Source organism: Malus sylvestris, chromosome 10 (assembly GCF_916048215.2).
Source record: "Malus sylvestris chromosome 10, drMalSylv7.2, whole genome shotgun sequence".
NCBI classification, from domain to species: domain Eukaryota; kingdom Viridiplantae; phylum Streptophyta; class Magnoliopsida; order Rosales; family Rosaceae; genus Malus; species Malus sylvestris.
In genome coordinates, this window is record NC_062269.1 from 13,973,556 (window position 1) to 14,041,990 (window position 68,435).

The following is a 68,435-nucleotide window of genomic DNA, read 5'->3' on the forward strand; positions in this document are numbered from 1 at the left end:
ATGGTAGAAAATAGGAAAGGAATGGCTCCCTTGCACGGCAAGGAAGAGAAATGGTGAAAGATGGTATGGCTTGGACTTTTAGGGCAGGTTTAGGACTTGTAGTGTATGTAATGAAATGTCCCAAAGTATTTAGGAACCCTTCGTGTGACTAAATCATTCTTAATGGTTTCCTTGTCTTCCTTGGTACTCAATTTATTTTCTTCCTCTCCTTGGCACATTCCTAGCTTCTTTAGATCTTTAATTTCGTCCAACCACTTTGCTCCATGCATGTGATATCCATTCCATGCCCAAAATTGCTCCAAAAGGCACCAAAATGAACTTCTTTGCCTCTTTAACCGTTTGTACCTACAACCACAATAAAATGGCTTGAAATACTAAATCAACTAAGAAATAACAACATAAATGCACAAGAACAAGCTAACTAAGTCGCATAAATATGCTCCTATCAAATTCCCCCACACTTAGCTTTTGCTAGTCCTCGAGCAAAACAAAAGAAACAAAACGAAACAAAACAAACAAAACAAAACCTAACCCTCCAACAATTGCCTCAAGGATTTCCAAAGTACATGACATGTTAAAAATCATCATTCCCACAGATTTTTGGTCATCTTCACACTTGAGCACATACTTAATCACAGTCACCACTTACTAGTTCACAATTAACCAATTAAAACGATGTTTTGAATGTAGTAACATGCCTTAGAGAATTTGCTCAATTCCTTACAAGATACCCTCTATTTTCACACACATTTTCTGACTACACACCCTACACTAGTTATATGTGAGAAGATTGATGTAAACACAAAAGACTAGGACTCACAATGTTATAACAAAGAAAGCAATTTTCTAGAGTTATTAAGCATGTTTAGATATGATCTCATGAATGGAATGCTATTACTTAGATGCGAGAACCAGTGACACCATATGCTCATACTAATTTTGAACTCCACAAATTGAAACACACAACACTCAAGATTGAAGTCAAGGGTTGTAACAGGGATTGGGGGTAATGGTTAACAAAGAAAGGATAGGGATAACAAACGTTCTTAAAGCGATAGCAAGCAAAGCAATGAAATAGACACTTGGAATTCACTTTAGAATGCAGAATCAACTTTTAAATACAAAGGGAAGATTCATGCAACACTTAGGGCCGAATTCAATGTTTTGGACCCTTTCTTTAACAAACAACACTTTAGAGTTCTTTTTCATACTCTTTTCACAATTCCCCCACACTTGCTTTCTGTAATACATTGATAAAAAAGGAGTTCATTTTAAGTCATGCTTTACTACGCTTCAAGAACAAGGGTATGGATGGTCCTAAAACTAGGCTAGGTAAGGATAATGTGGGTTAACAAAGAACATAGGCTTAACAAGGCTCAATGGGGTTAAACTTAAACACATAATGAAATAGGAGCATGGCAATTTGGCTTTGGTGGTCACTACACAACTTCATGTTGAATATGTGTTATGCAAATCAATAGCATGCTTTGAATGAAATAGGCATGAGTTCTAGCATTTAGAAATAAATGATGAAACGCCTTCTAAGTAGCAACCAAGCAAAGAATAATGAGATCATGCAACAACTTTAGAAAACAATTATGCGCAGATTATTAACTCTCCAAGTAAACGTTTAGGCTCAAGTCTCACAAGGTTGTAGTGTTCATTTGAGTTCCTTCCTTCAAGCATGTTACAAAAACTGATTTTTCCTTTATGATTGCATGTGAATTCATAAATTATAACCACAACCAAGCATACACCAAAGAGTAAATCAAATTTTCGTCCATGTTTATAACTCTCTTTAACAGTCATGTAATTAAAAACCAAATCCTCATCATTGTGTTGGAAGTTACCCTAAGACATAAACAAACACACAAAAACAACTCTTTTTGGGTTTTTCAAAACAATTTTTCAAATTTTTATGAGATTTTCGGATTTTTATGTCAAAACACTCTAAAACAGCTTAAAAACACTTAAAAACAGCAAGGAACAACACTAGAAGTAATGGGTGATAAACTCCCACGAATTTCATGCAAAACAACTTGGTTACCCGCCCCCCCCCACACTTAAATCAAACATTGTCCCACGAATTTCAAGCATAAACTCACACAAAAACAAGCAAACAACAAACAACGAATAAACATGACAAGTATGGCAAAGTAAAAACCAGACAGAGTAGAGTTTAAGAACACAAATCTGGTTATGGAGATAGATGATCTTGTTGACTTTCCATAGCTTTGATCTCGAACTAGTTTGGAATTCTTAGCGAGGAATATGAGAGTTCCTTGGTTTCAAATCAGACTCCTTCTGCTGGGTTGATTTGATTGTGCAGTTTTCTTCTTTGCTTGTTTCTTCTGCACGGCAGGCAAGCACGAGATAGAGGTGATGGTTTGTTTCTTTGTTCAATCTTTCCAAGTGCCGACCATTTGCTTTCTTTCTCCTTGTCCCTAGCTGAGGATGAATTAGCACATTGTCTCCACATGCTTCGAGGTATCATTTTCACTTCCCTTATCTGTTCTCCAGGCAGATGTGGTAGCTTTTTAGGAAGCATAAGATGTTGAAAGATGAGTACTCGAGAGCATTGCTAGGTAAGCAATCAGGAATGGGTTCCAAACAATCGGTTCCAGATCGGAAGATTGATACCAAGTGCTGGCTGATTGCTCTCTTTCTCTTTGTCCCGCAGGTGAAAACAACGACAAGGAGAAGGACAAGGAAAAAGCATGATATGAGATACTCTTGCTTTCAACCTTTATGATATGAAATACTTTTACTTTTGATGAGTTATTTGCAGAAGTACCCCAAGGAATAAGGAACACTGAGTGACTCGAGAGGCTTCGTTGGGAAGGCATTCTCGGAGATGAAGAAATGTTATGTATGTCTGCCTTGCTATGAAGGGTGAAGGTTGACATTTATATGAATTAATAACCGGTACTATTCTTTCACTCTTATCGGCAACCGTTGGATGATTAAACAGTAAACTTCACGTGCTTTCTAATTCACCAGAAATCTTCGACAGATTGCCCATAATTTCCGCAAGGCATGAATGTGCATGTGACAGGTGCTGACACGTTTGGAAAAGTAGGTGCCTCTTTTATATCTGAAATCGGCGCTTCGACAAATTGCCCGTGATTTTCATAAAGTTGAGTGTGCATGTGACAGATGCTGACACGCCTGGAAAAGCAAATGCCTCTCTGATTTATGAGCTTACCTCTTCAATTTCTGAGCTCCGTCGAGTGCAGAGGTTGCATGTGACAAGTGCGGACAAGTCCGGAAAAGAAGATTGGCCCGTGGTTTCTGAGCAAGCCCAGCTTTTGAGAAAGTTGGCGCCTCTTTGATTTTTTAATTAGCCTCTTCGATTTTTGAGCTCGCCTCTTCGATCTCTGAAATCCCGTCGAGTACTGATTTTTATAAAGGCACGCAGGACGTTTCAAAGCACACTTGAATTTCTGCCTATAGAAACTCCATTCTTGCACTTCTAAGATCTTGATTTGTCTGACCTCTTCTTTCTTCAACACCTTTGAAAATGTCTGGCCCCTCCGACCGTCGTTTTGACTTGAACCTTGGTGAAGAGGCAGCCATGTCTTCTCAAGACAACATATGGCGCCCATCCTTCATATCCCCTACTGGTCCTCTTACCGTTGTGGATTCGGTGATGAAGAATGATATGACAGCTGCGGTGGTGGCCAGGAACCTTGTCACTCCCAAAGATAACAGACTACTTTCCAAACGGTCTGATGAGTTGGCTATTAAGGATTCTCTGGCTCTCAGTGTTCAGTGTGCAGGTTATGTGTCTAATATGGCCCAACGCCTATTTGCTCGAACCCGTCAAGTTGAATCATTGGCGGCTGAAATGATGAGTTTTAAACAGGAGATTAGAGGGCTCAAGCATGAGAATAAACAATTGCACAGGCTCGCACATAACTATGCTACAAACATAAAGAGGAAGATTGACCAGATGCAGGAATTTGATGGTCAGATTTTACTTGATCATTAGGGTTTGTGGGTTTGTTCCAAAACAGTTGCCTTCGTCTTTTGAGGCTGTACCGCATAACGAAGCTCCAAATGATCAACCTTCGATGCCTCCTCCTTCTGGGGCTTCACTAACTACTGAGGCTCCGAATGATCACCCTCCGGTGCCTTTTCTTTCTGGGACTCCGCCGACTACTGAGACTTCTCCTAAGCAGCCTTTGTGAAGGCTTCCTCTTGTATTTTTCTGCCTCCTGTTCATTTTCCACGAATTTTAATGTAAAAATACCTTGCATATCTGTCAATGTTTCAAAAATTAACCCACACCAAAAACAATTAAACAAGCAACAAATAAAAATGGCAATCATGGCAAAATAAAACTGCAGAAAATGGAAGGTTTTTAGGAACGCAAAACCAATCATGGAACAATTCAAAAATCTTCCTTATTTGAATACATGGGTTGCCTCCCAAGAAGAGCTTGCTTTAACGTCTTGCAGCCGGACGAAACTCCCTTCTAAGCTTGGATAGGGCCTATGGCACTGAGTGGGATTTCTTCCACAATCTGCCCCACATCACTCTCATAGTATAGCTTCAAACGATGCCCGTTCATTTTGAATTCGTCGCCGTTCCTTAAGCTTTTAACTTAGACTGCACCATGGGGAAAAACATTAGTGACAACAAATGGCCTAATCCACTTAGAACGTAACTTACCAGGGAACAATCGTAGACGGGAATTGAATAATAGCACTTTATGTCCAATTGAGAATGTTTTTCCCCGAATCATTTTGTCATGAAACGCCTTTGTTTTCTCCTTGTAAATTTGTGCATTTTAATAGGCTTCGTTCCGTATCTCCTCAAGTTCATTCAATTGGAGCTTCCTATTCATTCCAGCAGCATCTAAGTCCAAATTGAATGTTTTCACAGCCCAATGCGCCTTGTGCTCCAGTTCCACAGGTAGGTGACACGGCTTGCCGTAGATTAGTCGAATGGAGACATCCCTAGAGGTGTTTTGTAGGCAATGCGATATGCCCACAGTGCAACATCTAAACGCAAGCTCCAATCCTTTCAGGTTGGCCCAACAGTCTTCTCTAAGATTTGTTTGATTTCTCTATTCAAGACTTCGGCTTGGCCACTTGTTTGAGGGTGGTATGGCGTGGAAACCTGATGCTTCACGTTGTACTTTTTAAACAGCACCTCAATGGTGTGATTGCAAAAGTGGGAGCCTCCATCGCTTATGAACACCCTCGGCATGCCAAATCTGGAAAAGATGTTAGCCTTGATATAATATGCCACCACTCTAGAATCGTTAGTACGGGTGGCTTTGGCTTCCACCCATTTCGACACATACTCAATGGCTAGCAAAATATAAGTAAAACCATATGAGGGCGGAAAGGGTCCCATGAAATCCATACCCTATACATCAAAGATCTCCACATTAAAATGGGGGTTTACGGCATTTGGTCCTTGGCACCTATTGTACCTGTTCTTTGGCATCTATCACAAGTTATGCAAAATGTTCTAGCATCCTTAAACAATGTAGGCTAATAGAAACTACTCTCTAAAACCTTAAAGGCTGTCCTTTGGGTGCCAAAATGATCCTCACATGCATAACTATGGCAAAATGCAAGAATTGAATTAAACTCAGAATTGTGCACACATCTATGAATAATCTGGTCAGGACAATACTTCTGCAAATATGGATCATCCCACACATAAAATCGTGCATCATTTCTAAGTTTATCACACTTGTATTTATCTAAAGTGCTGGGAACTTGTTTTGTGACCAAATAATTGACCAAATCAGCATACCAGAGCTCACTTACCTCTAGGGACAGCAATTGCTCGTCAGGGAAAGTCTCTAGAATGGGTAAGGAGTCCTCCTCGTGCACCAAACGACTGAGGTGGTCAGTCACCGCGTTTTCACTCCCCTTTTTGTCTCTTATTTCAATGTTGAACTTTTGAAGTAGGAGCATCCAACGAATCAGCCTTGGTTTGGCCTCCTTCTTAGTGAAAAGATACTTCAAAGCTGCATGGTCAGAATATACAATCACTTTAGTGCCAAGTAAGTACGAACGAAATTTATCTAAAGCAAAGACAACTGCAAGAAGTTCTTTCTCAGTGGTAGAGTAATTCAGTTGAGCATCATTTAGGGTCCGAGAGGCGTAATGGATGAAGTGGGGCTGTTTGTTCCTCTTTTGGCCTAAAACAGCACCAATGGCATAGTCGGATGCATCACACATTAGCTTAAAGTTAAGGCTCCAATCTGGTCGCGCGATGTTGGGGGCCGAAGTCAACATGTCCTTAAGGGTGTTGAAAACGGTCTCACACTCCTTGTTGAACTCGAATGCTACTTCCTTTTGGAGTAAACAGCAAAGAGGTTGGGCGATTTTTGAGAAATCTTTGATGAATCTCCTATAAAATCATGCATGGCCAAGAAAAGAACGAACCCCCTCACCGAAGTGGGAGAGGGTAAGTGATGTACAAGATTTATTTTAGATTTATCAACCTCAATCCCTTTTTCTGATATGATATGCCCCAAAACTATACCTTGTTTTACCATAAAATGGCATTTTTCCCAATTCAAGACAAGATTAGTTTCAATGCATCGTTGTAAGATCAAAGTAAGATTATTCAAGCATGCATCAAATGAGTCACCAAAAACACTAAAGTCATCCATAAACACTTTAATGATCTTTTCCACAAATTATGAGAAAATACTTACCATACACCTTTGGAATGTGGTTGGTGCGTTGCATAGCCCAAATGGCATGCGTTGATAAGCAAAGGTACCAAAGGGACATGTGAAGGTAGTCTTTTCTTGGTCATCAGGAGCTATCACAATCTGATTATAACTCGAATAGCCATCAAGAAAACAATAAAACGAATTACCGGCTAACCTTTCCAGCATTTGATCAATAAAGGGCAGCGGGAAGTGATCTTTTCTTGTCGTAGCGTTGAGCTTCCGATTGTCAATACAAACTCTCCATCCGGTTTGGATTCGGGTGGGCACAAGCTCATTATCTTCATTTTTTACCATAGTGACTCCGGACTTCTTAGGAACAACTTGGACCGACGAGACCCAATGGCTATCAGAAATTGGGTAAATCACTCCACAATCTAGTAGCTTGATGATTTCCTTCTTCACAACGTCCATCATGGGTGGATTGAGTCAGCATTGTGCTTCTCTAGATGGTTTGGCTTTTTCTTCCAAGAGTATTCGATGCATGCAAGTGGTAGGGCTAATTCCCTTGATATCGGCCAATGTCCACCCAATGGCAGTTTTGTATTCCCGAAGCACCCTCACCAACTTGTCCTCCTCTTGTACAGTGAGTGAAGAAGGGATGATGACGGGCAGCGTCTCTTGTTCTTCCAAAAATGCATATTTCAAATTGCTAGGCAATGGTTTAAGCTCTAGGGAAAGTGGTGTTGGAAATGTGCCCTAAAACCAATCATATGATGATACTTTACGGACATTTCACAAAGTTAAACTAATGTAGTTTAAATATAAAGGGCAAAGATTATTGTTTGAGCCGTCTCATATAAAGGTTATATGCTTAAACGATAAGTCCAAGGAATATGTGATTGGGAGAATGCAATCTAAAGAAGTTAGATTCATGAGACCATTCTTTCGTAGACACATCCTAAACGTTCCTGATCATAGGATTGCCAATTGGGCATTGACAGTCCGTTAAGATCAGTACGTGCTGTGTCTTCTCTCAGGGAGAGTGACTAGTCTCGAGTCATTGGTGTGTGTGACATCAAGACAAGTACGTAGGTGCTCAATAGAGAATGAGTTCACTGAACACGATCAACGAAGAGTTCTCATATTCATGTCACATGAGAACTCATGGTTGGGATAATGCAAAGTAGTCCTTTGACCTGAGGCATCACAGTTGTCTTGTGGTTAAGTCATTGATCTTTGATTATGTCAAAGTCACCCCATCCGCGGGTGTCCACGGCATCGTTGGGGTTAAGCCACTTAGCCATGGAGGCAATTGAATGCGCAACAAGGGATCTCTAACCTTCAAACCGTTTGGGGGAGAATACTCTATGATATGATTGAAAATCTCTGATCAGAGTATGAATGAGATTTAGGAAGGCGTTCCAAATCACATTCAAGGTAATCATATAAGTAAACGAATCACATTGGATAGTAGACATGAATAAACTATCAAACCAAACAATGTGGTCAAGAGTATTGTATTAGAGAAAGACCGTATTGCATTTGTAATCCTAAACTGAATAGGTTCTCCACCTCTTCTGATTAGCTTGGGTAACCATGATATGCTGCTAGGTGTCACTCATGGTTTGTGGAAGCCCTAAACGTGTATAATCACTAAAGGGAGAATTGAAAGTAAGTTTCAATTCACAATCGGTTTGAAAGAGTTCTAATCGCCCACTGCCTCGCTAAAAGGAACCTAATGGATCGTACACCGTGTAAGGTAAAGATTGAAGAAACAACGGAGATGAGTAAGAATAATTAAATGGTTTAATTATTTATGTCAAGGATTAATTAATATGTTAATTAATCAAATGAATAAGTTCGTTAAAAGACCACGGATTAGTTTTGGGCCTCAAGGCCCAATGGGCTTCGAACGTTAAGCCCATTGACTTAAGTTGTATGACAACTTAATGACTAATAATTCACAAAGGCCCTAAAAGCCCAATGAAACCCAATGGCCGGCCATTTAGAGATGGAGTGGGTTTTGAACTTATTTACAAGTTTGCCACTCCAATGAATTAAGGTATAAATGTGACTTTATAGCCAAAATTCATTTAGGGTTTCTTTTGGAGAAAAGATGAGAACACAAAGCTCTCTTTTCTCTCTAAAGAGGCCGGCCACCCTAGAGGAAATTAACTAGCAATCTTGCTTCCTCTAGGTCACTCATTTCTTCATCAATCCATCCTTGGTGTGGAAACTTAAAGGTTCTCAATTTTGGGAACTTGGAGAATCTATTCTTCCATCCAAATCCATGGATCTAAGAAGCAAGGAATGAAGGCCCTCTCCTTGGGTGATTAGCCTTTGCTTATGCAAAGAGGAATCTACAAAGGTATAAATTTCTCAACTCACTTTGATTTGAGTTGAGTCTTGGTTCACCAATCTACTAGGCTTTGAATTTCATGGTTGATGTTTTGTTTTTTGAGTGCATGCAAGCATGATTCCGCCTTTAATTGTTAATTGCATGCTATATGATGTTGCTCAAATGAACATGTTTTCACAAAATCTTCCTTCAAGTGGTTGGATTACAGAAGGAAGCAACTTGTTAGTGAAAATGGGAATTGAAATTAGGTTAGGAGACTTACCAATATGCCTTGGATTTGACTTTAGGGCAGCAACCATCTCCACCAATTCTTCTTGAATAGGCACGACAAGGTGTTCCTTGTTGTTGCCGTGTGCATGCCTAAGTGCTAACCCTTCGTTTTTTAGTCCAATGCTTTGCATGAGAGTCTTTTCAAGTGCATCCTCACTCAAATCATCAAGGAATTCATGCGCCAAAGAGTCAATCACTTCAATAGAGAAACAAGAGTGACCATCATGAGGATGTCTCATAGCATCAGAAATATTGAAATCAATAACTTCCCCATCAAATTCCATGGTCAATGTTCCCTTGAATACATCTATCTTTGTACGGGCAGTCTTCATGAATGGTCGGCCAATTAAGATTGGTAATTGAGGGGAATGGTTCGAGTCTTCCATTTCAAGCACGTAGAAGTCCGCCGGAAAGACTAGGCGATTCACATGCACTAAAACATCCTCTAAAACACCTTTTGGATACGCATTAGATCTATCGGCCAGTTGAATGATCACTCTATCATTTTTTAATTCTCCCAAGTTCATAGATGCATATATTGAATAAGGCATGACATTTATTGATGCACCTAGATCTAACATGGCAGATTCAAAGCGAGTACTTCCTATAACACAAGGAATTGTAAAACTGCCGGGATCTTTACACTTAGGAGGTAATTTTCGTTGCAACACAGCTGAGACATTCTCACTTACCCTTACCACCTCTTTGTTCGAAGCCCTCTTCCTTGTAGTGCACAGCTCATTCAGGAACTTAGTATACTTGGGGACTTGTTTAATTGCATCTAGAAGTGGAATGTTGACTTGCACCTTTCTAAATGTGTCAAGGATGTCTTTGTCACTCTCATCCTTCTTTGATTGCATAAACCTACGAGGAAAGGGTGCATTGGGTGGAATGGAATTAAAAGTCATGGAATTTAAACCCAACTTACCTTTGGTGGTCGAATTAGGGTGTGTAGGTGGCTGCGGCAAATATTGCTCAATCCTTGCCGAGGGCAGGCCTTGTTCCTTCTCCTCAGATTGCATCTTTTCGTCCTCCTTTTGATTGGATTTAGATGGGTTGGGATCAGATCCAACTTCTTTTCCACTTCGCAAGGTGATGGCTTTGGCAGATTCAAAGCCTCCATTTGGATTCACATCCGTCGAACTAGGTAACTTACCTTGTTCTCTACTAAATTGCCCCATGAATTCAGGCATTTGTCTCATTTGTCTCTTCAATTCAGTCACCTCTCGAGCTTGATTTTGCACTTCCTTGGCATAATTGTGCATATCTTTGGCTTGACTTTCCTGACCCTTCACAATCGTAGTTAGTAACTGAATAACTTGAGCATTATCAAAAGACGAACTTGAGTTATTTTGGGCAGGTTGTGTTTGGGGTGTGTGGGTGCATACGGCCTTTAGTATAATCCCGGAGGTTGCTGTCTAAATGCACTTTGTTGTTGGGTTTGTTAGGGCTCCCTCCATTTGAAATTTGGATGATCTTTCCAGCTTGGATTGTATGTATTCGAGAACGGATCATTCATTGGTTGGTTTTGACTCCCAAAACCCACGGCGTTGGCAAATTCCCACCATCCGTTCTCGATCAATTGAGGGCACTTATCCGTGAAATGTCCATTCATTGAGCATACGCCACAAGCAGCTACACTTTGTTCTTTTGGTTTTTCAACCACCTGTGAAAGAAGAGTAGTAAGATTAGCCATTTGATTTTGAAGTTCGGAAATAACACTTACCTCATTAACTTGTTGCTACCGTGGGTTGTCTCTTTGACCAACACCTTCATATTGTTGAGCATTCAATGCTCGGTTAGCAATTAAGGTCTTGGCAGCCATGGGTGTTTTATCTACCAAAGCTCCTCCCGCTGAGGCGTCTAGCATTTGGTGTTCAATTGGTAGAAGCCCTTCGTAGAAATATTGAAGAATAAGCTCTTCCTTCATTTAGTGTTGTGGACATGAAGCAACAAGGGTTTTAAAACGCTCATAGTAAGTGGGAAATGATTCACCTTGGTTTTGCTGAATGCCACTAATCCTTTTGCGTAGTAGAATGACTCGAGAAGTTGGGAAAAACTTCTCCAAAAATGCCCGTTTCATACTCTCCCATGATGTGACAGTTCCGGGGGCTAGCTCATACAACCAATCTTTAGCCTTTTCCAAGAGAGAAAAGGGAAAAGCCTTCATTTTCAGAATGCTCCCATCAACATTCACAGGGGTCATGCTTGAACAAACAACCTCGAACTCCTTCAAATGTTTATTATGATTTTCCATGGACAACCCATGGAACTTAAGAATATGGTGCAATAAACTGGACTTTAATTCGAACTCGTCGGCCTTGTTTTGGGCCGCCCTTGGATATTGAATGTATAAAGGCAGAGCATTGTCCAATCCCGAAGCGGAAAGCTCCTTGATTGTTCGATGGTCTACTGCCATAACTTGGACTTCTTCAAAAGTCCTTGCCGTGACCTCCTCTTGCTCTTCTACTTTGTCTTCTTCAAGATCTGGTGCAGGTTGAGGTGGTTGGGTTTCTTGTTCATTCCTTGCTCGTCTCAAAGTTCGTTCAAAATCGTCGTCAAAGTCAAGGATGTGCTTATGAACAGGTTGAGAACTTCAAGTCATAAACCACCTAAAACAAGAAAACAAGTAAAGTCAGCAACTAGGAACAAAAACACATGAATATAAACAAAAAGAAATAACAAGGGATTAGCAAAATTGTTAATTCCCGGCAACGGCGCCAAAAACTTGATGCGAAAATTAACTTAACACACAAATTTAACCCTCTTTTGACAATTGTAGTATAAGTATAAGTTAGGAGGGCTTGCTAATAACCTCTAAACTGACTCAAAAATATAAAACTAAACTTAAAAACACTTAACAAGACTCACTTTGAAACACGAAACTAAAATGGGGGTTTTGATTTGGATGAAGTTGAAACAAACAAACAAGTATGAAAAATTAGACAGATTATAAAACGAATTTGAGAAATAAGATGATGGATGGGATAGCTAGAGGCTTTTTCTCCACACATGACATGTATGCAAATAACTCGATTTCCAGTTACTACTTCATTGAATTATAAATGACAATGCCCCAAATTAATTATGACATCACTAGTTAACCCTCAGATTTTCCTTGTTTTATTGGATTGGATGACATCATCCGACAACCCAAAACATTCTTCAAAAGTTCCCTACATGACATCATAATAGAGAAACAATCAAAGATCATTACATTTAATGAAAATCATAAGTATTGACAAAGCACTTGCAACTATGACATCATGTCACTCATGCTAGAATTAAACTTAACGCGATCGTTTATAAGCGACCTCCACTACTTATGAATATAGGTTTGTAACGATTATGTGAAACTTTCTTATATTCTAGCATCGGATTTATGCATGCCAATTAAGTGTCGACCCGTAATCAACAAATATAAATAAGTTATCAATCAAATAGTTAAGCCAATTGCATTCACGATTCAAGAGTTAACTGCAATTTATCAAATCATATTACACACATAATCATGGCTTTGAAATCACCCCTAGCTAAGAGGGGTTTAGCCACTCATGTTCACAACAAAACGAAAGATAATGAATTTAAACATAGTAAACAAAAGAAAGAAAACACCTAAACGCTCCAACGATCCAAGTTGGACAGCAAGCACGTCCAAGCACTTTCCTTCCCTTCCTTTGCTACGGCACAAGATGTTGGTGAGTGTTTGAAGGTTTGTTTGTATGGAGGAATGGATGTGAAGATGAATGGATGTGTTTGGATGAAGGTTGTATTGAAATGGGAATGAATGATCAAGCAAAAACTAACTCCATGGTTGCCACACACACACTTCCTTTTATAAAGGAAGTGCATGGCAAGGAGGGGAAATTGGTGGTGTGTGAAATGATTCAAGGTTGAAAATGAAGTAATGATGTAAAGCATAGGGGGTAAAATGGAGTGGTGTTGCAGCAATGAGTGTATGGAGTGGTGTTGAAATGATTCAAAGGTGAAAGTGAAGTGATGATGCAAAGCATTGGGGGTAAAATGGAGTGGTGTTACAACTATGAATGCAAGTAGGGAACATGAATGATTGTGCACATGGTAGAGAAAGGAAAGGGAGGTGGAATGGTGCATAAATGAGTCAAACGTGCTGCAAGAGTCATGATGTACGACATGGGTGGAAATTGGAGTGATTTATGGCAGAAAATAGGAAAGGAATGGCTCCCTTACATGGTAAGGAAGAGAAATGGTGAAGAATGGTATGGCTTGGACTTTTAGGGCAGGTTTAGGACTTGTAGAATATGTAATGAAATGTCCCAAAGTATTTAGGAACCCTTCGTGTGACTAAATCTTTGGTAATTTAGGATTAGGAAAGGTAATGACAAGATAAGGCAAGTTTGACTAGTCTTTCCTCATTCTTAATGGTTTCCTTGTCTTCCTTGGTCCTTAATTTATTTTCTTCCTCTCCTTGGCACATTCCTAGCTTCTTTAGATCTTTAATTTCGTCCAACCACTTTGCTCCATGCATGTGATATCCATTCCATGCCCAAAATTGCTCCAAAAGGCACCAAAATGCACTTATTTGCCTCTTTACCCCTTTGTACCTACAATCACACTAAAATGGCTTGAAATACTAAATCAACTAAGGAATAACAACATAAATGCATAAGAATAAGCTAACTAAGTCGCATAAGTATGCTCCTATCACCTCCCGACTCGACTGGCTCGGCATCTACTCGCCTGCTGTAACGAGTCCGAGGTTGACCCCAACCACCTCGACCAGGACCATAACCCCATCCCCGACACCGCCCACCTGCTCGCCACCTCAGATGACGAAGTTAGCTTCGAATCGGGTCGTGTTCCAGATCAGATCCACCTCGCTTACACGGACGGAGATGACGAGATGGGGGTCATGTTCGTGACGCTAGACGGCGCCGGAGAAGAAGAGGGTTTGCTATGGTGATGTTGTCGTCGTTGGATGGGTTTGCTGGGATTGGGTTAGCAGTTGGGTTACTGGGATTGTGGTGGAGGAAGAGGACGGCTACGGGAGAGACAATGGTAGAAGAAAGGAAGGTTACGAGAGAGAAAGGGAAGTAGACAATGTAATTAATGAAAACTAAGAGGGGTATTGTTGTCCTAAAAAATATGATTTTGTGTCCCACGGGATGGAAAAACCCGTTCCGGGGGGGAGGGGAACCAAAATCTAACCCATTTTCGTTTTGTGGGACGCGCGTTCCACATAATTTTAGCGCACCAAACGTGGGACTGAACGCGTCCGTCCCACTCTGTTCCATCCCATCCCACGTACCAAATGCACCCTCAATTATGACTTCTAAAATGGTTATACAAAGTTACAAAAAACATATATCATTTTCAAATACTAAATCAAAATGTAAATGTCCTTGACACCAAGCAAACAAAAACTGAAACATAATTCAAATGTACATATACATTCATAATACAAATATATATCCACGCATACAAATATATCCATTATGCAGTAAGAATGTTAGTACGAATACAATAATTTAAGCCCAAAAATAACTTACCAAGGGAATTGGATCCGCTTCGGACCTTAGTGTCCGGAGCCTAAGGATCAATGCATTTGGGTCGGTAATTGGTGCGTAAAAGAAATCAGAGTTGTAGGTTTGCGTGTGGTGGGCCAAGAAAATGAGTTAATGGAGACTGTTGGATTCAATTTATGCGGTCCAGATTAGTTGATCCTTATGCTCAAGACACTAAGGTCCAGAGAGGATCCAATTCCCTTACCAAGAGATTAAAAAAAAGCCCAGGAAAAAGGGGGAAAAAGTAGCAAGTGACCCTTTACCACAGTGGTGGAAATGTGTTGAGCCCTTACATGACAGCATGGGTTCAAATCCCGATGATGGCTAATCTAACATCTTATCTGACAAAATCTATAGTTTGACAAAAAAAAAACAACTTAAGATCACTCTATCCAAGAAAAATATGAATCGAAACTTGGATGTCAAATTTGGAAATCTATGAGAGAAAATGACCTCCTTTTCAAAATACGTGCCTTATCTCCAGGTTTCGGAGGCCTTGTGCGAAATTCATAAAAGTGGCCCTTCTTATAAGACATCTTAAAAAAAATTGAACAACATATTGATGCTAAAAAGCAATATCGAAATAAACTTTAAAACTAACTAACCATCTATTTCTAAATATTATTAAATGCAAAGAAAGCTACAAAATAACCATAGTATTAATAACTAACAATAAGTTCAATCTAAAGAAACCAACTAAACAAAACTTTAAAAAGTCTAGAACTGAAGCTTCACTTAACGATGAAACCTGATAGTCCGTAATACGTGTGCGTCTAGCGATTTTTTGTGACTACTCTTCTCTTGATTTTGCCCTGAAAAGTACAAAAAAAAATCATTATAGATGAAAAATATCCAAATCTTCAAATTTCGAGTCAATATACTTAAATTAGTAAATATCATGCTTTGATCGAAGTCTCCATCACTCCAGTACTGGTAGTCTGTTGTGAAAAGAAGAAAAGTGGAATGTAGCGATGGGATTTTGGCGTGAGAGGAATACTCTGTCTTTGAATTGTTTGCCTTGGTCAGTGGGCTTCTCGGATTAACTTTACCCTTTGTTAATTTTTTTTTTTATATATTTTCGTACAGGTTGTAGGTAGTCTGATGGTTTTTAGGTACTAGTAGTCTAACTTTGATGGGTAGTAGTTTGATGGCTTTTGGCCCATCAGATTTTTTTATGTACATATTTTGATTTGATTTTGAACCATCCGATTTTTATATGTAGATATTTTGATTTGATTAATATTTTTATATATTATTTTTATATAATATTATTTTATATATTATTATATTCAAAAAAAAATTTGAGGCCCCCCAAAATTTTGATCGAACTGGTCGCACTCCCCCAACGCCGTCTCTGCTTATCTCAATAGGAGAATCATGCAAGTGAAAGGCCTAATTGAGAAAAGTTCCCACGCAGTCGTACTAGGCGAAACCAATTTGATTTTCACCACTCATTTAGTGGCACATGTATACAACTATTAAATTTAGTTAATTATTTATATTTACAGTTCCATTCGGTTTTAAGCAGTTCTACCGACATAAGAACCGGAACCGAAACCGGTATGAACAGTTTGATCCGATTCTTAAACTTACGTTGATTTTTTTTGTCAAAATGGTTTTTAACAGTTTATTTTATCTCTGTTTGAATCGGTTTCATAGTTTTTATGCCCTCCCCTAGTCGTGACTAGGAAAAAACTTTTCACATACGCAAAAGCGCATGCAAAAAGGCTAGTAGCTTATAATATAAGTGGATTTCCACGAATATGTCAAATAGAAACAAAACAAAGTCGGCAAGCATAATTAAGTAAATTTTCAACCGTCGTTTGGAGGTTCAGGTGTTAATCATGCGTCCTTATTAAAAAATAAATAAAAAAGTGTCAAATTAGATGACCCTACTCGTTTTAGCGGACCAATTAGACAATATTTAATGTTTTAAATCAAATCTGTGAAAAAAGCTCCTTTGGATAATCCACTAATTTAGTGATGTTCCAGCTCACAGTAGCTAATTAAAAACGTGTAAGACTCCATCCCTATTAATTTAATCAGGTAAATAAAAGCGCACGTGTTTTATAACTCACAGGTGACAAATTGTTTACTGCTTTAAGTACACGTGGGCGTCTTCGGTAGGGCCTTCAGAATTTATTATCACACATGCTGTATTTTATGAATGTGTAAAAATATAACTCAATACGCTATGTGTCATAATATAAGTGATTGGATACTTGAAAAAAATTTCAACTACTTGTATTATAATATTTGGTGTATTGGTTCAAGTTCTCGACACACAAAAAATTTCTTGTATTTTATTGTCATTTTTTGTTCTTTCTTTTACTTCTTATCGCAACGACGAAGAGTTGGATTGCTACGTGTGGGTCACGCTTATTTATCTTAGTAAATATCCAAAAAGTCCTATTTGAAAGTATGAGAGGTTCAACAACTAGACAATTTCTATAATCGGGAAAAAGAGCGAAGAAAGTACAGCGAGAAAGTCCAACCGATAAAAGTTTACACTACTACAATATTAGCTTTAGGTGTCGAATGATGGTGACAGTTTAATAAGCCATTATGTCGGATAAAAAATGTCCGACACATCATTCAGTTAGTGTCGGATAACAATGAAATCCTATTGGTTATATTCGACATAAATTCATGGCAGATATTTAGTGTCGGATAACAATGCAATCCTGTCGGTTATAACCTCCAGTATTTTTGAATTCTTTTTTTTTATAAATATTTTTGATATATTCCGGCAGTTTTTAAGTTAATGGTGTCGGTTATAACCGACATAAATTAACTATTTTATTATTTTAAAATGTTATATTGATTAAAAATAAATAAATAAACACATGGTTTAAATATGTTTTTCTTTCACTCATGGCCCTGTCGAATATAACCGACAAGAACAAAGAAAAATTTTGGGCGGTCACCAGAATAATCTCTGAATGTTTTTTTTTCACTCATGGTCCCATTACCTAATCTTTGAATTTTTTTTTTTTTTTTTTTGTTTTTGCGATTTTTAACACATGCTATCTCGGAGTATATACAAACATATTTGACGGTTGGATCGTTGAAACTAGTTTCATATAATGTATATCTTATAAAATTGATAGATTTAACAAACACTTAAGAGTTAATGTTATACTTCCATTAAGCATAAAATGAGATTTATCCACTAGTGTAAATATTTTAAATTAAAGATCGAATTCATTCATTGCTTTCTTATAGGGTCGAGGAGTGTACTTGTAAAAAATCATCAAAATCAGAGCTAAAATAACCGTTAAATTGTGATTTTTCGTTTATAACCATCGAAAACTTTTGTTCCGTTACCTAATCTCTGAATGTTTGTTTTTTTGTGATTTTTTACGTATGTGATCTCGGAGTGTGTACAAACAAGTTTGATGGTTAGATCATTGAAAAACGTTTCGTAGAATGCATATCACATCAAATGGTAGATTAAACAAACACTCATAGTTAATGTTATACTTTCATTAAGTATAAAATAATATTTTGTGGTATCCACTAGTGTAAATATTTTAAATTGAAGATCAAATTCGTTCAAAGAATTCTTATAGGGTTGAGGAGTGTAGCTGTAAAAAATCATCAAAATCGAAGCTAAAATAACCGTTAAATTGTGATTTTTCGTTTATAACCGTCGAAAACTTTTGTTCTGTTACCTAATCTCTAAATGTTTGTTTTTTGTGATTTTTTACAGCGATCTCAAAGTGTGTACAAACAAGTTTGACAGTTAGATCATTGAAAAAAGTTTCATATAATGCATATCCTATCAAATTGATAGATTTAACAAACACTTAAAGAGTTAATGTTATACTTCCATTAAGAATAAAATAAGAGTTTGTGGTATCCACTAGTGTAAATATTTTAAATTGAAGATCAAATTTATTCATTGCATTCTTATAGGGTCGAGGAGTGTAGCTGTAAAAAAAATCATTAAAATCGGAGTTAAAATAACCGTTAAATTGTGATTTTTCGTTTATAACCGTCGAAAATTTTTGTTCCGTTACCTAATCTTTGATTTTTTTTTTTTTTGCAATTTTTTACATATGCAATCTCAGAGTGTGTACAAACAAGTTTGACGGTTGGATCATTGAAAAAAGTTTTGTAGAATCCATATCGCGTCAAAACGGTAGATTAAACAAACACTTAGAGTTAATATTATACTTCCATTAACTATAAAATAAATTTTTGTGGTATCCACTAGTGTAAATATTTTAAATTGAAGATCAAATTCATTCATTGCATCTTATAGGGTCGAGGAATGTAGCTGTAAAAAAAATCATCAAAACCAGAGCTAAAATAACCGTAAAATTGTGATTTTTCGTTTATAACCGTCGAAAACTTTTGTTCCGTTACCTAATCTTTGAATTTTTTTTTTTTTGCAATTTTTTACATATGCGATCTTGTAGTATCTACAAACAAGTTTGACAGTTAGATCATTGAAACTAGTTTCGTAGAATGCATATCTCCGTTAAATTTGCCTAAATTTTGAAGTGGGAAAAGTAATTTGTGCTAAATTTTTATTTATGTTTTTCAGGTATTGATTAGACAATATTTATTTCGTGTGATTACATTTTCATTGTACAATTATCTTTTTGTTTCTTTATTGCATATTTTACATGGGTATCTATTAAACCAAACAATTATTTATTTAATTTTTAAAAATGTATTCTATTTAAATACATATTATTTATTTATTTATTAAACCAAACAATTATTATTTTATTTTTTAAAATTGTAACAAAATTTTGGGGGGAATTTAAAATTTTTGGAGGGAATTTAAAATTTTGGGAGGATTTTTGCCGCCATTTTGTTTCTATCGGTTATAACCGACAGTAATGAAAATTTTATGTCGGTTTATATTTTAAAAAATGTTTTTGTCTGTTTTAACGGACAATAATGAAAATTTTCCAAAATAAAACCCCTCTATCTCTTCCTTGCGTCGGTGCCTTCTCCCTTCCCCCTTTTCTCCTCTCTTCATTTTCTTCTCCTTATCTTCTCTCCTCATTTCCTTCTCCTTTTCTCCTCCCTTCCATCTCTTCCTTGCACTGTTTTTTATGCTAACAAATTTTCGTGAGCCTCAATTATTTTTAAGGTTTCCATTTCGCCAAATCCTTCAAATCCTCGCCTCCTCCTTACCAATTTCATCTCAATTTTCGAATTTTCAGGTACGATTAGGGTTCTGTTGTTTGCCTTCGGTTCTCAATTCTATGGAATTTTAATTCAATTTTTTGTTTTTGTTTAATTTTGATCTTTTTGTGGTTTCTGTTGGCATTTTCAGGTGTTGATATAGAGATTTAAAGGGGGAATTTTGAAGGAGATTGTAGATTCAGTATTAGATTATACAAAAAAAAAAAATCAATTGTAAGTTTGTTTCCTTAATCTCGGTTATTATTTCGGTGTTTGATTTGATTATATAAAACAAAATTTTGACTTTTAATCTGAGCATTGATGCGTAGAAAAATGCTACTTCGTACTACTAGATCAGAAGAACAGTAAAATTGAAGGCAATAGAAGGTAAAATTGGGAATTGTAGAGAGTTTGATGGAGATAGGAGCTCTGAACAAATGAAGGAGATGTGAGTGAACTCACAATGCAGAAGAGAGTGAAGAAAAGTGAGAGGCTATGTTGGTGACCACTGCTTCTCTGTTTTCTCTCTTCTTTCTCTTCTTTCTGTGTGTGCGTGGGTGGATATTTACAGAATGTGGAAGAATGAATTGGAAGGGGAAGGGTGGGTGAGAATACGGAAGAGGAAGGAAAATGTCATTGGAGAAAAAGGAACAAGAGGAAGATAGTAAATTGATAACCGCGTTGTGCGGGAAGGAAGGAAGCAACTGTCTCTCTCATCTCGCTCTCTGGCTCAACTTGAAAGGGAAAGAAATGATTCAGAAAGTGGTTTATATTTTTTTATTATTAATATATTTTCTGTCGATTTTATCCGACAAGAATGATTTTATTTATTCATTATTAATAAATTTTCTGTCAGTTATATCCGACACAAGTTCTGTCGATTTTAGTATTTTCTGTCGGTTTTAGCCGATAGAGAATGCTCTTATTTATTAATTATTAATCTATTCTCTGTCGGTTATATCTGACACAATTTATGTCGGTTTTAGAGTATTTTCTGTCGGAAAATTCATTTCCTGAGGCTAGCAATTCTGTTGCTTATTATATCCGCCAATGCATTCATTTTCTGTCGGATTTTGCTTAAAATCTGACAGTAATATACGTTTCTTGTCGGTTATCATAACGACACTAATAAATGGTTTCGTAGTAGTGTTAATAGAACTTTCGATACACAAAATTATTTGTAGATAAAATGTGATTTTCCATTAAAATTGATCACATCATTGGTAATTAAAAGAACAAATGAACTTGTTTTAGTCACATACAAGCTACAATTGTTTCTAATAAAACAATCAAAGAAAACAATTTTTATTATTGTACTCAAATGCTATATATGAACATTTCCTGAATCCGAAGAATTATCAGTAGCATCCAGCATCATCATCCACTGTTGGAAGTCCTCTTCCAGTAACTCATTTTCCTTCATAATCCCCGTCGTTTCAACTTCCCCTGAAAATTCGACATTTTTATTCCTTTGCTCTGTAACTACTTGTTGCTGTTGTGGTTGTGATGAATTACTTTCTTGGGTCACCAATGTTGTGTCCGGAAACGGAAAATTGAGCTTCGCTCTTGGCCCCCGAAACTCGATTGCAGCTTTATCGTAAGCCCGGGCCGCCTCCTCAGCCGAAGTGAAAGTGCCTAGCCAGACCCTAGTCGCCCGTCTCGGGTCTCGAATCTCGGCAGCCCATTTACCCCAAGGCCGCTGCCTCACTCCCCTGTAGTTCTTCTTCACCCTCTTCTTCGGCCCTTTTTTGTTATTACTACTTCCCTTTTCCTCCTGGGCTGCTGGCGGGAACAAAGTACACCCGAGACACCCCTTGATTTTGCACTCGTGGCAGGTGTCCAAATCGGACGGCACCAAGAGAGTGTTGCTGGAGCAGCTAGTACTTGTAGTATAGCGGGGAGAGAAAGTGGAAGCGCTTTGTAGTGGGGGGAGGAGCGAATTCAAGTCCACGGAGGCGGCTGTGGCGGTTCCAGCGACGACGTTTTGAAGCGCAGAGACGATTACCGTGTATTCTTGATCTTGGGTGAGGCGGGGAAGCGGCGGCAAAGGCTGAAACGGAGGAGGGGCCGAGTGGGCTGGCTGGGAGTCGGAGGGCTTGAATCGCTTGTATGAAGGTTGCATGGTGTTTTCTAGAGAGAGAAAGTTGAGAATGTTGGTAGTGGGAAAAGCTTTGAATTTTTGAGTTGGGGAGAGAGTGGTGTGGTGGGGGTGGGGAGAGGGGGGGGGGGGGGTTATACATGCTTGGGAGGATGACGTGGACGACAGTTGTCTAACACCGTTCACACACGGATTGGTCGCGCACGTGGGAATTTTTGTGATGTTATGGCGCGTAGCAGTGGACTGTCGTTTGGGATTCGAAAGACACACGCGCCGTTTTGACTGCGGAAGGTGACGCTATCTAAAATGGAAGATTGGAACTTTTCACTGGGGCCCACGAGTTTGTGAAAGTTTGCTTTTGGTTAACGATAACAACCAACAGAAGATGTATGAAGAAGTTACGCATGTGATTACGTCATCATTACATGACAAACAATTTCTTGACTTGTTCTTAAATATTCAGTCAACATATGCTGTGAAAATCTTGAAAAGGTACGAAAATGTGACCATTATTTTTCTTGAAAATATTGAAAAGAAATGAAATTCATTCACATGGAAGATGAGTACAAAAGGTAATGAAGAAGTTAAGGATTCATCCTAAAATCGTTTGTAAATATGTGGAGCAGCTCAACATACTTATAAGCCCATGTAAGGTCTATTCTCCAATCAATTTGGATTTATTCTCACATGCCCCCTCACGTGTACGAATTTTCAAGCCTAACACATGGACAACACAATGAAGTAGCGTGGAGCACGAGTAGTCGTTTGGCTTTACAACCTTGCTCTGATACAATGAAGAAAGTTGAGGTTTTACCATAAAACCAATTGGTAATATGAGAGTTGCCCAACTTACTTATAAGCATGGAAGAAAATATCGATAATATCGGCGATATATTGCCGATATTATCGGTTTTTCCCCAATCCGATATTTTAAGTGATATCCAAGGGGTTTTCGTCCAAATTTCGCGATAATATCGATAATATCGCGATATTATCGATATTATTGCGAAATTTCAGAACTGTGCAAGTCGGAGACGAACGCCAGAGCTTCTACAGCTCCGGGCGACTGTAAAACAACCCCCTAGACTCCGATCTAGGTATGAACATGAAATAGAAGACGAGAGGAACGTTTTTATAACGTCTGTTTGCCGTGAAACAACCGGAGGTGTTCGGAAAGTTCTTCGACACCCACAGCCTCGCCGGAGATGGGTGTGCCTATTCCCGAGTCGATTTCATCCCAAAAACCTTGCAAAAAGACGAGATAGAACTTCAATTTCACATCTAAGCTTCGATCTAGAACATAAAAAGAAAAACCCGAGGCTTACCTAACCGGAGAAATTGAAGGAACTTGTCGGAGCAGGTGTGATGGTGTGCGTGTGGGTCTCGGTGCAGAGAGAAATGAGAGGTGTATGTGGGTATCGGTGCAGAGAGAAAGGAGAGGGAGGAGCAGAAGGCCGGGGTGTGTGTGTGGGTCTCGGTGCAGAGAGAAAGGAGAGGTGTATGTGGGTCTCGGTGCAGAGAGAAAGGAGAGGGATGAGCAAAAGGCCGTGGTGTGTGTGTAGGAGAAGGGAGAAGAGAGATCGAGAAATCTTTGTGTGTGTGTGTGTGTGGGAGAAGGGAGAAGAGAGATCGAGAGATCTCTGTGTGTGTGTGGGGGGGGAGAAGGGAGAAGAGAGATCGGAGAAGGGAGAAGAGAGATCGAGAAGGATCGAGAGAGAGAGAGACAGAGGTCGTGTCTGCATGTGTGATGTTTGTGTGCGTGCGTTGTGTGCGTGTGTGGTTGCGTGCGTTGTGTGTGTGTGTGGGTTCCTCCTGTCAGGAGGACACATGACTCACTCAGGATTCTCGACAACTTTTACAATTATTTTGACAATTTCAGACCACTTTTACAATTATAACTTGTATTCTTTTCAGACCATGGATGGTGGTTTCATTCAAAACCGTGTGCCGATATTCTTTCAAAAGGTGGAGTATCAGAGCCATTCAGAGCATTTTCGTTTCTTCTTCTTCCCTTACCCTTTTCAAAGCTGCCATTGTGATATTCTTTCAAGAGGTAGAGTATCAGAGCCATTCAGAGCATTTTCGTTTCTTCTTCTTCCCTTACCCCTTTCAAAGTCATTCCAGATCCATTCCAGAGCTTGAACACAAAGGGTTCCATATTTAAAGTAAGTTTACAAACTTATATTTATATTATTGTAATTTATACAACAACAAAAAAATTTGTGTGGACTCGTATGTTTAATTTTTTTAAGTAATTAATACTTGCATGTTAGTTTTTGTAAGTAATTAAGTAATGTTAACAATTACATGTTAATTTTTTTAAGTAATTAATACTTGCATGTTAGTTTTTGTAAGTAATTAAGTAATGTTAACAATTACATGTTAATTTTTTTAAGTAATTAAGTAATGTTGTATAATTATTCCCTAGGATAATTTTAATATGTTTAATGTTATTTATTATTTTATTTCCCTTACCATTTTCAAAGCCATTCCAGATCCATTCCAAAGCTTGACCACAAACGGTTCCATATTTAAGGTAAGTTTACAAACTTATATTTATATTATTGTAATTTATACAACAACAAATAAATTTGTGTGGACTCGTATGTTAATTTTTTTAAGTAATTAATACTTGCATGTTAATTTTTGTAAGTAATTAAGTAATGTTAACAATTACATGTTAATTTTTTTAAGTAATTAAGTAATGTTGTATAATTATTCCCTAGGATAATTTTAATATGTTTAATGTTATTTATTATGTTATTAATATTAGGTTTTATTATCAAATTGGATTATTATTCATTAATATTAGGTTTTTTGATTATCAAATTGGATTATTATTCATTAAATTAGATTATTATCAAATTGGATTATTATTCATTAAATTGGATTATTCATTAAATTGGCTTATTATCAAATTGGACTATTCATTAAATTGGATTATTATCAAATTGGATTATTATTCATTAAATTGGATTATTCATTAAATTGGCTTATTATCAAATTGGACTATTCATTAAATTAGATTATTATTAAATTGGATTATTATCAAATTGGATTATTATTCATCACTGTGTTTTATATTAGGATTATTTTTTTTATCAAATTGGATTATTATTCATTAATATTAGGTTTTTTTATTATCAAATTGGATTATTCATTAAATTGGATTATTATTAAATTGGATTATTATTAAATTGGATTATTATTAAATTGGATTATTATCAAATTGGATTATTATTCATCACTATGTTTTATATTAGGATTATTTTTTTATCAAATAGGATTATTATTCATTAATATTAGGTTTTTTTATTATCAAATTGGATTATTCATTAAATTGGATTATTCATTAAATTGGATTATTATTAAATTGGATTATTATCAAATTGGATTATTATTCATCACTATGTTTTATATTAGGATTGTTTTTTTATCAAATTGGATTATTATTCATTAATATTAGGTTTTATTATTCCATATTATTTTTTTAATTACTTAAATTTTTACAATCATTTTCTTTACTTCGTATTTAATTCTTCTGTAGAATAACTTTATTATTTAGGTTCTCTTATATAACCGTCATCACTACTATATTTTTTGGCCAAAAAATATTTGTCTAATTTTCATGAAAAATAAATGCAGGTACGTTTACGATGTCTAGTGGAGCTACTAAACGTGATCCAGCTTGGGAACATGGATACCTAATAGACGGAAACAAACATGGCACAATTTGCAAATATTGTGGTCGGGTAATGAAGAGTGGCGGAGTGACACGACTTAAGTACCATCTTAGTGGATTAGATCTAGCAAAAAATGTCCAACGATGCAATAATGTCCCCCCAGAAGTGAAGGCATTCATCAGCACATTATTAAAAATAAAAAACAGCAGAAGGAAAAGATAACACAGGGAATGGAAAATATTCGAGTTGGGCTACAGGGAGAAGTCTATGGCCAAGCGATTGATAGTGATGATGATGACGATGAGGACGAATGTGATGATGACATGGGACCTGAAGAACGACACAATTTGAAACAAGCATTACGTGCCTCCAAACAGTCAGCATGGGAAAGAGAACACCTTCATAAAATTCCTAATAGAGCACAAGGTTCCGGGACAAGTGGTGGTGCATAAATGAGACGGGGAGACAGTCTTAAAGAATCACAACCAATACCACCAATAGCCCCAAGTTTATATAAGTCATCCAAAGCACGTCAAAAGAGTGTTTGAAGTTATTTCACTGGAGGTAATGTGAATGAGGGAATGGGGCGTCTAATTAGCAAGTTCTTTATCTATGAAAATGTCCCTGCTGCGAAGGCATCATCACATCATTTCAAAAATATAGTAGTGGGATGTCAACAGGCCGGTGTTGGAGTACAACCTCCCACTCCCTATGAGATAAGAAACAAATATTTGGATATGGAGTATAAAGACATTGGCGAGTATGTTAACAAGTTGAGGTCAAAGTGGGAAACTAATGGTTGCACAATCATGTGTGACGGATGGACCGGCCCGACCAGATTGTCTATCATAAACTTCATGGTATACTCCAAGGGAAAGACAATTTTTTTGAAGTCTGTTGATGCTTCAAACCATATAAAGAACTACAAGTATATTTACAAATTATTGAGGGATGTAATCATGGAGGTGGGAGAACATAATGTTGTCCAAGTCGTGACCGACAACGGTTCTGCATTTGTCAAAGCTGGAAAAAAGTTAATGAAGCATCATAATGTGTTTTGGACATCATGTGCAGCACATTGTATTGATCTCATGTTTAAGGCAATGGGGAAGAGAGAGAATGTTGCTACTGTGGTCAAAAGAGCTAGAACGATCACAAATTATATTTACAATCACGGTTGGTTGTTGGCAAAGATGCGTGAATTTTGCAAAGGAGAAATTATTCGTCCAGCTACCACTCGATTCGCCACCAACTATATTGCATTAGACAGCTTACTCAAGAAGAAAGCAGGGTTGAAGCAACTATTCACTAGTGACGATTGGGCCAACCAAAATTTGAGCCGCTCAAATACAGGTCGTATGGTGGAAAGTATTGTGCTTGATCATACTTTTTGGACTCAATCAGAACATGTGTGCCAAGTGTTTGAACCTCTTTACAAAGTTTTACGGATCGTTGACACAGAAGTGTATCCTACTATGGGGGCAGTATATGAGTTGATGTGTGTAGTGAAGGATGAATTGGAAAGAAAACATGGTGCAAGGTGGGTCATAAAGATAATTGAAGACCGATGGTATAAAACATTATACCACGATTTGCATGCAGCAGGTATAAATTATGTCATAATTTGCAATTCATTTCTTTAGTTGCATAAGTATTATTTCTCTTATTAGAGTATGTGTTTCTTTGAACAGCATATTATTTGAATCCCCGATACCAATACAGACCCGATGTTGGAGATGATGGTAACCTTATACGTGCTGTACATAATGTATACTCTAAATTAGACCCTGCATCACCACCAGTTGGCCAATTTGGAAATGAGGTACACAATTACTTAAATTATAATAATTACTTTGTTGGATTAAACTAATACGATTTATTGAATTCAGGTAACATGGTTTAAAGATGCAAGAAGAACTTTTGGAGAACCAACATCAGTTGCTGCTCGAACAAATATGTCTCCTAGTGAGTATAAACATATTTCACTATAAGTTTATAATAGAATTTGTTGGAGTTATTAGGCTTATCAACATTGTTTTTCATTGTAGCTGAATGGTGGATCATGTATGGGACCGATGCACCAACTGTGAGAAAGTTAGCAATTAAAGTATTATCACAAACAGCTTCCTCATCTGCTTGTGAAAGAAATTGGAGCACATTTGCACTCATACACACAAAGCAAAGAAATAAGTTGGCTCATAGTAGCTTGAAAAAATTAGTTTATTGCTACTACAACATGAAGCTTCAAATTCGAGATAAGGAAGCAGAAATAGATCATGTCGACCGTGGTGACCCACTAGATGTGTTTGATATTGTTGGTGAAGATGATGATACAGAGGGTAACCAACTTTTTCAATGGATTAGACCTCTTCATTTAGATGATGATGAAGGCAACCCAGCTCCCAGAGTTGCTGAAGAAGCATGTAATGAAGGGATAAATGTAGAAAAAGTATTAGAGGAGGAGGTGGGATCTAGCAGCGCTGACTCTTTGGAAGAACTTTTGCGCCCAAGACCAAGAAACATTGGAATTCCACCTTCTTCCAATCCTACACAACCACAACATCGTGCTGATACTAATGATAGCTCTAGTACAAGATCAGGAGACTCACCTACCACCGGAGGTGGGAATGATGAAGGAGGTAGTGGAGCTGGAGGTAGTGGTGGTGGATATGGAAACTATTATGGACCACCTCCCGGATTTATGAGCCCCTTCACTGGTGAGGCAAACTTCACGCATGCAACACAGGATGATGACCATGGCAGTAGGCGGGCAGGACCAGGAATTGGTGCCATAGGGAAGGATTATATTCGCAGAGAAAGAGGCAAGGAGATTTTGTCAAGTCAAGAAGATGACTCGTTATCTAGAACTTCGGACTCTGTTGGAGTAGGAAGTAGTAACTATGGTAATACTCATAACCAACCATTTCCCTACCCTTCATATCCCATTCCTGTTGGGATGGAATCGAGCGACTCATGGAAACAATCCGAGACTCAATCTTCAAATGATTTTGCTTATGGACAAGGTCAACCAATCTCAAATCCATATGGGTGGCATGTTAACAATTACATGCAAAATTATTTTGGGGATTTATCATTTGATAACTACTCTTCACAATACACTCACTCTACACATAGAGATGATGAAGATAGTCAAAATTTTGAACCTCATAGGAACTCTATGTGGTACTAAGTCATTCATGTATCTTACCATGCAATGTATAAAGTGTAAAATATTGTACTAATTCATTATATATACATGATTATGGTGTGTTTATACTTCTTTCATTAATTACTACATATTTTCTACACTCACAATATTTGTCAGCTCGCTATATAATCAACTTGATAATGTTAAATCCATCATGCAATGTATTTCCTTCCAATTTTTTGTGATAAATTAATAGATAATTGACTAAATAAACATCCTGCAAAGTTTCAATAAAAATTTCCAAGTTTTTTTTACAATTTCCGTGGTTTCCATGTAATTTTTATCGATATCGATATTATCCCGATATTTCCATCGATATTTCCGTGTTTTCGGACTACCGATATTTCCGATATTACCGATATTTTCTTCCTTGCTTATAAGCCCATTCAAAGTTTCTCCTCCCATCAATGTGAGATTCATTTTCAACACGTAAGGACTATTTGTTTTAAGAGAGCAACTGAACTATACAATTATATTATCGTTGCGGTGTCTTAGTTTAATAATATACAACATCAATCATTGTGGTGTCTTATTTTAATAATATACAACATCATATAAAGAGAAATTACACATGTACTAATATTGATCGATATAGAATGTTATTGGGACAATGTACATGTGTGTCATAAACATCTTTGTGTAAATTTTATGTTTTACTCGGCTGCAAAAAGAGTATCTCACATACTACAACTAATTAACACATCTTTAATAAAATCAAGAGCTCCTCGTAAGTTGTAGCAACATAAATTGCAAACCGAACAAGCAAAGGTATTTGCAAATGATACTAGTAGGTGCAAAAGCTCTAATTTCGTAAAAAATACGAGCTACAGTGTGCCAAAATGTCATGTGTATTCAATCATATAAGATGACCCTAGAATTTTCAATGAATGTGAGCATACTAGTAGGTGATTGACATGGTTCATCTGTACAAATGAATCAGATTCATTAGACTATATTGTAGACTTTAGCAATGTCTCATGAACTTAAGGCCTTATCTTACTTTTTTTCCCTTAAATTGCTACATAATCTTTTAAGATGCATCAATTTAAGTGCCGCAGCTAACAAAGAAAATATGAGAAAATTTAACATATAAACGCAAATTGAAGAGTTATAAAAGATTAAGCCGTTGAAATCAAATTAAAAGTTTGAAGAGCAAATTGGAAGATCATTATTAACTTGGGAGACATTACCAAATTTATTCATTAACTTAATAAGAATGACATGAAAGATAACAGGTTTTGGGTCAATCTTTAACAAGTCGGGTTATTATCAGATCACTCATTAAGAACTTGTGAACAAGTGGGGTCGTTCTCCAATCACCCATTAAGAACCCGAATAAATCGTTTACCAGATTTATACATTAGACATGAAAATTTCAATACCCCTTAACCGAACACGAAATGACACGACTTGTTAATGAATCGAATCGTTATTAGATCACCTATTAAAAACTCATTAAGATAACGAGTTTGACATAATACATCATGTTAAAATAATGACTATGACATAAAAACGATACAAACACAATAAACACGATCTGTTTATCGGGTCTGTGTTGGCATTGAGTGTAAATTCACACCATCGATGCAACTGGCAATTGTACGACCTGATGCAGTGCTATAAAGTACAAATATGTCTTTATTGTAGACTCTAGTATTTGTCATTGATTTTGAACTTTGGACTTTCCAATAAAAAAACACGGTCGTCGGTATCATGACCTCTGGCATTGCAGTACACTCGGTCACAACATCTCCACTCTAATTGGTTCCAAACCCCAAAGGCTGGAGTGCGACCCCCACCAAATATCAACCTAGCTATTTGTGCATTGATGGTCTTAAACTTTAACTAACGGACGTTAAGTGCTAGATTATATATTCTAATTTTAAAAAATTATTTTCGCAACCCGGGTTTAATTTTCTGCACAAGCACTCTTGTTTGGTTTGTTCATTAATTCTCTTTTGATTATTTTTTTTTAATTTAAAGACTAGAAATAAAATGAGTCTACATTGGAGATAATGGATGTGGGAAAATAATTTCCTTTCATTAATTTTTTTCTGACTTGATTGCCTCAAAACGTGAGTGACTTCTATCAGTTACACCACTATCATAACTTCACACACTATAAATCAATGTTGTATGTAAATTTCCTTCCACATGACAATTACTATTATTTAGCTCGAAATGCTCCAATGACTTCATACTCATTTCACGATGACCCACTCACCTGACTCAACCTCACAAAAAAGTTCTGAATATAGATGGCAAATGAAGGATAGAAACGTCCCTTCCACCATTTTTGTTGTAATACCCTAAAAATTTAAACATATGAATATGTGGAGAAAAATCGAAAATAAATCGATTTATGATAATGAAAAATTGAATTGAGAACTTTTAAAGTTTGTTTCCAGAAATTATTATAATTTATGTCGTAAAATTTATCGATAAGTGAAAAAGACGAAAATGCCTTAGTTAGCTTAACGTAATTATACAAGGACGTATTTTATCCTCATATATTTTATCGGATTTCTTGATATAATTAAATAAAGAACGATCCTACGAGCGCGTAGGCGAAAACTGTTAGTAAAACGGAGTTATAACGAAGCAGTTATTAACGATTGAAGTTGAGGGCAAAATAGTCATTTTGCCATTAATTTGGAAGGCTCCAGAAAATCTGAAGCAATGGGAGTGCCACGTGTGTGGCTGTGATGAAGAGGGACGGAGAGAAAGGAGAAAGGGGGATTGGGAATTGACCAATCAGGAAGAGGGAAATGAGGGGATGGGAAAGAAGAAAGAAAGGGTTAACGGGTTGACCTGAATAACCCATCAGACCCGACCCGTTCCGCCACCTTCCTGATGATTTTTTGTCAATTTTCTAGCAATATAAACCTCACCACCACCCTCAAATCAATCAGCCTCTTCCCTTTTCCATTTCCACCCAAATTTTATTGGGTTTGAGCTTGAATTCGGGCAGAACGGAACCCGTGGGTTCCGAGAATGCCACGGTGGAAATTCGACAATCATGAAAGTAATGTCGACCACCGCCACCATCAAACCACTTCTCCTAAGGCCAAGAACATGTTGGAAATGTGCCCTAAAGCCAATCATATGATGATACTTTACGTATATTTCACATGTTAAACTAATCTAGTTTAATATAAAGGGCAAAGATTATTGTTTGAGCCGTCTCATATAAATGTTATATGCTTAAACGATAAAGTCCAAGGAATATGTGATTGGGAGAATGTAATCTAATGAAGTTAGATTCATGAGACCATTCTTTCGTAGACACATCCTAAATGTTCCTGATCATAGGATTGCCAATTGGGCATTGACAGTCCATCAAGATCGGTACGTGCTATGTCTTCTCTCAGGGAGAGTGACTAGTCTCGAGTCATTGGTGTGTGTGACATCAAGACAAGTACGTAGGTGCTCAATAGAGAATGAGTTCACTGAACGTGATCGACGAAGAGTTCTCATACTCATGTCACATGAGAACTCATGGTTGGGATAATGCAAAGTAGTCCTTTGACCTGAGGCATCATAGTTGTCTTGTGGTTAAGTCCTTGATCTTTGATTATGTCAAAGTCACTCCATCAGGAGGGTGTCCACGGCATCGTTGGGGTTAAGCCACTTAGCCATGGAGGCAAGTGAATGCGCAACAAGGGATCTCTAACCTTCAAACTGTTTGAGAGAGAATACTCTATGATATGATTTAGAATCTCTGGCCAGAGTATGAATGAGATTTAGAAAAGTCGTTCTAAATCACATTCAAGGAAATCATATAAGCACACGAATCACATTGGATAGTAGACATGAACATATAAACTATCAAACCAAACAATGTGGTCAAGAGTATTAGATTAGAGAAAGACCGTATTGCATTTGTAATCCCAAACTGAATAGGTTCTCTAACCTTTTCTGATTAGCTTGGGTAACCATGATATGCTGCTACGTGTCACTCATGGTTTGTGGAAGCCCTAAACGTGTGTAATCACTAAAGGGAGAATTGAAAGTAAGTTTCAATTCACAATTGATGTAAAATGGTTTTAATCGCCCACTGCCTCGCTAAAAGGAACCTAATGGATCACACACCATAAGAGGTGGAGATTGGAGATTAAACGGAGATGAGTAAGAATGATTAAATGGTTTAATCATTTATTTATGGCAAGGATTAATTAATATGTTAATTAATCAAACGAATAAGTTCGTTAAAAACCTCGGGATAGTTTTGGACCTTAAGGCCCAATGGGCTTTGAACGTCAAGCCCATTAACTTAAGTTGTATGACAATTTAATGAATAAAGATTCAAAAAGGCCCAAAAGCCCAAATCCCTTTAGGTGGCCGGCCATGAAGGAGAAAATTGGTTTTGGTTCTTTAGGTCACTTATTTGAAGAGACTATATAAAGGACTTTATAGCTAAAATTCATTAAGGCTTCTTTTTGGAGAAAATTGGTGAGAACATGTATCTCCTTTTCTCTCTAGGAGGAAGGTCACTTTGGAGGGTACATCTAGCAATCCTACTACTCCAAGGTCACTCATATCTTCTCCAATCTCTCCTTGGTGAAGAGACTTAGAGGTTCCCTATTTTGGGAACTTGGAGAAACCTATTCTTCCATCCAAATCCATAGATTTAAGATGCAAGGAATGAAGGCCCTCTCTTTGGGTGATTAGCCTTTGCTTATGCAAAGAGGAATCTTCAAAGGTATAAATTTTAACTCACTTTGTTTTGAGTTGATTAATGGTTCACCAATCTACTAGGCTTTGAATTTCTTGGTTAATGTTTTGTTTTTAAGTGCATGCTAGCATGATTCCGCCTTTAATTGTTAATTGCATGCTATATGATGTTGCTTAAATGAACATGTTTTCACAAAATCATCCTTCAAGTGGTATCAGAGCTTAGGTCTAGTAGTTGGTGAATCCTTTTGTGTTTTGTAGTTCATAGTTTGTGATTTAAAAGTTGTAATTGTTACAAGCTTTATTCTTGTTTCTTTGAATGTAAATTTTGTTGGAAAATTTGCCATCTCAAATGTTGTAGATGTAGTTCATAAGAGCATGAATATTGGAGCTAAAATTTGGTGCCATGACTTTGGGAAAATTCGGCCAAATACAAAGGGTGGATTTTTGGGTTCTTGTTTGATTTGTTAAAAGTGTTTTAAGGTGACTTTTGGAACCCCTATGTACCCTAGTTTGGTTAGATGTTATTTCCCTAAAGTTTAAATGGTTTTGGGATGTTTTTGGGTAAAAAAAGTTCATGGAAAAATTTTAGGTTTTTCATGAATGTTCTTCATTGTTCTTGACATTTTTGCCAAGGACAAAAAGTTTGGTGTTTTGATTCAAAGTTTTGATTAATTTCATAAAGTCTTTGTTTTGTGTTGATTGATGTGAAATATCTATCATCAAAACATTTATATTTTTTGAAAGGTGATAGAAATTGTGATGGGTGTGTAAGACTTACACACCTTACACACCTTACACACCACATGCATGGTTTTATGATTTACACCAACCAAAAACCACTTGCAAGGCTTTATGAAATTGTTGGAAAAATTTCCAAATTTTTGTGGACTTATCTCCACTCCCTTTCCCTCTCTAAAAACCGGCCCTCCCTCAATGGGAGTACTTTTGGGTCTTTTATGTAATTACATAAAGTTTTGATACTTTTGTGTATTTGCACTTTGGCCCAAAAGTTTACGTTTTTACGTTAAGGTCCAAAAATGCTAAAGGACAAATTGTTTTGATCCTTTAATGAAGTTTTTGCATTGATTAAATTTTGGGTTCTATTGTAATTACATGAAGTAGTGGACTTTTGTGTCTTTACAAAGTGACCCCAAAAGTTTTGCAATATAGCCCAAAAGTTGAGGTTAATTGCTTTATGGCCCAAAAGTTGTGGTTATTGCATATTGGCCCAAATTAGGTAGAGAACAAAATTGTTTTGTCTCTTTAAATGAGAATTGGATTTTCATTTTGTTTAGCTCCATTTAAATCAATTTTATGGATACAAAAACCAAATGAAAATGTTGCATTCAATTTAATTAGTTAAAGTGTTAATTAATTAAAGGGTGATTATGAACCTAAGCCTAATATAATTGAGCTATGTGATAGGCCGTTTCAAATTTGTTTGAACCATGGGAATGTGTAGATTAATTTTGGTTGTAATTTGATTTGATCAAATGTTGTAAAAGGGCATAAGCTCTTCTTTACTTTAAAGTAATTTGTTTTATGCAAATGTTGTAATGAGTATAAGCTCACCTTTACTTTGAAGTACTTCTTTCTTGCTTTATTTGATATGCATGAAAATGAAGTAGTTGGGTCCAACGCCCCTAAGACAACACGCCTTAATGTGATTAAACGCGTAACTAAAATCAATCACCATCCCTAGACCGAGATTCAACACAAGGCTCGTGTTGAATCTAAACAAAGGTTCATAATCATCCTAAGGCCCTAAGGCAACTATATAGTCTATAAAATGAATGCAAAGGTTATGTTAGTAGTATCATATACTCTTGCTTTAAAAACCGTTTTATAAGCATAGTGGGAGTATTATATACAACTAAAACAATCATATGGACCAATAGTTGTAATAGGACCAAAATAGTTTTAATAGAGATTAAAATATATGTTTATATGTGATGAGACCTAAAACCCTCAACCAAACCATTATTAAGTTGATAAGCGTGAGAGTGCTTTGAACACTCTTTCGTGGCCTTCCACCATGGTAGGCTCCGATCGTTTGTGACTCGTACACCGGCTTCACCCTATAATGGGGGAGTACAAAGTGCGTGCTTACACTCAGGAGGAGTTCTATATACATACATGATGAAGTGAGGTAGGCAACGAGTTTAGCCAACATGATATAATTCTGAGGCTATGCTTGAACCCCTACACGAACTAGGCATGGTGGGAATGACTTAACTAAGTACAATGACGCCAACATGATATAATTCTGAGGCATCATTTTCTAGAGGCCAAATAAGATGGGTACTTGCATTAGTTGCAAATGAGTAAGCGTACTCTCTCATTATTATTAACGCTAGCCAACATGATATAATTCTGAGGTGGGCTTGGTAATAGTGAGCCTCCCATACCCTACTAGGAGTTTCATCCAAAACTCTCGAATTCCAATGAGGGATATGGAATTTGCCAAAAATAGTGGGTGGTGCTATTTGATTTAAAGACCCGAATCAAATGGCTTAAAATCAATCAATTAATATACGTTATGTATTTGTTTACCAATATATTTGCAAACGCTATCCAAAACTTGACAAAGAAAAGCCGAATGCTTTAGTTTCCGGACTTGGTAACACAATCCCAAAGATTGTCTTAAATGGATTGTATATGTACCTAAGTAGTCTCATCCTCAAAATCGTTCTATTGGTAATGTATCATTGAAAGAACATGTTAGATAAGTCTATCATGAAGAAGACAACACAAACAACCAATGCTTAATCCTTTGTTAAATGAACAAAGGAACTTACGAAGATTAGCATAATGACAAGGACACTTTTAGTGTTATTAGTTCTTCACTTACAAATCGTTGTATGAAGAAATAATAGTTGCTTTGAACAACCCTTAGTCAATGCAAACACTAGTGCTTGTTTCTTTGTTAAATGAACAAAGAACTTGAGAAGAAAGCACAAAGGCATGGACACTTTATGTGCCATGATTCTTCACTTACAAATTGTTGTATGAAGAAATGAGAGTTGCCTTGTACAACTCTTGAAGGTTTGTAATTATGTTTAGAACATAATGGTTGGTTGACAAAAATAGTCCATTAACATGAACTTATAATGATTTTGAATCATTAAGTGTTAAAGTGATAAACCACTTAATGAGACGGAAACTAGGCAAGGACTTCACCTTTGTGTCCCTATCCTTATGGTTCACTAAGTTTATTGTAAACTATATAGTGAACAATAACCACATGCTCTCCAAAATGTTTGATGTGTATAACACAATTGAAATAAGTTTCAAGAGAGATAGTGGGAGTTTAGGGACCATGACTATTGTAGTCAAAGGAGAAGTCAAATGAAGAAAGCGAAATAACTCCAAGGGAACAATCTTTCTTTATGAAAGGATGGACATTGGAAGGGGTATTTGCAAGAAATGTCTTGCAAGTGTCAAGAACACACCTTTCGAAGGTGTTGTAAAATGTTCTTGAATAGTTCAAAACAGTTGGTTCTTCTACTTGAATGTTTGATTCCGTATTAGTAACTATGTTTTACAATCGTTGTAAAAGTGTGGCTAATAAGAAGTAGAAGATTAATGAGAGAAGAGAAAGTACTTCACATTCGAAACGTGAATCAAATGTAGATCTCTGCGAAAGCAGATGGTACTTACTTTCTCATATGAACTACCAAAGAAATTGGAAAAACATAGATTGTCTTTATATTCCAATTTTAAGGAACTAAATTCCGTCACTGTGTGAAATGGATAAATGTTTTGTTTGACAAAACATTGTTCTTTATTAATCAATGATTGGATTATGGTAATCTAATTGATTATCTCTATATTAGAGATGATATGGTAGTGTTAACTGTTTAGAATACAACGATGCTTAAAACCCAAAAGGTTGCAAGGTAGTGACTAATCCCAACTAAAGTTGTGATACCTCTAAAAACATAAATTACGAGTTGGTCATAGATGGACGCTTTGGATCGTTAGATCCGGATCCAATACCTTCTTGTTAAAATTGTATAGAGGCGAAATGTTCGAATCTTTATTCTTTTGGAAAGAAGAAAGAATCACAAAGTTGTTGAGGTTAATTCACTTAGATGTTAGTGGCACTTGTCCACAAACATAATACTACTCATGTTATATGACATTCACCGAAGATCACTCTCGGTTGGACTATAGTTTATTTTGAATAAACACAAGTCCGAATACTTTGCAAAATGTTTCAAAGAATTCAAGTAATGTAAGTTGATGAGTAAGACGTCTAAAGTATTTACCTCCTTAGATTTGATCCAAGATAAGGTAACACTTTAGAACAGTTTCCTCGAAAGATATCAAGGAAATAAGCATCATAAGATAATGTATTTCTCCATTAGGAGAAGAACGAACTCGAATAAGATTTAGTTCGTTAGATGTTATCTATTACCCATATATAGGATATATACTTCTAAAAACAATATGATTGTCAATTAGAAGATCTTCCAAATTTTTCATGACTCCATAAGATGTAGTTGGAAAGAAAGACAAATCTTAAGCATGTTAAGATTTGGGGTTGTGTGCTAATAAGCAATATTTGTTAGATAACAATCTTGTGGGATATCCTTAAATTAACTTTTGGATATCGCTTCTATAAACCAACTAACAAATGTTGTTTTGTTGGGTAGTTCATTGTAATCTTACAATGTGATTTGCCTAAAAGCAAATGAACTAGAGATAGAACTCAAAGAATGGGTTCTTTGAGAGACAAGAAAGTAATCAACAAATATAACAACCTAGTTCCTATACCTCAAGCTCCAAGGTAGTCGATAAGGATTTATAAACCGTCTCAGTTGAATGGTTTTGAACTTTATGACTATGTCATAGAGTTACACCTCTTAATTTGAAAGAAATAAGAATGAAAATCCTTATGACTACATTGAGTGTGTATATGATATATACTCAAGAAAATGGTAAAGTACCATTTGACCCGAAATAATGAAACCCTCATAAGCTAATTGGTAGCTTAAGGTGACTACAATCAAAGAGAATGGTTGACTTTGAAGAAACCATATTTGAGATAGTCTTGGTTTCAATTAATTCGAAGATAGATAGCTACAACTAAATGGTGATTCAATGTTTGGACATAATATGGGTTTCCGAAACCATTATTAAGATAGTCTTAATAATATATGTCTAAAACTATGAATCACAAAACATATAAGTTGTAAAGATCCATCCATCATGAATCTTAGCAAGCTAGTGGGAGCTATAAGCGTCTTATGAGAGAAAGGTCAAATCGTTTGATTTCTCATAAAGATGTAAATAAATCTTTTGTTTAGTAGGTTTACAAAAGATTAGTGGGAGTTAATCATATTCCTAAATTTATATATATATATATATATATAAATATATATGTGATATATATGAATATATATATGATATATTAATTTTGGAAATGAAAAGAATATTTCTTCGTTAAAGTTATGACTTTAAGCATTCTATAACGATAGAATGTATATGGGAGACATAGTCTATATACATGGGATGGAAATCTATATTGATAGATTTCAAGATATAATTTGATTATATCAATCCATAATAATAGACAAAAGTTGCTAGGAAGTTTCTCATATGATGATAAACTTCAATTAGAAGGACGACTCTAGTGTGACTAGCAAGTTGCCCTTCTCAAAGGGAACGTCCCCCTTTGACTCCCAAAGAAATAATGCGTAAATAGAATCCTTTATGCATACACACAAAGGTGATTTATGTATTTCATATTGTATGAAAAACATTGATATGAGTTGTACCTAGAACGGTACAAGACGATATCAGTGCAAGCCCAGGATCAGAACCATGGCAACTGTCAAGTGAGTCCTTAAGTATTTAAGAAATACTAAAGGATAAATTCCTCAAAGATCGAGGAAGAATTAGAGTAACGTAAAGGAAGCGTAAATGTATTAGATTATGAATCTAATCCATCATTGGATGTTTCTTCATTATGAATGAAGAGATAAACGGATATCTCTTTATTATGACTAAAGAGATATTTGGATGGAAACATTAAAGTAATGACTTTAGTGTGTTCCATTATGAATGCAAAATATATTGCCATAAAGAAGCTTACAACAATGTTGTTTGGATGGGAAAGTTCATTTATGAACTCTCTATTCGGTTCCAACCAGAAAGTGTATCTAGTGTATCGACACTATGACACTAATGGGGCGATAGCTCAAGCCAGGGAATCAAGGTCTCATTAAGGTCCGAACTCATATGAGAGACTGAACCACATGATTGAGAATCATGTATAATGGTGACGTCGTTATTCTCAAGGTTGCTTCTATGGATAACATATAGATATCCATTGCCTAGGCCTACTATTCAGCCATTTATGAAATGACTACAAAAGAGGTATCATCACCGATGACTAAGCTGATTGGCTCTAGTGCAAGTGGGAGATTGTTGGAAATATGCCCTAAAGCCAATCATATGATGATACTTTACGTATATTTCACATGTTAAACTAATCTAGTTTAATATAAAGGGCAAAGATTATTGTTTGAGCCGTCTCATATAAATGTTATATGCTTAAACGATAAAGTCCAAGGAATATGTGATTGGGAGAATGTAATCTAATGAAGTTAGATTCATGAGACCATTCTTTCGTAGACACATCCTAAATGTTCCTGATCATAGGATTGCCAATTGGGCATTGACAGTCCATTAAGATCGGTACGTGCTATGTCTTCTCTCAGGGAGAGTGACTAGTCTCGAGTCATTGGTGTGTGTGACATCAAGACAAGTACGTAGGTGCTCAATAGAGAATGAGTTCACTGAACGTGATCGACGAAGAGTTCTCATACTCATGTCACATGAGAACTCATGGTTGGGATAATGCAAAGTAGTCCTTTGACCTGAGGCATCATAGTTGTCTTGTGGTTAAGTCCTTGATCTTTGATTATGTCAAAGTCACTCCATCAGGAGGGTGTCCACGGCATCGTTGGGGTTAAGCCACTTAGCCATGGAGGCAAGTGAATGCGCAACAAGGGATCTCTAACCTTCAAACTGTTTGAGAGAGAATACTCTATGATATGATTTAGAATCTCTGGCCAGAGTATGAATGAGATTTAGAAAAGTCGTTCTAAATCACATTCAAGGAAATCATATAAGCACACGAATCACATTGGATAGTAGACATGAACATATAAACTATCAAACCAAACAATGTGGTCAAGAGTATTAGATTAGAGAAAGACCGTATTGCATTTGTAATCCCAAACTGAATAGGTTCTCTAACCTTTTCTGATTAGCTTGGGTAACCATGATATGCTGCTACGTGTCACTCATGGTTTGTGGAAGCCCTAAACGTGTGTAATCACTAAAGGGAGAATTGAAAGTAAGTTTCAATTCACAATCGATGTAAAATGGTTTTAATCGCCCACTGCCTCGCTAAAAGGAACCTAATGGATCACACACCATAAGAGGTGGAGATTGGAGATTAAACGGAGATGAGTAAGAATGATTAAATGGTTTAATCATTTATTTATGGCAAGGATTAATTAATATGTTAATTAATCAAACGAATAAGTTCGTTAAAAACCTCGGGATAGTTTTGGACCTTAAGGCCCAATGGGCTTTGAACGTCAAGCCCATTAACTTAAGTTGTATGACAATTTAATGAATAAAGATTCAAAAAGGCCCAAAAGCCCAAATCCCTTTAGGTGGCCGGCCATGAAGGAGAAAATTGGTTTTGGTTCTTTAGGTCACTTATTTGAAGAGACTATATAAAGGACTTTATAGCTAAAATTCATTAAGGCTTCTTTTTGGAGAAAATTGGTGAGAACATGTATCTCCTTTTCTCTCTAGGAGGAAGGTCACTTTGGAGGGTACATCTAGCAATCCTACTACTCCAAGGTCACTCATATCTTCTCCAATCTCTCCTTGGTGAAGAGACTTAGAGGTTCCCTATTTTGGGAACTTGGAGAAACCTATTCTTCCATCCAAATCCATAGATTTAAGATGCAAGGAATGAAGGCCCTCTCTTTGGGTGATTAGCCTTTGCTTATGCAAAGAGGAATCTTCAAAGGTATAAATTTTAACTCACTTTGTTTTGAGTTGATTAATGGTTTACCAATCTACTAGGCTTTGAATTTCTTGGTTAATGTTTTGTTTTTAAGTGCATGCTAGCATGATTCCGCCTTTAATTGTTAATTGCATGCTATATGATGTTGCTTAAATGAACATGTTTTCACAAAATCATCCTTCAGAACAAAGCCCAAACAGTTTTAGGGGCAGTGGTGTTGCGGATTGGTCGAATTGAAGAACATCCAAATTTTAGGATTCTGGTGTGTTCGAGGAAAATTGGAGCTATTCCCGGCCAAATTGGGCTTAGTCACATGTATGAAAATTTTTCCCCTCACTAAGATCTACTTTCCTGTAAAATTTGGTAATTTTTGGAAATATTTGAATTTTCCTGCGAGTCGAGGCGGCCGATCGCCACTTGCGGCAGTGCGTGGCCAGTGGGCTACCGATGCTATTTTATTATAAATTGATATCTTGATATCAGATTTGACACCCGTAGTATGCGATTTGATTATTGTGAACCTAGTTTCATTAAGGTGCATTACTTGATTATTATTTAAATTGATGATCTGACCGTTGGATCGTCACCAAACTCTAATGCATTATAGAACATAATATTTGAGGATATTAGGAACTGACGGATTGGAAATCCGAAGTATGGATCTTTCCGAATTGGATTTCTAAGTTTGTAAAATAAATTGTTGACTGCCACCTAATCTTAATAATTGGCGGAGATCCGACCGTTGGATCGCTATGAGAATTTAGTATATCGTTCTATAAGCATAATGCAGACCTTAGGAAGTTATAGATCTGAAATATGATCGGTGGATCTTCTAGATCGAATTCTGTAGGGTTGTGGCCCCTACCGTTGATCGAGAGTTGACTTTTGGTAAACTTGGCTCATAAAGTTCTGAATTTTAAATTTAGTACTACGGGATACTAAGTGAAGTCTTGTGGGTCTACATTGGTTAGAGAGTGACTCGAATTTATGTGATATGGTTATTACCTTGATTTCTTACATTAATATCATTTGTGAATATGAAATGGTTATATAAATGTCATTTCCATTTAAATGTGATTATATATATATATTTATTTATATTTATATTTAGCCATGAAATGATCGAATTTGATTTATGGTGGTTAATAGAATATTAATTAATCATGATTTTATTTTGGGGCTATCATCGTGAATAGTTTTCGTACAGAATTTATGGGGCGTTATAGTACCCATTTGGTGTGATTCGATCATGAAAGCTAATGTTGAATATTTCCGTTACTAGAATATTTTTGGAAATGGATAAAATAATGAATGTTGAATTACGAAGGGCTTGATCTCGCTCAAGAGTACGTAGGTAGTCTAACAGTGGTTAGATGCAGCCCTAAATAATCGAGAATTAATCTTTTTGTTGAGAAATTGTTTTAACAAAAGAAATTTGGGGATTAAATTGATAATTTAATCGTATGTTTTGATAATTAAAATATAGATATAGTTTTGTGAGGAATTAAGGAATTGAAGTAAAGAATCGTGATTAATGGTAGTAAATCAAACAAGAGTTTAAATTGGGCCTATTATTGGAATTATTTCCTGAAAATAAGTATTTCGGGGGTGGGGCGTTACAAATGGTATCAGAGCAAATGATCCTATCTTACATTGTGAGATATTATTATTGAGTTTGTGGATGTGAATTGTGAATTTCATTGATATTTGCAGTATTTTATAAATTTTATGAATGTGAAGGACTTTATGTGAAATGTCTATATTGTGAATCACTATGAAGTGAATTGAATTGAGTAGGAGTAGGAAATTTTAAAATGTCATATTTTATGTATAGCTTAGAATATGAGCTTTTGATTTAAGTTTCATATTAACCTTGAATTGGGTTGTTATTATGTTATGTGTTATAAATTTTTTTAAATAAGATAATTGTGGAATTGTGACAAGTAGATGAAAAAGTCGTATTATACCTGTGCCATTGAGGAATGTTTGATTTGGGCGAAAAAAGCCCGTAGATGTCGATCTGGGCGTGATAGCCTGTGGAATGGGAGGAATGTTTGATTGGGCAAAAATGGCCTGTGGATGTTGATTTGGGCAAAAAGGCCCGAGGATGTGTGATTGGGCAAAGTGGCTCGTGAACGATGAATTGGGCGAAATGACCCGTGAAATGTAAAGGAATGGTTGAATGGGCACAAAGACCCAGTGTTTCCGGGGAGAAGCTCCATGTGTGGGCTGTGAGAATGACTTATTGAAGTGATAAAAAAGTGTGATGTGTATTGGCCAAGTATAATACAGTCTTTTCCCGTCTACTAGTCACTGATTGGGATAAAAAAAAAACAAAAAAAGGGATGAAATCATTGTTTTGTCAATGATAATTATGGTTGGAAATTCTAATATTTATGAAAGTTATGATGATTTATCGAACTAGAATGAAATCATAAACTGAGGTTATGATTTGTTCATCATAACTAGAATAGTGAAAAGATCATGAAGATTCTTCATTTATTGAATTATTGGTGGACATGAATAAAATTATAGAGTGAGATTTCGAGTTCGTTTAATATAAACGATTTTCCAGTTGTGTGTTTTTTATTTATTTATTTATTTATTTTTTACGTTTGATAAAAAGAATTGATGGGGAAAGATTGTAATTACAAATTTGATTGGTTTAGTTGCCATAGTCATGAGTTGTCATTGTTGGATTTGATATTGTGAACAGAACTGATGAAGAGCACGTATTCTCATGGCTATGTGATTAAGTTTTGTTGGCCAATAGAGTTGTAATATATTTAAATTTCTCTTCTTTGGTTGATGGAATGTGAATAGTACTCTGGAAGTCGAGTCACTAATTTATTTGATCGGTGGCTACACTTTGAAGCAATTTAAAAAAGAAACAATTAAAAGAAAGATTTAAAAGGCTTTTAAATTTACTATGGGTAATTAAGTTTATTTGCGGATATGAAGGAAATCATAGAATGAGATTTTGATTCGTTCAATGGTAACGATATTGCAGATAATTGTTTTAATATATAGTGGTGAGTAATAGTGATTGGAATTCCAATGATTTTGGCCGGAGTTCATGATATTTGTTTTGCTAATGAAGGATATGGAATTTTTTTTCTGATGGTTGATATCTATTTTGCCAATGTGTGTGGCTAGAAGTTCTGGTATATTTTTACCAACGAATGTGGTTGGAAGGCTGCGTATAGAACATTCCTTCATTAGATTATTTATTTTTGGAGTTTGAATAAAATCGTAGATTGAGATTATGATTTTATTCACTATAAAAGGAATTTGGGGGGGGGGGGGGGGAATAGTTCTAAATTCTTTTCATAACTCGAGATTTATTTTAACCAGGGGGGGGGGGAGGGGAATATAATACCCTAAAAATTTAAATATATGAATATGTGGAGAAAAATCGAAAATAAATCGATTTATTGTTATGAAAAATTGATTTGAGAACTTTTAAAGTTTTGTTTATGGAAATTATTATAATTTACGTCGTAAAATTTATCAATAAGTGAAAAAGATGAAAATGCCTTAGTTGGCTTAACGTAATTATATGAGGAAGTATTTTATCCTCATATATTTTATTGGATTTCTTGATATAATTGAATAGAGAACAACCCTAGGAGCGCGTAGGCAAAAACTGTTAGTAAAACGAAGAAGTTATTAATGATTGAAGTTGAGGGTAAAATAGTCATTTTGCCATTAATTTGGAAGGCTCCAGAAAATCTAGAGCAATGGGAGTGCCGCGTGTATGGCTATGATGAAGAGGGATGAAGAGAAAGGAGAAAGAGGGATTGTGAATTGACCAATCAGGAAGAGGGAAAGAAGGGGACGAGAGAGAAGAAAAAAAAGGGGGAAACGAGTTGACTCGAATAACCTATCGGACCGGACCCGTTCCGCCACCTTTAAATCAATCAGCCTCTTCCCCTCTTCCATTTCCACCCAAATTTTATTGGGTTTGAGCTTGAATTCGAGCAGAATGGAACCTGTGGGTTCCGAGGGTACCACGGCGGAAATTCGACGATCGTGAAAGTAATGTCTACCATCACCACCATCAAACCACTTCTCCTAAGGCCAGGAGCCGAAACAATTTTAGGGGCGGTGGTGCTGCGGATTGGTCGAATTGAAGAACACCTAAATTCTTAGGTTCATGTGGGTTCGATGGAAATTGGAGCTTTTCTCGGCCAAATTGGGCTTAGTCATAGGTATGAAAATTTCTCCCCTCATTGAGATCTATGTGCTTGTAAAATTTGGTAATTTTTTGAAATAGTTGAATTTTTCAGCAAGTCGGGACGGCCAACTGCCACCTGAGGTGGCGCGTGGCCAGTGGGCCGCCGATGCTATTTTACGCTAAATTGATATCTTGATCTCAAATTTGACGCCCGTAATATGTGATTTGATTATTGTGAACCTAGTTTTATTAAGGTGCATCACTTGATTATTATTTGAATTGACAATTCGACCGTTGGATCCACTACTACAAAATTCTCTATAACTGGCGGTCCAAAAACCGACAAAAAACGTATCTTACTGTCGGATTTTAAGCAAAATCTGACAGAAAATGGATGCAGTGGCGGATATAATAAGCGATAAAATTGCCAACGTCAGGAAATGAATTTTCCGACAGAAAATACTCTAAAACCGACAGAAATTGTGTCGGATATAACTGACAGCATATATATTTATAATAAATAAATAAGAGTATTTCTGTCGGATAAAACCTACAGAAACTACTAAAACCGCCAGAACTTCTGTCGGTTATAACCGACATAAAATTTATTATTAAGAATAAATAAAAACATTATTGTCAGCTAAAACCGACAGAACATATATTAATAATAAAAAAATATAAATCACTTTCTGCATTTTCCATATCCAGCTTGATTCTGCATGTGTTTTCTGTGCTACTCCATAAAAGCTCAAGTCCTTAACAGTGTTTCCTGCTGCGATAGAGGCTGTCTGATTTCCATGACCGATGTCATCCCTTGCAGATTCAGACATGTAATATCGAGCTCCGATGAGCTTGCTGCAAAATATGCATTTCACTCATCGTATAATCTTAGTATACGCAGACACACCATTTTACTCCTTTGTAGTGACATAATAAATTATATCAGAGTGCTCACCAGCAAGTTTTTCCCTTTCCTTGTCAATGAGTTTTGCTGCAAACCCATTGAAACTCCTTTCGTAACTTCGTACCAGTAAACTTTCCAGCGAACTGAAAGAGTGAGAGAGGATAAGAACTAGGTTTTGGCTAAAAATGGAGTGCCAAAGCTTCAAAAAAAAATCACACAAATCAATTCGAAATACACGAACACGTTCAATAAATTAATAAAATTATCAAAATTGCCACAAAATTAAAAATGTATGCACACCTCAAACAAAATTTGCCGAACTGAATTTCCAATTAAAACTATCGAAATGAAAAATATGGCAGAAATATGTACATATATCTATATATGCTTGCCTGGGAAATGGAAAATCTGGAGGTCGCGATCTGATTCGGAGGCCCTCTGCCCACACGATGGCGCGATTACAGAGACGGAGCGAGAAAGGAAGCGAGAGTGTTTTTCAGATGGGAGGAGAGAGAGAGAGAGAGAGAGAGAGAGAGAGAGAGAGAGAGAGAGAGGAGCGCTTCTTTTTGGATTTTATTTGGTGACGTCCCAGCCCATAAATGTTTAAACGACTTTTCGTTTAGGAAAATTAATCACAATTTCCGGCGGAGGCTAGTTGGGCAATCGTGTGACAGCCCGTCCCTGATTTTAAGAGTTTTAAAGTTTTAATAAAGGATTTTACAAAAAATGTCAGTTGAGGTACGTACATTATTCGAGGTTAATCGTTGTGTCGTGGCTTCTAAGATTTATTTTCTTGACATATCCTCATAGTACTCGTCGCTACGAACGTGTGGGCGCTGACAGTTCGTTATTTGGAGTTATAACGAAAAAGATTTTAAAGTTTGAAGTTTGGGCATTTTATAAATTTCATTATTAAAATTTGGATGGCCCAGATTTAATGAAGAATTAAATGGATGGCTTGGATGTAAGGAAAACAAAAATAAATAAATATAAGTGAAAGAAGGTTTTTGTGTGTGTGTGTGCGTGAGAGGAAGAAACAGAGGAAGGAGATTGGGCAGAAATGCCCAATCGGGACAAGAGAGAAGAAGGCATCAGGAAGGATTGAGAGAGAGAGAAGCCGACCAATCGGAACAGAGGAAAGGAGGAAAGGAGAGAGGGCAAGAAGCGGAGGAGAGAAGATCAGAAAACGGGTTTTCCCCCAACCCGTTTACCCGCGACACCCACACCCAAATTCCGAGGATTTTCACCGGAATTCTCACAAATTGGATCAAGGTACCACTTCCAATCAACGCCTAGGCCTTCCCTCTTCATGTTTCACCCCAAAAATCATGAAATTTGATGGTGAATTGGTGAAGAACGCACCCGTGGTGCCGCGAATTTCTTGTCCAAATTCTTCAAATCTTGAAATGTTTTCTTTCAATTACTAACGCCATTAGAATTCCCTTAGGACCTAGAACAAAGCCCAAGCGTTGGTTGGGACGACGGAGTTGATTTGAAGACGAATTGGAACTCACCCAATTCTAGGGTCCGCACGGATTTTGGTGAAATTGAAGTATTTCCAAGCCACATTGGCCTTGGTCTCAGGTATAAAGTTTACTCTACTCATTGAGATCTTCGATTCTGTATTTTTTGAGAATTTTTGGAAATAGTTGGATTTTCCGGCGAGCTGGGGCGGCCGACCGCCACCCGCGGCGGCGCGTGGCCAATGGCCCGCCAATGTCATTCTTAGCATGTGTTTAAGGTTCTAGTTCAGTTTTGATAATTGTTGGACGTAAATTGAGTAATTGAACCTAAGTTCCTTACGATTCGTGGTTAGGTAAAAATGTGAATTGACGATCCGACCGTTGGATCGTCACCAAACTTTAATACGTTGTAATACATAATATTTGAGGATTATAGGAACTTGCGGATCGGGAATCCGATATACGGATCTTTCGGAATTGGAGTTGTAAGTTCATAATGTAGAATGTTAACCGTCACTTGGTTTTGGAAATTGACGGAAATCCGACCGTTGGATGGTAATGAAATTTTAGGATGATGTCCTAGAGGTATATTGTGTACCTCTGTAAGTTATGGATTTGAAATCTGAGTTGCAGATCTTCCGGATCGAACTACGTAGTGACGTGTCTTATATAAGTTATATATTCTATCGATATGAATTCTGAGGTTGGATTTGATTATTGTTCTAGGCGCTGATCGTCACGACGCCTTGATGTGTGGTGCTAGGGAGTTGTTGGGTGAACTCCAAGTGAGTGGGCAGTTTTTGTTTTTCGTATTACCTATATACTATTAATTGTCCCAGAAATTGAATTTATATGAAAGTATGTTTTCAATTGCCATGATGTATATTATAAATTATATGAATTGATATTGATGCATATATATATGTGAATTGGTGCTGTGGACACACAGGTGAGTATCAGGTGAGTTTATATGGTTTATATGAATGAATGATGATGTGAATTATGTTGAGAGCTCGTAACCTGCACCCCTGGTGTTAGCTTATGTTATTCACCCTGCATCACACGCTCACCTTGGATCCAAGTAGATGCTAGTCGTACAGACCACTAGAGGTGGTTCCGACACACTAGAGGTGGTTCCGACATGCCAGTCGTACAGACCATTACAAGGGTTCTGACTGGTAGGTGACCTTAGATTATGTGCATAGATGATTAATGAGAGAAGCACTAGAGCGTATTATTTCACCATCTTAGTCGTACAAACTACTATAGGTAGTTCCGACTTATGTGCAGTGTAGTGCCGTACAGGTCACAGTTGGTGACTCCGGCAGGGCCATACAGGTCATAGTTGGTGACTCCGGCTGGATGGGATATTGAGCTATAGAATCAGCCGTACAGGACCACTGTAGGGTCTCCGGTTGATTTATTATTTCACCTGATTTATATCGATGCATTCATATTATATTTTGGCATATGGCTTGGCATGGCATATTCTTTCTATAAAACGTTGAAGGATTATAATTTGAGCTTTTGATGATATATATATATGTTTATATATTATTATGTTATTTTCTGGGAAAGTATACGGGTTTTACAGCCAGGGGCTAGAAATGTTTTAAAGGAAATGTTTTCGAAAAACTTTGTTGTACTGACCCACTCAATTTTGTTTTGCGCCCTTCCAGGTTCTAGTTAGCAGAGCTTTGGTGGCTACGAGGAATCCAGCGGTGTTCTGACAGAAGTCACAAAAGTAGGACTCCCCCTCGGGTGTTTCATCATAGTAATTGTATTTTTTTAAAGCTTTCGAACTGTGTAAATGGTTATGTCACACTCACGTGACGGCCAGCACGCCCTCCTTCGGGAGGGGGTGTATTTGTTGGTATCAAAGCCTAGGTTGCAATTCTGGACATCTTGAGAATTTCCTAGTGTCTTCTGTTAGAACTATACCGCCTCGTAGCGAGCCACGTAGTTTGGATGAGCCTAATTCCTTTGATATAGTAGTTTGGGGGGAAACTATTGCCATTGTGATTCAATCTATTATCTAAAGGAACCTTTTGACACTGGTTATAAGTTAAATTTGAATCACTTTGGGGAAATGAAGAACCTAAGGGAGCAGATCGATTGCTTAATCATTTGGGAAAAGGCGTTTCGAATTATGCAAAGTCAAGGGAATATTCCTCCCGACAGGTGGGTCGAGATAACTACCTAGTTTCTGAGTGTTGAATCTGCATTCTGATGGAGATAGGAACGTTATCTGATGTTATCGGAAGAACAGTTGTTTGGAAGTCGTTTAAAGAATTGTTTAAGGAAAAGTTGATTCCTCCGGCATATTATTATTGAGAGTTTACAGATTTTCCTTGTTTCCATTCGGATGTTGTTGCTAATCTGGTCGAGGTGTTATGTCGTTTTTGGCCGGATAATAAGAAGAAGTGGTGTTCTTTGGTGACCACTATTCATTGTACTTTTTACCAGGAGTTTACGAGATGTTGTTGAGCATTGAGGACTCTGAGAACATGACCAGCGAGAGTAAATATGAATAAGAAAAGAATGGGAATCAGAGGAAGGATGACCAAGGTAAAGGTCAGTCATCTCAGAGCTTCAAAAAAAAAAAGTGGAAATAATTCTAATTCTTCTAGTAGGCTTTCGTGCCACTGGTCAGAGGCGAAGTGAGATCCCAGATTTCAGAGACAAGGTGACTCTGGTAGAAGAAATGTATCTTTGCACCGTAGGTATAATATTAGGCACTTTGGAGAGTGTGGGAAGTTGTGAATGTGTTCATGTGGTTAGATGAGGCATAGCGGTATGAATTGTCCCTAGGATCAGTTGTTACCCAGCAGTCTTCCTTGGCATATTACTTGGAAAATTGATGAGTAAGTCGTACAGGTCACTATATGTGACTCCGACTTATGTGCTAACATGGATGGTCGAGTTGTAGACTCAGCCGTACAGGTCATTCTAGCTGACTCCGGCTGATATAATTCTTATTATTGACGATGTTGCCAAAGGAAGTAGTGAATGAGCACGATCGAGGTGCATATATGTATTTTCCCTGTGAGGAGTAAAATGATAATATTGCACCCTTAAGAATTGTTGCTTACTTATCGAGACGACAGTGAGTTATCGTTATTGCGGGCTGCAGACCGTAATACCCATAACTTATTTGTTGGGTTCGTTAAGCAAGTAAACAGGTAGGTCATTCTATGTTGGTTATGATTATTCAAGGTGTCCAGTGATGGTGGAAGAAGTAGTTATGCCAGCGAATCGTATCCCGCTAGACATTGTGGATTTTGATGTGATTTTAAGCACAGATTGGTTACATTATAATCGTGCCAATATGGATTGCTACGGGAAATCAGTTACTTTCCATTGTCTTGGATTATCAGAGGTTACTTTTGTGATTGAGCAAAGTGGAGTGAGGCATGCCGTTATTTCTGTTGTGAGAGTAAAGAGATTATTCTCAAAAGGTTGCCAAGGATACCTAGCTCATGTGGTGTTGCAGGATCGTACTCCTAGTATTGTGAATGACGTACGAATGGTAGACGTTTTTCTAATGTGTTTCCGGAATGATTTACATGGATTGCCACCAGACAGAGATGTGGTGTCCATTATTGAATTGTCTCCAAGTACAGACTTTATGATATAGATTGGTTCCTACAGAGTTAAAGGAATTGAAAATTCAGTTACAGGAATTGGTTGATAAAGGTTTCAGTCAACCTAGTCCGTTACTTTGGAAAACCCCAGCTTTGTTTATAAGGAAGAAAAATGGAACCTTAAGAATATGTATGGATATTAGGTAATTGAATCGGGTAATGAATAAGAACCGTTATCCATTGCCGCGCATTGATGATTGTTTGATCAGCTTAGAGGTGCCTATGTGTTTTCAAGGAAAAAGTTGAGGTCTGGTATACTCTTAAGTTGAAAGTAAAGCATACTAGTCATTTTGAGTTGGTGTTAAAATGTTTGAGGGAACATCGGTTGTATGCTAAGTTTAGCAAATGTCAATTTTGGACGAATCAAGTGGCATTTTTGGGACATGTTATATCCGCTTAAGGTATTCAAGTGGATCCTTAAAAGGTAGCAACGGTTGAGAATTGGGAACAACCTCGAACCGTCACTGAGGTACTGAGTTTTCTTGGTCTAGCAGGCTACTATAGACGTTTGTAAAGGATTTTTCAGTCATTGCTTTACCATTGATGGGATCGACTAGAAAAGAGGTTAGGTTTGAGTGGATGAAAATTGTGAACAAAGTTTCAGCAACTGAAGCATCATCTCACTCATACACCTGTTTTAGCACTCCCAGATGATAAAGGTAATTATGAGGTCTACAGTTATGCATCCTTGAATGGGTTAAGATGTGTGTTGATGCAACATGATAGAGTGATTATTACACTTCACGACAATTGAAACCTTATGAGATGAATTACCCTACTCATGATTTAGAATTAGCAACTATCATCTTTGCTTTGAAGATTTGGAGACATTGTCTTTATGGGAAGAAAAGTGCAAGATTTTTACGAATTAAAAGAGTATCCAATATCTATTTATTCAGAGGTATCTTAATCTTATGCAACGAAGGTGGATTGTGTTGCTTAGTGATTATGATTGCACGACCAGGGTGATCATGCAAATGTTGTGGCAAATGCTTTTAATAGGAAGACCCCAACGAGAATTAATACTTGGTACGATTGCCATGTTCATCTTCTTGTAGATTTGAGATCTACTGGAGTAAAGTTAGGAATGGAAGATCGAAAAGAAAACGTACTTGCTAAATTTCAAGTTAAGCCTATTTGGTAGATTGTACTCGAGACTCAAGCGTTTGACGAAGAAAATTCAAGAATTTATTTTAAAGCAAAGAATAACGGGAAAAAGAAAGACCTCAGAGTTAGAGAATCAGATGGCAAGCTTATGCAAGAGAACAAGGTGCTTATACCTAATGTTATGGAATTAAAGGAAGCAATTTTGGAATTTGCTTACTGTTCAACTTATACAATGCATTCTGGAGGTACTAAGATGTATTATACCATTCGATCATTTTACTATTGGCCAGGTATGAAAAGAGAAATGTTTGTATATATAAATAGATGTAACATCTGTCGGCAGGTTAAAACAGAAATAAAGAAGTCTTTTGGATTGATGTAGTTACTTCCCGTTCCACAGCGGAAATGAGAAAATATTAATATAGAATATGTGTGCAAGTTTCCTCATTCACGAGGTGGTTATGATGAAATGGAGGTGATAATGGATTGGCTTACTAAATCAACGCAGTATTCTTCAATGAAAGAGCAGTAACCTTTCCAAAAGTGCAACATTTATTTATCTGTCTTATGGAAAAGAGATTTGGGCTTACGGATTTGTTGAACTTCTTGGGTATGTTGGCCATTTCAGTTTGTTCCCTAGAGCAACGCCATAAGGTTGTGGGAAGCTGTGTCTTGTGTTTCGAAATTGTTAGAACCTGAGTTAGTGGAGGAGACTACTCGGAATATTCAAGTAATTAAGTCTAACCTGGAAGTGAGCCAGGATCGGCTGAAGAGCTTAGCAGACAAACATGCCACTGACCGAACGTGTAATGCAGGAGATTGGATGTTTTTGAAATTATCACCTTGGAAAGGTGTGGTTCGGGTCGAAATGGAGGACAAGTTAAATCCTAAGTACATCAGGCCGCCTTTGACTATTGAAGGAATCGGTGAAATACTTTCAAGTTTGAGTACCTTCGGGATTGGATAAGGTGTATAATGTAGTTCATGTTTTGATGCTTCGTTACAAGTAGCAGATTCGTCGTGTATGATTCCGGTTCAGCCTTTAGAGATTAATCCGGATTTGACTTATAATGAGGAACCCATGATTATTTTGGAATAGAAAGAGGAAGTCCTGAGAAATAAAACAGTGTACTTGGTAAAAGTTTTATGGTGGAATCATTTAGCAGAATAAACTACTTGGGAGACAAAAGATCGAATAAGAGAGGTGTTTCAGGTTGTTTTATGGATATTGATGGATTGTAAAGATTGTGTAAATTTTGAGGACGAAATTTTTGGTGGGTAAATTGTGACAGCCCGTCCCTGATTTTAAGAGTTTTAAAGTTTTAATAAAGGATTTTACAAAAAATGTACGTTGAGGTACGCACATTATTCGAGGTTAATCATTGTGTCGTGCCTTCTAAAATTTATTTTCTTGACATATCCTCGTAGTACTCGTCGCTACGAACGTGTGGGCGCTAACGGTTCGTTATTTGGAGTTATAACGAAAAAGATTTTAAAGTTTGAAGTTTGGGCATTTTATAAATTTCATTATTAAAATTTGGATGGCCCAGATTTAATGAAGAATTAAATGGATGGCTTGGATGTAAGGAAAACAAAAATAAATAAATATAAGTGAAAGAAGGTTTTTGTGTGTGTGTGTGCGTGAGAGGAAGAAACAGAGGAAGGAGATTGGGCAGAAATGCCCAATAGGGACAAGAGAGAAGAAGGCATCAGGAGGGATTGAGAGAGAGAGAAGCCGGCCAATCGGAACAGAGGAAAGGAGGAAAGGAGAGAGGGCAAGAAGCGGAGGAGAGAAGATCAGAAAACGGGTTTTCCCCCAACTCGTTTACCCGCGACACCCACACCCAAATTCCGAGGATTTTCACCGGAATTCTCACAAATTGGATCAAGGTACCACTTCCAATCAACACCTAGGCCTCCCCTCTTCATGTTTCACCCAAAAAATCATGAAATTTGATGGTGAATTGGTGAAGAACGCACCCGTGGTGCCGCGACTTTCTTGTCCAAATTCTTCAAATCTTGAAATATTTTCTTTCAATTACTAACGCCATTAGAATTCCCTTAGGACCTAGAACAAATCCCAAGCATTGGTTGGGACGACGGAGTTGATTTGAAGACGAATTGGAACTCACCCAATTCTAGGGTCCGCACGGATTTTGGTGAAATTGAAGTGTTTCCAGGCCAAATTGGCCTTGGTCTCAGGTATAAAGTTTAATCTACTCATTGAGATCTTCGATTATGTATTTTTTGAGAAGTTTTGGAAATAGTTGGATTTTCCGGCAAGCCGGGGCAGCCGACCGCCACCCGCGGCGGCCCGTGCGGCGGCGCGTGGCCAATGGCCCGCCAATGTCATTCTTAGCATGTGTTTAATGTTCTAGGTTCAGTTTTGATAATTGTTGGACGTAAATTGAGTAATTGAACCTAAGTTCCTTACGATTCGTGGTTAGGTAAAAATGTGAAGTGACGATCCGACCGTTGGATCGTCACCAAACTTTAATACGTTGTAATACATAATATTTGAGGATTATAGGAACTTACGGATCGGGAATCCGATATACGGATCTTTCGGAATTGGAGTTGTAAGTTCATAATGTAGAATGTTAACCGTCACTTGGTTTTGGAAATTGACGGAGATCCGACCGTTGGATGGTAATGAAATTTTAGGATGATGTCCTAGAGGTATATTGTGGACCTCTGTAAGTTATGGATTTGAAATCTGAGTTGCAGATCTTCCGGATCGAACTACGTAGTGACGTGTCTTATATAAGTTATATATTCTATCGATATGAATTCTGAGGTTGGATTTGATTATTGTTCTAGGCACTGATCATCACGACGCCTTTATGTGTGGTGCTAGGGAGTTGTTGGGCGAACTCCAGGTGAGTGGGCAGTTTTTGTTTTTCGTATTACCTATATACTATTAATTGTCCCAGAAATTGAATTTATATGAAAGTATGTTTTCAATTGCCATGATGCATATTATAAATTATATGAATTGATATTGATGCATATATATATGTGAATTGGTGCTGTGGACGCACATGTGAGTATCAGGTGAGTTTATATGGTTTATATGAATGAATGATGATGTGAATTATGTTGAGAGCTCATAACCTGCACCCCTGGTGTTAGTGCTTATGTTATTCACCCTGCATCACACGCTCACCTTGGATCCAAGTAGATGCTAGTCGTACAGACCACTAGAGGTGGTTCCGACATGCCAGTCGTACAGACCATTAGAAGGGTTCCGACTGGTAGGTGACCTTAGATTATGTGCACAGATGATTAATGAGAGAAGCACTAGAGCGTATTATTTCACCATCTTAGTCGTACAGACTACTATAGGTAGTTCCGACTTATGTGCAGTGTAGTGCCGTACAGGTCACAGTTGGCGACTCCGGCTGGATGGGATATTGAGCTATAGAATCCGCCGTACAGGACCACTGTAGGGTCTCTGGTTGATTTATTATTTCACCTGATTTATATTGATGCATTCATATTATATTTTGGCATATGGCTTGGCATGGCATATTCTTTTTGAAAAACGTTGAAGGATTATAATTTGAGCTTTTGATGATATATATATGTTTATATATTATTATGTTATTTTCTGGGAAAGTATACGGGTTTTACAGCGAGGGGCTAGAAATGTTTTAAAGGAAATGTTTTCGAAAAACTTTGTTGTACTGACCCACTCAATTTTGTTTTGCGCCCCTCCAGGTTCTAGTTAGCAGAGCTTTGGTGGCTACGAGGAATCCAGCGGTGTTCTGACAAAAGTCACAAAAGTAGGACTCCCGCTCGGGTGTTTCATCATAGTAATTGTATTTTTTTAAAGCTTCCGAACTGTGTAAATGGTTACGTCACACTCACGTGACGGCCAGCACGCCCTCCTTCGGGACGGGATGTGTCAAATTGGCCCAATCTTTAAAAGACCGGTGACACATTTAAAGCTTGGTTTTGGATAACCTGGAAGACATGCGGAGAGGGATTCAGTAATGGCGCAAGGAAATGAGGAGAGAAGAGAAGAGAAGGAGAAGGAAATGAGGAGAGGAGAAAAGGGGGAAGGGAGAAGCACCGGCGTAAGGAAAGAGAGGGGATTTATTTTGGAATTTTTTTTATTACTGTCGGTTAACATTTTTTAAAATAAAATCCGACAGAAAAATTTTCATTTCTGTCGGTTATAACCGACAGAAAACCAATAGCAGCAAAAATCTCTCCAAAATTCCCTCTGAAAATTTTAAATTCCCCCCAAAATTTTGTTACGATTTTAAAAATTAAAATAATAATTGTTTGGTTTGATAAATAAATAAATAATATGTATTTAAATATAATATGTTTTTAAAAATTAAATAAATAATTGTTTGGTTTAATAGATAATTGTTACACTTTTGGTTTAATAGATAGTAATCCATGTAAAATATGCAATAAAGAAACAAAAGGAGAATAAAAATGTCATCACACAAACTAAATATTGTCTAATCAATACTTGAAAAACATAAATAAAACTTTAGCACAAATTACTTTTTCCACTTCAAAATTTAGGCAAATTTAACGGAGATATGCATACGTAAAAAATCGTTTGTAGATACTACAAGATCACATACATAAAAAATCGTAAAAAACAAAAATCGTAAAGAACAAAAGTTTTCGACGGTTATAAACGAAAATTCACAATTTAACGGTTATTTTAGCTTCGATTTTAATGATTTTTTACAGTTACACTCCTCGACCCTATAAGAATGTAATGAATAAATTTGATCTTCAATTTAAAATATTTACACAAGTGGTTACCACAAAATCTTATTTTATACTTAATGGAAGTATAATATTAACTCTAAGTGTTTGTTTAATCTACAGTTTTGATGCGATACGCATTCTACGAAGCATTTTTTAACGATCCAACTGTTAAACTTGTTTGTAGATACTACAAGATCGCATACGTAAAAAATCGTAAAAAACAAACATTCAGAGATTATGTAACGGAACAAAAAATTTCGATGGTTATAAACGAAAAATCACAATTTAACGGTTATTTTAGCTCTGATTTTGTTGATTTTTTACAGCTACACTCCTCGACCCTATAAGAATGTAATGAATAAATTCGATCTTTAATTTAACATATTTACACTAGTGGATACCACAAAATCTTATTTTATACTTAATTGAAGTATAATATTAACTCAAGTGTTTGTTTAATCTACCGTTTTGACGCAACATGCATTCTACGAAACGTTTTTCAACGATCCAACCGTCAAACTTATTTGTACACACTCCAAGATTGCATACGTAAAAAATCGTAAAAAACAAACATTCAGATATTACGTAATGGAACAAAAAATTTTGACGGTTATAAACGAAAAATCATAATTTAACGGTTATTTTAGCTCCGATTTTGATGATTTTTTTACAGCTACACTCCTCGACCCTATAAGAATGTAATGAATAAATTCGATCTTTAATTTAAAATATTTACACTAGTGGATTTTATACTTAATAGAAGTATAATATTAACTCCAAGTGTTTGTTTAATCTACCATTTTGACACAATATGCATTCTACGAAACTTTTTTCAACGATCCAACCGTCAAACTTATTTGTACACACTCTGAGATTGCTTACGTAAAAAATCGTAAAAAACAAACATTCAGAGATTAGGTAACGGAACAAAAGTTCTCAACGGTTATAACAGAAAAATCATAATTTAACGGTTATTTTAGCTCCGATTTGGATGATTTTTTACAGCTACACTCCCCAACCCTATAAGAATGTAATTATTAAATTTGATCTTCAATTTAAAATATTTACACTAGTGGATACCACAAAATCTTATTTTATACTTAATTGAAGTATAATATTAACTCTAAGTGTTTGTTTAACTACAGTTTTGATGCAATATGCATTCTATGAAACTTTTTTCAACGATCCAACCGTCAAACTTATTTTTACACACTCCGAGATTGTATATGTAAAAAAATCGTAAAAAACAAACATTCAGAGATTAGGTAACGAAACAAAAATTTTCGATGGTTATAAACAAAAAATCACAATTTAACGGTTATTTTAGCTCCTATTTTGATGATTTTTTACAGCTACACTCCTCGACCCTATAAGAATGCATTGAATGAATTCGATCTTCGATTTAAAATAATTACACTAGTGGATAATATTTTATACTTAATGGAAGTATAACATTAACTCCTAAGTGTTTGTTAAATCTATCAATTTGATAGGATATGCATTCTACGAAACTAGTTTCAACGATTCAACCGTCAAATATGTTTGTATATACTCCGAGATAGCATGTGTAAAAAATTGTAAAAAAAAAAAACATTCAGAGATTAGGTAACGGGACCGTGAGTGAAAAAAAAAATAAACCATTTGTTTATTTATTTATTTATTTTTAATCAATGTAATATTTTAAAATAATAAAATAGTCAATTTCTGTTAGTTATACCCACCACCATTAACTTAGAAACCGCCAGAATATGTTAAAAATAATAAAAAAAAAAGAATTCAAAAATACTGAGGGTTATAATAATTTTATGGCGGTTAAATCCGTCAGGAAAAATTAGCCAGGAATTTATGTCGGATATATCCGACAGAAAGTAACTTTAATCCGACGGTAAATAAATTATGTGTCAGATATCTTTTATCCGTCAAAATGACTTATTAACTGCCAGGATCGTCCGACACCTAAAGCTAATATTGTAGTAGTGATTGTCACCAAACTCTAATGCATTATAGAACGTAATATTTGAGGATATTAGGAACTGACGGATCGGAAATCCGACGTACGAATTGGATTTCTAAGTTTGTAAAATAAATTGTTGACCCCACCTAATCCTAGTAATTGGCGGAGATCTGACGGTTGGATCACGATGAGAATAAATGGATAAAAGAATAAATGGTAAACTACGAAGGGCTTGATCCTGCTCAAGGGTACGTAGACAGTCTAACAGAGGTTGGATGCAGCCCTAAATAATCGAGAACTAATCTTTTGTTGAGAAATTGTTTTAATAGAAGAAATTTGGGGATTAAATTGATAATTTAATTGTATGTTTTGATAATTAAAATATGGAAATAGTTTTGTGAGGAATTAAGGAATTGAAGTAAAGAATTGTGATTAATGGCAGTAAATTAAACAAGAGTTTAAATTGGGCCTATCATTAGAATTATTTCTCGAAAATAAGTATTTCGGGGGCGGGACGTTACATTTGTTCTATTCCTATCTCTTCTCCCCTATTTTTAAAAGAGATACAAAGTACTACTGTCTAGTTGTAGCAATAAAAGATTGTTCATAAGCTATTGATCTATTAATATTTCTCTTCCAATGTTAAATTCGACCCCTTCCCTTCACTTTCCAAACATTATGCAGTGGGACATATATATATATATATATATATATATATATATATATATATATAAAATAAAAAAAAACAACTGAAAATTGACTACGTCTGGACTTAAAGAAAATGGTTGATGAAGACATTTAGGTCGGAATCAAACCCTATATCCAATTTATTTTGCAGAAAATTCACATTCTAAATTGAATGGAGATCTTCGAGATGTACCACTCGTTAAATCATTATGTGCACTTTTTCGTTTGAGAATTGTCTTGTATGTGTTATTTTGTGCTAATTTATTTAGTACGAACTTTTCTGTTACGATGAAAGGGAATTGAACACTTGATCCTATTTGGGGATGGGCAACGGTTATTGTCACAGTCCGTCCCGAAATATTACATTTTTAGATGTGAAATGTCAAATATGCCCTTGAGCGTTTAAGGTGTTGTGTGATTTAAATTTTGGATTTGGACCAATTCGTTAAGTCCCAAATATTTTGGAACCAATTAGAACTCAAGGACTTAAGGTTCTAATTGTTTGGTTGGCTGTAGGAAGATTAGGACCACACATTCACACTTTCCCTCTCTCTCTCCTGTTGACCCTCTCTTTCTCTCTCTTCCCTCTCGGTTCTTCTCCATTTTCGTATCGTACATACAGACGAAACTCAACCAACCTATCCCTTCACGGATTGTGGTTGTGGAGACCATTTTCAAGTTCCATACGAGCCCAGGAACCTAGTGATACTATTATTTGGACGTGAAACCTTGAAAAACTCGAGAAACCATAACCTCTGATTTGAGGTACTGTTTATGCACATGTAAATGTGTAGTTTTCTGAGAGTTTTGAAGTTATAAGGAGCTTTAGATCGTTTTCACAAGGCTCGGAGAAGAAAAATGAAGTGATTTGGATGTTGGGAAGCTCGGGAATAAGGAGTTGCAGGTTTAGCCGGAATATCGAAGGATTTTTCGGCGAGTTCCGTCGGTTTTAGGACTTTTGGAAGGTAAGGTTTTGTTGTACTTGTCCTAAGCTTCAATTTGGTTCAAGTTTTGTGGAATTTGGTTGAGAATTGGACGAGATATGAAGGTTTTCGTGATTTTCCAGTTTCCAGTAAACGGCGATTGGCGAGACTAACCGGAGAAGAAGATAGAATATTCCATCAGAGTTGACAGAATATTCTGACATCGTTAGGTAGAATTAACAGTTTCTGTTACTTTTTAATGGAATATTCCTAACGAGGTTAAGGGATTTCGTTAGGGTCCCTGCGCGTGGCCTCACGTGTTGCTGTGCCCTTGCCAGCGCGTGGGATGTCGGAAAGTTTTTCTAAAAATATGAGGATGTTCGTGAGGTTGTGTAGATCACGTTGATATATTCAAACATCCCATTTAAGCAATGTATGAGAAGTTATTAACTAGTATTGGTTATGTGCTTTAAATTAACGTTTTTATAGTTGTTTTGCATATAGGTGAGACTTATCCTGAAGACGAGCGCAGTCAAGGGCGACTCAGGGCTACGACCCTTAGACATACCAATGAGTGGTCTTTTGGTTTTCAGTATATACTTATATACTTGATATTTTCCCAGAAAATGCGCTTAAATGAAAGTATGCCTTGAAATGCCATGCATATAAATTTATGTTTAGTATATGAATTAGTATATGATGCATAATATATAATTGTGGTGTTGTGGACGCTCAGGTAAGCCCAGGTGAGTTTATGAATTGTGAATGTGAATAACGGTTGTGATTAATTGAGAAGCATAAAGCTCATAGACCTGCACCCCGGTGTCAGTGATTAGCCAGAGATATGGCACATGCCTATATATAATGTCACCTCCCGTACCCTATGCTCACATTGGATCCAATTTAGGTGCACAGTCTTGTCGTACAGACCATTATAGGTGATTCCGACTCGTAGGTGACTAGTGATTTATCGCACAACTATCATGAGAGCGTAGTATTGAGCATAATTATATTACACCCAGTCTTGTCGTACATACATTTTCAGTGGTTTCAACTTGTGTGTAGTGTAGTGCCGTATAAGTCATTTGCAGTGACTCTGGCTAGATTGACTAATGAGCTATGAATGCAGCCGTACAGACTTCTGCAGGGGTTCCAGCTAATGTGTTATTTTCCATGAATTTATTTTCACCTGAGTTACTTATCCTGTTTATATCTTGGCATGTCATACTTATGATTATGAATATGTGTAGCATGATTTGAATTGATATATAGACATATGTATATGTTTATATTCTATTTCTAGGAAAAAGTATACATGTTTTACGGCGAGGGGTTAAAGCATTTGAAAGTTAAATGTGTTCTCAAAACCTTTGTTTTTGCCTTGCCCACTCACGTTTTCTGTTTTGCGCCCCTCCAGGTTTTAGGTAGACTTGCTGTTGGTGGCATTGAGGATCTTGGCGGTTCTGACAGAATAAAATATTCGTAGGATATCTTCTGGGACTGCACCTAGACTTTCTATGCTTTGATTAGGAGTATTTACTCTTGTATCTCACTCCTAGCACTTTCTGCTTATTAGTGCACATTAGTAGCTTTCGGTTTTTATTTATTCGTATATTTCTTATCCTTATCGCTTCCGCACTGTGCACATGGCTACGTCACCCTCACGTGACAGCCAGCATGCCTCGATCTCGGTCGGGGTGTGTCAGTTATGGCAGACGGCTAACCACGGTTATTTACCCACTGTTTAAGTCCATACTTGCATAACCGTTTACCCGTTGGGTAATTGCATAAATGGTTATACTTATACCTATAACCGTTTGCAAACGGTTATACTTATACCTATAACCGTTTGCTAACGGTTAACTGTACCCATAACTGTGTACCCATTTAACCATAACCGTATACCCGTTTAGCCATTTACCCTTCTTTTTTTTTACTCGTCTACCCCTTTTTTTTATCCATATATATATATATATATATATATATATATCTCTATATTGAAATGGCATGAGGATTTAAAATATTGAAATATGAAAATGAATGTTAAATGTGTGTATATATATATAGGGAAGTGTTATTACCACTCCAAAAATCTCATTCTACACTCCTCATAAGTGTATTTTTCTTTCTAAATATAGAAAGTTTGGAGTGTAGAATGAGAATTTTGGAGTGCCAATAACAATTCTCTCTCTCTCTCTCTCTCTCTCTCTCTCTTCTCTCTCTCTATATATATATATATATAATTGGGTAAATTACACAAAATACCTCAATTTTGGATCGAACCACAATTTCATACCTCATATTTTAAACATTACAATGTCATTCCTTAACTTATGAATTCATTGCAATGTCAGACTTCCGTTAAATTTTATGTCAATTTGATTGTTAAATGATGATGTGACAACTGTAGGGCCTACTCTTTAGAATAAAACATTAATTAATTATTAAGAAATTTTTTCGTTTGAAAAAATTAAAATTAAATTAAAAAGATCCCTCTCTTGTCTCCCCGCTTCTCTCTCTCCCTTGTCTTTTTCCAAGCTTCTTAGGCCATCTCCAACCGATGGCTCGTTTTAGCCCTCTGGCCCTCAAAGATCCTCCAAGATATTAATATTTTAATGAATAGTACATGGCCATATTTGCCTTCGTCTCCAACCGAGGGTCAGAGGGCCAAATGGCTCGTTTTAGCCCTGTCACAAAAAATCATCTCCAGCCGAGGGCCAAAGGGCCATAGGGCCAAACATAATTTATTATTTAAAAACTACAACTTAAATTCAAATCCAATGGCTAAGTGACGTCAGCTAACCGTTGGATTTGAATTTTTTTTTGCTATAAATAGGTTGGATATTGGGATATAATTCACACAACTTTGAATTCAATCTATTTCAATTCAATCTTTTTCAATTCAAGTTTGCAATGAATTCCAACTTTGAATCCTCTTCAGATTCTAACTAGGGGTCCTCATCCAATTCCAAAAAAGAATCAAAATGGGCGCAAATGAGATGAGAAGATGATGAGTCTGATGAAGAAGTTCAAGTAAGGCGAAACAAACAAAATAGAGTAGCAGCCATGCCTGCGGCCATGGTGTGTCAGCCAACTGATGAACAACCTCAATGGGGTGGCTCTATTGCTAGTCTTACAAACCACGAAACAGAGCGATGCCACATGCCAATCTGATGAACAAGTACTTCGACCCCAACTCATTGTACACAGAAGAGGATTTTAGACGTCGCTTCCGGATGAGGCGTCATGTCTTCGAGTGTTTACTTTGTGATGTCCAGCAGGTCAATCCAGCGATAGAAGCGGGACAGAGCAGGCCGTCCTAGTTTCTCACCTTATCAGAAGGTTACTGTTGCACTTCGAATGATGGCCTATGGCTCCCCAGCTGATTCGATGGATGAAACCCATGGTATGTCTGAGTCTACATACCTTGATACTCTTGAAGAATTTTGTGACACAATTGTTCAGGTTTACAAAGACAAGTACCTCCGCGAGCCAAATCAAGAAGATCTGAATCGGCTCATTCGCAAAGCTGAAGACTGTGGGTTTCCGGGCATGATAGGGTCATTAGATTGCATGCATTAGGATTGGAAGAACTGTCCCACCGGATGGCAATGAGGCTTTAGCGGAAGGTCGAGAAAGCCAACTGTTGTGTTAGAGGCGGTTGCTCATATGACACATGGATCTGGCATGCTTTCTTTGGAGTCCCTGGATCCCAAAATGACATTACAGTTCTTGGGCGTTCACCCCTCTTCAATAACTTGACGGCAGGTAAAGCACCTCAACTTAACTACTACATCAACGACCGTCAATACAATATGGGGTATTACTTGGTAGATGACATCTACCTAAAATGGGCAACACTTGTCCAAGCAATTCCAAACCTAGGAATGACGCGGAAAAGTTGTTTACCTTACACCAAGAGGCATATCTGAAAGATGTTGAGAGAGCTTTTGGTATTATACAAGCACGGTGGAAGATCATCAGCGAACCGACAAGAGGGTGGAATCGAGAAAATTTGGACTCCATCATGATGTCTTGCATCATATTACACAATATGATAGTGGAGGATGAGCGAGATGGGTATATTGATGGAGAGTCCGATGACGACCAAGAAGATCCAAATAGGTCAAGAAGGGCTTGTGCAAAAATATATGATGAGCCTAATTTGCCTTTCAATCCAAGAACTGGTAGTATCTCTATAGATGAGTACATGATGCACTATAGAATGATACGCTCTTGTACCACAAACAAGTACCTACAACAAGATCTTGTTGCACATCTTTGGGCCCAAAGAAGCATGGAGTAGGCATTTACGTTTTATGTTTTTAAATGTTTTTAAAAATGTTGTTTAAGTTTCATGTTGTATAATTTTTATGTTGGTTAATGTTATTTAATGTTGTTTCATATTGTTTAATGTTGTTTCATGTTACTTAATTTAATTTAATGTTGTATAATGGATTAGGAAGTTATAGGAAAAAAAAATAGAATTTAAAAAAAATATGAAACAAATTTTGTGAAATAGAAGTTATAGGAAAAAAATGGAATTTAAAAAAAAATATGAAACAAATTTTGTAAAATAGAAGTTATACAAAAAAATATATGAACCAAAATTTGTAAAATATAAGTTATAGAAAAAAAGTTATAGGAAGTTATAGAAAAAAAAAAGGTTTAAATTCATAAAAAAAAAAATTGAATACAACGGCTAGTGATTGGCTAGCCGTTGGAATTCAAATTAGAATTCAAATTAGTGTCGGTTTTAACCGACACTATTCAAACTGCTATTATATTAACATTGCTATTAGTGTCGGTTATAACCAACACTAATAATATATACTATATTATTTCTGTCGGCTATAATCGACAGAAATAACAAAACATTAAAAAAAAAAATGGCCAGCCCTTCAGCCCTCTCCGATTCCGTAGGGCCCTCCCAGATTCCAGAGCCTTCTGGCTAGCCCTCGGTTGGAGACAATTTTCGGGCTATTTTCGACCCTGGCCCTCTGGACCATTCGGTTGGAGATGGCCTTAATGACCTTCCAGTACACGCTACCACTACCAGTGTAAGATTCCCATTTTTTACAAGCTTAAACAAGTACAACCCAGATCGCAAAACCTTACTCATAGTGAATTTCTGCCCAAGACGATCGAATCAGTGGGATTATCGAAGCTGGAACACTTTGGAACGGTGCCGTTTTGGGATACCAATTTGCTCGAATCAAATTGCCAATTTCAGTTGACGAGACAACGTGGCTGGCGGTGTAGAGTCCCAGAGAGTGACGCTGGAGCTGTTGACGAGGCAGAGGGTGCCGGATTGGAGGCAATGGCAATCGCGAATCATTAAGCTTCCACGCCACAGATGCAATGGATGTGTAATCACAATTCGCAACCTAACAATTTGGAGAAGGCGGAGAGAGAAAACGAACCCGAAAAAGAGGAGCAACCAGGCATGGCCAGCTCCGCCGCAATCGAAGGCGTCCACGAGACGGCGCTCCGCTCGGTGGCGACGAGAAAAACGAAGCCAGTTTCCCTGCTCCGCCAAGTGTACGACACCAGCCATCGCTGTTTTGGTGAAAACTATGTCCAAGAAATCGTCGACAAAGCTCCTCAGGTATAAAACTTTTGCCTCTCTCTAAAGAGTTTTGGGCAACCTATTTCTTCTGAAAGAAATTGAAATTTTGGTGATCGTTTGGGTGTTGCAGCTTCTGGAGGACATTGAATGGCATTTCTTTGGGCATTTGCAGAGCAATAAAGTAAAATCCCTAAAATCCCTTCTAAGTATGATTATTTTCTCTTTCTCCAATCATGGTGGTTGTGATTTTGCTTGAATTTCATAGCTTTAAGCTTTAGGTAAATCCATTTCTAAGAGTGGGGTGGAAATGAGAGGTGGGGGAGGTTAGAGGGGATGAAGCCGCATAGGAGAGGAATTTTGTTTAATTAATTTTAAAATTTTCAAACAAAAAAATTCCTTAATTTATTATTATTTAATTAATTTTTTATTCTAAGAAATAAGCCCCACTCTTGTCACGTTATCATTTAACAGCCAAACTGACACAAAATTTAACGGAGGTATGACATTGCAACGAATTTATAAGTTGAGGTATAAAATTGCAATGTTTAAAACATGAGATATGATATTGTAGTTCGACCCAAAATTAAGGTAGTTTAGTGTAATTACCCCATATAGTTTATACATGTACATTAGTCAGGAGAATCACTTTGATACGAGCATCAAGTCTCAACAATGTGTATAGCAGTGTTCCAATGGTAGACTTACCCACTTTACCCTTTCCATCTCTTGCAAAACAGAGATGAAATGATGAATAACACAACAGACAAGTTTAAGAATTAATCTACTTTTATCATGTCATTAGGAGGTTTGAGGTTTACAATAAAACTAATCATTTTTGTCATTGATGCAACATGTCATTGAATATAAAGTATGCAAAAATTAATATGTATCACATGTACTATAAGAACTAATGAATTACTTCAAAATTCGATTTTGTAGCATCTATGAAGCATCAATAAAATGACAAGTGATAGCCATAAACCCTCTCTGTGATGCCTTCTCCCATGATGAATATGGCTCCTAGTCCTATGCACAATCAAATGTATGCTTCTCTTTCATATGCCATGCCTTCCATGTCTACTTCTACATCAACTGCAATTCCTTAGCAAGTTTGGTTAACCGACTCTACTGCAACCAACATATGACACATGATCTGAACAACTTATCCCTGGCTTCACTATATCCCCAACATGATACTGTGCAGATTGTTAATGGGCAAGGTTTGTATGTTACACGTATAGGAGATTCTCTCTAAAGAACTCATATTCAATCCATCAAATTAAACTCAGTTCTTTATGTTCCCAAATTGTCTCATAATTTGTTTTCAGTTCATAAAATTTGTTTGGACAACAATTGTTGGCTAATTTTCGATGCTCACTGTTTTTGGATTCAGGACAAGGCCACAAGGAGAATCTTGTTTAAGGGGCTTTACAATAATAGACTTTATCATATACCTTACTTAACTGCCTTTTCTTCTGCACCAGTGTTCTCAGCAAATCAAGTTATTGCCTGTTTTGGGAAACTTGTCACTTCTACCTTATGGCATAGCCGATTAGGTCATCCTTCAAACCCTATTGTTTCTCAT

General features: G+C 36.8%; 2 protein-coding genes and 1 long non-coding RNA gene across 3 annotated transcripts; 2 read left to right on the top strand and 1 right to left on the bottom strand.

Annotated features, from left to right (window-relative positions):
- Positions 1-5,087: 5,087 nt before the first annotated feature.
- On the top strand, positions 5,088-56,884 carry LOC126584688 (uncharacterized). Its single transcript, XR_007610080.1, has 3 exons — positions 5,088-5,098; positions 55,801-55,859; positions 56,701-56,884. It is a non-coding gene; the product is annotated as an uncharacterized LOC126584688 (long non-coding RNA).
- On the bottom strand, positions 21,138-22,182 carry LOC126584686 (ethylene-responsive transcription factor ERF071-like). The gene has a single exon (XM_050249019.1). The coding sequence runs from the start codon at positions 22,083-22,085 to the stop codon at positions 21,288-21,290; it is 798 nt and encodes a 265-aa protein (XP_050104976.1). The 5' UTR covers positions 22,086-22,182; the 3' UTR covers positions 21,138-21,287.
- On the top strand, positions 27,582-28,988 carry LOC126584685 (uncharacterized). The gene is made up of 2 exons (XM_050249018.1): positions 27,582-27,709; positions 27,793-28,988. Exons 1-2 carry the CDS (start codon positions 27,700-27,702, stop codon positions 28,932-28,934), a joined length of 1,152 nt encoding a protein of 383 aa, XP_050104975.1. The 5' UTR covers positions 27,582-27,699; the 3' UTR covers positions 28,935-28,988.
- Positions 56,885-68,435: the final 11,551 nt, after the last annotated feature.

Bases quoted from the DNA above. Each gene is read 5' to 3' on its own strand.
- LOC126584686 (XM_050249019.1), bottom strand. From the start codon at position 22,085: ATGCAACCTTCATACAAGCGATTCAAGCCCTCCGACTCCCAGCCAGCC.